Below are 72,089 nucleotides of genomic sequence, written 5' to 3' on the forward strand. Positions count from 1 at the left end.
TCATAAACGGGCACCTGCACATGCAAAGGAAGAGACAAATACCAACATAAAATCTACCAAGGCACAACTATATTTCAGTCAGAAAGGAAATAAATCAACACATCACCATAATAGACAATGAGATTGGAACTATAATAGCAGTTGCTCATTAATTAATAATAAACAGGAAAAGTTACAACCAAGGTTCTGACGTTGAACCTCTCCTGGCTGGGCGAGCAGCTATATGTGTCTTGCAATGTATCTCCTCTCCGGCAGAATAACCTCTCTAGCACTCATTATCACTCATGATAATCACAACTAGCATTCCTCCAAGGACTCAAGAACTCAACATCTAGCACTCCATGACTCATGACTAATGACTAGCTTGTCAAATGCATAAGGACAAGCTTATATAGATGAAGAAGGGAGGAGGATATGATGAACCGGGACACCTATTGTGGCTTAACATTATCCCCAAAATCCATTAAAGATGGAGATAGGATAGAACTCGATATAAGACTGATTTTTTATCCTCAAAAAGCTCCATGTAATGAAGGAAACAACAGTCGGGCGTGCATTAAGGCAAAAAGCATGACCAAACTTGGTTGGCGCGACTATTGCTCTAAGACAGAGCGCCAATGGTCGCGCCCTCTTTTGAGGATCTCCATGATTGGCGCGGGTAAGATACTGTGAACCTGCGCCAATGGAAAAAGAGCATTTTTCAGGGATAATCTGTAGAAGGTGTCTTCAGGGAACATGAAGTACATACTCAGGGGAACATAATGCAAGTGTTTTTAGACTTTGTCACTTCTTATAACACCCGGGATGAGTCCTCCAAAGTACGACAAGAGGAGTAACAGGGATGGTGACAAATTATTTTGTAACAAATATTATCCTTATTCTCTGAGATGATCTCCCCCATTGGTTGAGCCAAGAATAGGTATCCTTATGAAAACCTCACATGAGCTAGAGGTGGGGGTTTTAGCTACAATTAGAAGTAATTTTTGGGAACCTCTTCGCTTCCATGTTGTAAATATTCTACTTGTACATCAAATGGCTAAACATAGCCATGATTTTAATGGAGGAACGACTAGCTTCAATCAAAAGGATAGGGTAGGGAGTATTTCCTTAGTTCTGGAAGTTATAGGCTATAAATTTCTTTTGGATCAGCTCAATATTTCTCCACAATTCTCTAGATATACTGCAACTAAAAACCTCACATACATATAATATAACACAGGTGATGAGAGTCTCAAACGAGAACATTTTTTTCCTCCATACCCAAAGATTAGTCAACTTATAATTATTTTCAAGATCATAATAAGCTTTCCATCCTATTATCCCTTTATCAATGTTATAATTCCAATTCATCCAATGATGTCTGTCAGTACCTAAATATTTGTATGAATAAACCTTATCTAAGAAATTATTATCATAAATGAAATTATCATAATTGATATTTTTGGATTTTATTATCATGAATTTAGTCTTTGTCAGTATTAACAGTCAAACCCATCTTGTAGTGTTCATAGAGGATTTTGAGTTTCTTGTCGAGATCATCATGAATTCTTGCTATAATAATGATATTGTTAGCATAAAAGAGAATATTAATGAAAATACCATCGAGCTTGGGTCCATCGCATCCTGCAACCTCCAAAAACACTTCTATCTTATCAATGTAAATTTTGTGAAGGGTAGAGGATAGGGGACACCCTTACTTAGCTTTGATATTGCATTTGATTTCTCCAAACCTACACTCAATGGTATAAAGCTTAGCAATAAAATTCTCATATAGCCTTGTCACAATAACCCTTAATTAAAGAAGAACCCTTATCTCCTCAAGCGTCTGACATAACTTATCCTGGGGATCTATGTCAAAATGTCTTCTAAAGTCAACAAAACAATAGAAGACATCAATTTTATTATTGCGATATTCCTTAGAAATGATATTAAGAGTAACAAGATGGTCAATAGTTGAGTTATCTCTCCTAAAATCATTTTTCGCTTTAGCTCTTTTCCCAAAGTTTGTCAATCTAGAGGCTAATATTCTTTTCCAAAATGAGGCCATATAATTTGGATAAATGTGGTTGATCATAATGGATCTGTAGTTAGAGGGAATGTTTTTATCCCAACTTTTAAACATAGGCACAATAATTATTTGCATTGAAGCGTTAGGGAAGTCATGCTTCACTACCAAATTGAGGAGTTTGTGTATATGAGGGATGAGGATAGATCTTCCCATTTTGAAAATTTTAGCTAGGTAGCCTTCAATATCCCTATCTTTCCCATTAGGAAGTTTCTTAACCTTGAACTCCACATATTCCAAAGAAAATATATCCTCCTCTATAGGATTGTTTAAGATGTTTCCCATGGTGTCCGGGGAATCATAAATTTTCTTAAGATATATATACAAGCTATTTAAGGGAATCAAATTATTTTCTTTCCTTTTATGAACAAGAATATTCCTCGAAAACTTTCTAGGATCAAATTTAGAAAGGTGAAGAAGAAAATATTTCCTCTTTTTTATATAGGAACTTTCTTTCTTTTGATAATATCTTTATACATACTTATTTTTTCAAGCTCTATAGTTTATTTAGGAGCATCCCTATTTTCTTTCATCAAAATTTTACAATCATTATCATACCAAGGGTTGTAAGTTCTATTATTCTTTGTACAGAACACCTTGGTAGAAAACTTGTTAATGGAAGTGGAGAGGGTTTGATGTAAGAGGAATCCCATCAGGAATCATTCAATTGGAGTATGCCTAAGGGGTCTTTTTGATTTTACTAAAGGGAGTGGGTTCCATTAATTTAATTCTTTTGTTTTTCTAAGTAAAATTAAGTCCTAGAAGTTGTAAGTGGTGTTCATTAATGTAAGGGTCTCAAGAATTTCTCAAGATATAGAAAGGGAGTCAGAGATATTAGAGATATTCCTCATGATATTGTTGATCTGAGGTATCTTAGGATTTTATTGTCGAGTAATAATAGGATATGAACTAATTACAGTTCTTTTAGGATCCTTTAGGTTTAAAATTGTAAGCCTATGAGCATGAGTGATATAAGATATAGGAGACAAAAGAAAGAGAGCAAGAGAAGAGTACACCCAGATTTTGGCAGAGCACCAAATGAATGTATACTAGGATTATAATGTATAAATAAATAAATGATTTTGTCATCTATTTGGTTTAATGGGTGATTCTACAAGGATTCCTTCTTTGCGTGTGCATATTCATAATACTATGTTTTGACACTATTCATTTCTAGGAGTGAACCCATTGAGCTCTATCATAATGTTGTGGCTTCGCTTACACCTTCGTGATAAAAAATTGAGGGGGGGAGAGAGAACACCCTTTTCCCATCTATTCAATTCATATTTTAGGCCTACAATTGTTTAACTATTCATTAAATATTTGGAACCATTCCTTTGTGGTGTTTTATTTCCTTCTTATTACATGGATGAATGGATTGGAAGTTCTTTCGCCTCTTAATGTACGAGATTGCCATTTTTTAAGTATCCTTGAATTAGTTTAAAGGCTTATCTATAGGGTTGAAATCACTAAATTGAAGAGTAAATGATAAAGTTCAGGCATAGGCAAAAACTTCCAATCTTCAAGTTATAGTTATAGTATTGATATCCATTCGTTAAGCCATCTCATTGATAAAACCCCGACCTCTACCCTTGGAAAATTATATAACGATTAAGATTTGATCTTAATAAATTGTATAATGGTTAATCTTTGACCTTATTTGATCCATTTATATTATAGTATGATTGACCTTATTGGGCCACTTTCCATTACATTTGGCTTCTGACTATTTAAATATCTCGGCCTCTTGAATACCCCAAACTTCCCGAATTCTAACTAGGACAAAGTATTAACCTCTAGACTAAACAGAGGATCGAACCCCAATCTTAGGTGGGATAAAATCTGGTTAACTGATCATGCTTTCTCGTTTACTGTGGAAATTTTAATATCACAACCTTGACCAAGATAAACTTTTGAATATGTCAAATGGATTAGGTTGTTTATGGTTTATGCAATTATTAATAAATTGGGAGTATTAAATTAAGCTTTCTTTATATTAAATTTTAAATATTTATCAATAAATTTTGGCCTTTGATTTGAATGAGGCATAATCTTTAATTTTTTACTTTGTCATTTGGAATATGGGTGAGAACTTAAGAAGCATATTAGAGTAAATATCTAAAAAATATTAGATTGGCACTAGTGATTAAGGGTTGTTGGTGTCATCTGCACCGGTGTGGTATCAGAGCAAATTAAAAAATTTCATTTAATTCTTGCAGATATTAATATTTCGATAGAAGATAAATCATGTTAAGATCTAACACATAAAATAGTTTTATATTTTAACTTGGTTTGGACAATGATTTGATATTTCCATTTTAATCTTTAGAGAATAAATTTAAAACATGAATTCTCTTGAAAGGAAAAGAAATTTAGAGTGGTTATGTTCTTGCGGATTTTTTCTCCTAAGGGATAGTACAGAGATATTAATAGTAGGATAATTGCAAACAAACAATTATTTCAATAATGAATTAGAGGCATGGTTATAGTGAATTTTTCATAGGTTGAAGATTATCCCAGTAGAGGAACACATAAGGAACATTAAAACATAGGAATATAGGACATGTCTTGCAGGTAATGAAATTAATTATTAAAGTTATTTTTGGTTAAGAAGTATTCATGATTACAGGTAGTGTTAAAATTGGCAACCAGGGAAAAACTTCATGTGGGTCATCTTCTTCATGGCTGATAATATTTTTATTAGATTCCTCTCATCGAGAGGTGTAGGATTGATATAAATATCATCCGATTCTGATAAGTATTCATGGGGATATGAATTTATTTTGATTATGGAATTATTAACAAGCCAACCTACAACTCATGTAGGCTCAGAAGCCCAAAAGTTGCATCTATTCACCCACCAACGTTGTGTATAAATATAAGAGGACTTTTCCTCATTTGGACTCACTCATCTCATCACATCTCTCTCTCTCTCTACTACGCAGAAATGAGTCTCTTCTCTACTGCGCTGAAATGGGTCTCTCTCTCACACATGTGAAGCCGGAAGCTGTTGAATTTGAAGCCGCAACTGCAGAAGTAAAGATTGACTTGCGTGGCCTAGAAGATCTCCTCTTTGGAACTATGCTATAGTTTCATCTGAACCTCCTCTAAAAGCCGCAACTTTTGATGGTGGAATGAAGTCAATCCGATGAACGGTTTGCAAGATATCGACTGCCCTATTTTGAAGCCGAAAACTGGTGAAACTAAATTTGCAATTGCAGAGGTAAATATTGACTTGCGTGGACTAGAAGATTTCCTATTTGGAACTGTGCTGTAGGTTCATCTAAACCTCCTCTGAAATCCACAACTTTTGGTGGTGGAATGAAGTCAATCCGATGAACGGTTTGCAAGATATCGAATTCCCTAGTTTGAAGCCGGAAACTGCTGAAACTGAAGCTGCAACTGCAGAAGTAAAGATTGACCTGCGTCGCCTAGAATATCTCCTCTTTGGAACTGCATTGTAGGCTCATCTTAACCTCCTCTGAAAGCCGCAACCTTTGGTGGTGGAATGAATTCAATCCAACGAACGGTTTGCAAGATATCGTCTGCCTTAGTTTGATAATGAAGCCGCTAATGTTGATGCTATTGATCTAGGGTTTGCTACTACTGATATGAATCAGATTTATTGTACTATTTCTCTTTGCTAAATTATTGAAGATAAAAGAAGATTAGATCAAAAGGTTTCCCCACACATTGTGTGGTTTGTCCCTGGCTAGCCGCCACATCTTGTGTCTCTTGTCCTAGCTTGTTTTCTGTCAATCGTTTAATGTTCTATCTGCACTTTAGTTTATGTATATGTGATTGCTAATCTGTGGAATATAATAAGAAAAAGAAGTAAATTGTTATAAGCATAGAACATACCATAACTTAACATGGTTTCAGAGCTGAGGCGAAGACAATGCTCGAGCAAGAGCAAGAGCAATCATCAAAGAGAAGATTGGCAAGGCTATCCTAAAAGAACTATGAGGTCCTAAACACTCTTTCATGCTGAAGACAAGCTCCATGAGAAAGCTGACTATCACGGATGGAAGATGTCTATCGATCTAACCCTTGAGAATCAAGGAGTGTTGGATCATGTGAGAGGCAATATTGTTGAGCCTCCATCAAATGCATTCGCTACTGCCTAGAACAAATGAAAAAAATGGAGAAGTCAAAACAATAGAGGATCATCCGCGACTCTATCAACAATCACTTCGTGGCCTACATCTCTGAACTGGACACCTCCAAGGAAATCTATGATAGACTGGTGAGTTTATTTAAAGTTAATGATGCAAATCAAGTTTTGTTTCTTAGAAATAAGCTGAGGGAAATCAAGAAGGGTAAAGATGAAAGTATGAAAGCATACCTCTTAATAATCACCGAGATCAAGAACAATCTCCTATCTATTGGGGAAACTATTACTGATAGAGAAATGGCACTCACAACTCTTGGAGGATTTCCATTTGAATGGTATGTGTTCAAGACTACTCTTTTGAACTATAATGTAATTCCTGGTTTCGAGGAATTAATGGCTAGATGCATTCAAGAAGAAACAGGGGAAGAAGTGCAAGAAATGACCATGCCTATAGGTCCTCCTGCTACCTTTTCTTCTCATGCAAAGAAAAGAAATAATTCCGGGACTAAATCAAAAGGAAAGGTTGGACCTAAGGCTAGAAGAAAATGACGATGTTACATTTGCAATAAAGCAAGTCACTATGTATGAGATCATGAGCATCATGATGAATGAGATCATGGACATAAAGGGCAACATGAGATCATGGACATATAGGATAGCATGATGATGATGCACACTAGTTTGAGCAGCATTATGATGGATAAAATCATAGACATGGGTAGCATGAAGATAATCATGATTAGAGAAGCATGGTACAGTATGTAGTGGTGCAACTCAAAATCCCTCTGATGGCAATCAAAGGAATGACAAATTCAACAAAAAAGGTAAGAGGAGAGCTGGGAATCAAGGAAGAGGACAAGCATTCAAGAAGGCTAGAAATTCTAGGATGTATTAAATGCACCTGACCTCAAAAGGAACCTAGTGTCCATCTTGGAAATGGAAGAGAGAGGCTACAAGGTAACCTTCAACAATGGAAAGATAATGTTAAAGATGCATTTACTCTTGGGTTTAGTGTTGATTCATTATATCAGTTCGATGGAAGTCTTCTAGGTGTCATGTCTTGTGACACAACTATTTAGTCCAAACGTTGGCATCAGAGGTTTGCCCACCTTCATTACAAAGCTCTACCCGATGTAAGACAGATGGTAAAAGGGATGCCCGAATTCCAAGTAGAGAAAGAAGGTGTATGTCTGGGATGTGCCAAAGCAAAGCTCAAAAGGGGACCATTCCCCTCAAGCCAAAGCAAGACCTCTGATATATTAAAATTGGTTTACTCAGGCATACCTGAGGTTGGCATTAAGAGGGAGACTACTACACCACATACTCCTGAGAGGAATGGTGTGGTGGGAAGGAAGAACCACACGATGATGGAAGTTGTTCGGGCCACGATGCATGATCAAAGACTTCGAAAGTTTCTATGGGCTGAAACTACAATCACCGTCGTATATGTACAAAATCGATGCCCTCATCAAGCATTGGGTTCCTAAATCCTAAAGAAATGTTCGCCACCGGTCAAAGGGAAGTCGTGATTAGTCATGATGTCACCTTTGACAAAGATATGGCTCTGAGCAAGGTGGACAATCTGCTGACTTTGAGTAGCTCTCAAGAAGCTCACACCAGGGAACCAAAAGAAAAGGATGATGAATCAATGCCTGACGTAGAAGAACCCATGGATCCGATTGATCCTCATCAACATGAGCCTTCCTCTTCTAGGAAGAGGCCTTCATGGCTTAGGGGGGATACTTGATGATGCTGAAGGACATGTTGCACCCTGAGGAACCTTCCATCAAAGTAAGAAACTTAACAGGTATCAGGGATACCTGACCATCATGAGCATGATCATACAAAATGAACCTTCATCATTCTTAGATGTCATCAAGCATTAACTATGGAAGGATGCTATGACCATAGAATATGAGTCTATTATGGAGAATGATGTCTGGGAAGTAGTTCCCAGACCCTGGACAAGACAATTGTTACTTAAAAATGGCTTTACAAGATAAAGCATGCAGCAAATGGAAGTATGGAAAAGTATAAGGTTCATTTTGTTGCTTGTGGTTTATCCCAGAATGGAGGTATAGACTATGATATTTGCACCTGTTTCCAGATATACGACCATCGGCTTGATCATAGCCCTTGTGGCTTCACAAGGATGGAACCTACATCAGATGGATGTTAAGACCGCGTTCTTGCATGGTTCTACCAAAGAAGAGGTCTATGTGGAACAACCTGAAGGATTTGAGATTTACGATTGAAAATCTCATGTATGCAGGTTGAAGAAGGCTCTCTATGGGCTGAAGCAAGCACCCCGAGCATGGTATGAGAGGATTGATAGCTACTTGATGAAGTTGGGATTCACTAGGAGTGAAGTTGATCCTAACCTTTACTTTAAGGTTGAAGGTGACAAGCCTTTCATACTGGTGTTGTATGTGGATGACCTCTTTCTAACAGGTGCAAACCCTCTCATTCACAAATGTAAGAGGGATATGGCTTCTGAATTTGAAATGAAGGACCAAGGACTTGAAGTGTGGCAGAAGCCAAGGGAAATTTTCGTATCTCAAGGAAATATGTGGTAAATATATTGGAAAGATTCGGTATGATGGACTACAAGCCTGTGACTACCTTGAGGATCTTAACTTTTAGAAGTTATATGGTAGTGATGTCGGACCAGACTTGGGAATGCCTCTGAGTTTCAAAAACTCATTCGCATTGATGTTCTTGGTGAACCTCCGTTCGAACATATGTTTTGAAGTTAGCACTATGAGCTCATATTTGGTTGAGCCTCACTGCATTGATGCTAGGAATCTTCTGAGAGGTATTCAGGACACAATCTCTCATGGATTAAGATACACTGCTGGAGATGTGAGACTACTTGGATATACTGATGTTGATTGGGCAAGCAGTGTGGTGGACCGTAAGAGCACTTTCGGGTGCTGTTTCATGTTGGGATCTGCTTCAATAACCTGGATGAGCATGAAGCAGAAGTCGGTGGCTTTGAGCACCATGGAAGTAGGATATATTGTTGCTAGCATGACACTGTGCGAGGCAGTCTGGTTGCGAAATCTCTTCGGTGAGCTGTTTTGATTTACATTGGATACCACTGTGATTCTCTATAACAACCAAAGGTGGGATTTGATTATTGAGGAATCCCATATTCATCGATTGCTCCAGCAGATAGACATCATCTAGGATATGGTAAGTTGATGAGCAAGGAGGCTCCATCCCATTAAGATGATGTACAGGTTGATACACCTTATCAAAGCCCTGAGGAAAGATCTAATCTGTGATTTTCCCAAATGACTTGGAGTCGACAAGAAACCATTGTACAAGTGATCCAGATTTAAACAGGAACGCAATAAAATATAGAGATAACCATAAAGACAGATATGCAGCGGAAATAATACCTCATTTCATTACTATAAAATACTGAAATATGCTTACAAACAAAAATGGAAATAAACCAGCTAGGGCGATGGTAGCTTATCTCTGAGAAGAGATGTGGTGGCTACATGCCACTAAACTATCTTACAATGAGGCTCGAAGGCCTATTTATTGTTGAGAAACAATGGAAAACCCTTCACATTCCAAAACCTAACCCTAGAAGATGAAACGCCAAATTGTGGGCCCCGTTTTAGGGTAAGTTGGTACATCAACTTCTCGGGGTCGCGAATTGGTCGTACTATCTCTGTTTGACGTGCATGATAGCCTGTTGGAAATATCTCTTCGAGGACTATGACGGAAAAGATGATTTTTATCAAAAAAATCATTGGCGGTATATTTCCCAAAAAACGTCGTTTAGGGCCTCAAAACGGTTCCGAAAGTTTAGGACCCGAAAAACTACTAAAAATAGTAAACTATGCTATAACTAAGGAAACTGAAAAAACTGTAAGAAGCACTAGAGGGGATCCAAGTGGAATTAGCGGGTGGCCACCAATATCCACCTGGATCATTCCTCCCCCCTTAGGAAGCAATGGTCCCCATTGCGTTGAGTTCCTCCATGAGATGAGGGAACTTCTGCTGCACTTGGTCCCTGGTGAGCCACTTGCCCTGGTGAAGGAGTTCTCCTGCTTTGACAACTGGATATAGTTGGATATTCTGCTGGTGAGTGTGCTTGATCTGTGTGTCCATGATCTGATCATATGCAACTTGTTCCATGCAAGCTGGATTTAACTCTGTGGGTGTGAGTTGTTCTGCAATGTCGGACGTGTCTAGTAATGGTGGAAAGTATGGTCGAAGGCGGTCGACATTGAACACCGGGTGCATGCCAAGGAATGGGGGAATGCTGAGCTCAAATGCATTGTCTCCCACAGCCTTGGTAATGGTGTAAGGGCCATATCGGAGTGGTCTGAGTTTCCGATAGGCTCCAGTAAGGCGTTCCTTTTGTAAATGCAACCAGACTTTATCTCCCACTTGAAACTTGTGTGGCACCCGATGTTGATCATGTCGCTGCTTGTACTTGGCATTTGATTTCTCCAGAATGTCATGGACCTGCTAGCGAATATGTTGGATGTGCTCAATGAAGTTGTTTGCCTTATCTGTTTCGGACTAGACATGAGCAGAATCTCCGTCAGTAGCTGCAAATGGCATGGCCACATCGATGGGACATAGTGGCTGGGATCCCAATCCCACTTGGAAAGGGCTGTGGCCAGTCGAGCTGTGGAGAGCCCGGTTGTAGCTGTGTTGAACATAGGGGAGGCTCTCGTCCCATGTGCATGGATGATTTGAGTTGTACATGCGCAGAATGTGTACGATCATCCTGTTGACGACCTTAGTCTGGCCATCAGTTTGAGGACGGAAGGCTGTGGACTTAGTGAGTTTGGTGTCCAGCATCGACCAGAGGCTAGACCAAAATGTACTGAGGAACCTGCTATCCTGATCTGAAATGATAGACTTTGGGACCCGAAAGTGTACCCATACTCGTTCAAAGAAGAGTTTAGGAGTGGCTTCTGATGTGATATTCTTCTTGCAAGCTGCCATAATGGCCATCTTCGAGAACCTGTCGACGACCACAAAAACACAGTCATTTCCATGCCTAGTGGAAGGGAGGCCTGACATGTAATCCATGGAGATGGATTCCCAGGGTCGACTAGGGGTAGGCAGCGGGTTATAGAGGCCTTGCTTCTTGATGGTCGGTTTGGCAAGGGCGCAAGTAGTGCATGATCGGATGTACTTCTCGACATCCTATCGAAGATTCGGCCAATAGAAATATTTCTGCCATATTGCCACCGTTTTTTCGACCCCAAAATTCCCAACGGCCTGACTGTAGTGTGCTTCCCAGATCATCTTGGCACGCTCGCTTGAAGGAACACAAAGGTGACCCAGGTGGCATAACAGGTCATCCTAGAGGTGAAAATATGGAACATGCTGACCCTCCAAGAGTGTCTGGTATGTGTGGCCGAATTCTGGGTCGCTTTTGTAGAGAAGTGGCCAATCAGAAGTCTCGTGCCAACAAGAGTTGAGCACGGTGGTTAACGCCATGATCGGTGGTCGACTGAGGCAATCTGAAACATTATTGGTGCTACCCTTCTTATACTTGATATTCAAATGGAACTGTTGCAGGTATGTGGACCACTTCTGATGGCGATCATTCTGCAATTTACCTTGGGTCTGTATGAACTGCAGGGGTCGGTGGTCTGTGTGGATGAACGTTTCCTTCCCCAAAATGTAATGCTTTCATTGTCAGCAGGCCTGCACAATGGAATACATCTCTTTGTCATAAGTGGGATACTTCCAGACTGTGTCTGAAAGTGTCTCACTGTGATATGCCACTGGATGCCCGTGTTGAGTAAGGACTGCCCCAATAGCATAGTCAGAGGCATCTGTCTCGACCTCAAATGGTTGTTGCAAATCTGGTAATGCAAGAACTGGTGTTGTGCAGAGTCGATCTTTCAACTCTGTGAATACCTTCTATTCAGATTCGGACCAAAAAACTTTTGCTTTCGCCCCTCCCTTGGTGACCTGACTCAAGGGCCAAGTGATATGAGAAAATCCCAACACGAACCTGTGGTAGAAGTTGGCAAGGCCTAGAAAGCTACGAAGCTCTGTCAGAGTGGTTGGAGATGGCCAATCCCGAATGACTTGGATCTTGGCTAGATCCACATGCACCCCCTTTTCATCAATAATGTATCCCAGATACTGAACCTGGGTCATGCCAAAAGTGCATTTCTCCAAACTGGCACATAACTTGTGTTGTCGCAGTGTTTGGAGAACCTGTTAGATGTGGTGGAGGTGCTCTTCCCAATTCTTGCTAAAGATCAATATGTCATCCAAGTATACCACTACAAATGAGTTGGTGAATGGCTGCAAGATGTCGTCCATTAGCCTCATGTAGGTTGCAGGAGCATTCGTCAATCCGAAAGGCATAACCAACCATTCGAAAAGGCCCTCCTTGGCTTTGAAGGTAGTCTTCCACACATTAGAGGGTTCGATTGGTACTTGGTGATATCCTGACTTCAAATCGATCTTGCTAAAATATTTTGTCCCCTTTAGTTGGTCCAGGAGGTCATCAATCCATGGGATTGGGTACCTATTACGGACAGTGATCTTGTTCAGCGCCCGATGGTCAATACAGAGTCTCGAAGTCCCATCCTTCTTTTGTACCAGCACAATCGGGCTCCCACAGGGCGATGAACTCGGACAGATGTGACCTTTTTGCAGCAACTCCTGAATCTGCCTCTTGATTTCATCGTTCTCTAGAACAGAGCACCGATACATTGGTCCATTGGGCAGCGACAAACCTGGGGTCAGATCAATGGAGTGCTTGACCTGACAGTGCAGAGGAACCCCTGCGGGGGAGGTGAAGATGCCCTCATACTCCTCCACTACCTTGTCCATCTGTAGTTGACGTGCGGAGGGGCCTTGTTTGGAGGTCGTGGCCACCATCTTCTTCTTTTCTTGAGGGCATATCATCAGGAAAACAAAATTCCTGGTTATGGAAATGAGCTTACTGCATTGTTTTGCAGTAATCAAAGAGATGGTGGTAGGTGGTGCTACCTTTGGTATCCTGTACGACTTATTTCCCAAAGTAACAATAACAGCACGGGGCCTTGACTCATACACAGCATGTCGCTTCCACAAGTATGGTTGTCGTAATAACACATCACAAACTTCAAGGGGAGCAATGTCACACAATACCTCATCCGTGAAGGGCTTGATGTTGTATGGAAGGCGACTTTGTTGGCTCACGCGAAGATCCCGTCCTTGGTGCAGCTACCCAATGGTGTATGGTTGTGGATGTGCTGTGGTCGATAAGCCCAACCGTTTCATGACCTCTGCCGAAATGTGGTTCTTTTGGCTCCCGCTGTCGACAATGAACTGTAGCGGGGAGCCCTTTACCCACATCTAGGAGTGGAAGAGACGCTCCTCCTCCTCTGGATCTTCAGGTTCCTCCTTCTGGATCTTCGTGGTGGCAACGGTGGCGTTGGGCTCCACATCGATAATCTGCTTCCCTTTGTCATTCCCCTTATCGGGTTCTGACTCAAAGTCATAACATGCATCTGATTCTGAAACCTTTAGCTCAACCAACAGTGACTGCTTGGCCCGACACTCACTTGTGTTGTGAGTGGAGCTCTTATGGAACTCACACCACTTTCCGGTGTCCTTTTTCAGCTTCGCGGCACTGTTCTTTACTTGCAGCTTTGGCGGGTTGTCTTGGGCCGCCTCGCCTTGGCTTTGTCCTTTGTTCTGCGGTTTGGGGGCACCTTTCCCTTGTTTCAGATTCACAGACCCAAAGTCTCACTTCTTCTGTTTAAACTTTTGCTCGACCTTGACGGCATATCGGTATGCCGTGCCGAGCGAGGAGATGTTCAAGAATTCTATTTCTTCTTGGATGTACTTGTGTAGGCAGCCATGGTATTTGAGTACCAAATGCTGCTCTGTGTCCTTGATACTCAACTTTGTGCGAAGGGTATGGAAAATATTGGTAAACTCTGGTACGTCTTGGTCCCTTCCCTGCCGTAGCGTGGTCCACTTTATGTATTGATCCTCATAGCTTCTGACAGGGTAGTACTGCTCCTTGATGGCATCTCGGAATGAATCCCAAGTCGGTGCAACTGAAAATAGTGATCCTGTACTTTCATCCTTCTACTCGCAGTAGGTTTCCCACCAATCCTTGACGTGGGGGGCTGCTTTGAGAAGAGCGAAAATAATCTTTTCCCGAATGGAAAAATCATGAATAGAAAAATAACCCTCTAGCACATTTAACCATTTATCGACAACATCTGCGTCTATCTGACCCTCGAATATGGCGATTTCAAAATTAACTTGTACCTTAAATGGTGTGGCATTTCCAGAGTTGCTTTTGGAAGCCGATGCGTCGCCCCTGGGTAGCCGCTGAAGGATTTGGGAAAAGTTGTCCATCATCGCGTTCCTTTGTCGCTCGAGCGCTTCTTCGAGCAAGATTTTGATAGGATCTCCTGCCCCCTCGTCTTTCTTTTCATCCACCATGGGAGGCCATCAGGATTTGCGAGGCTAGTCTTGCAAAGGTTCGACCAATTCAAGCCCTAAATCCTTATATCCCGACCTCGTTGGGGACATGCAAAGAAAAATAGAGAATAAAAGCAGACCCCACTGATACCATTGATCTGGATTTAAACAGGAACGCAATAAAATACAGAGATAACCATAAAGACAGATATGCAGCGGAAATAATACCTCATTTCATTACTGTAAAATACTGAAATATGCTTACAAACAGAAATGGAAATAAACTAGCTAGGGCAATGGTAGCTTATCTCTGAGAAGAGATGTGGTGGCTACATGCCGCTGAACTATCTTAAATGAGGCTCGAAGTCCTATTTATTGTTGAGAAACAATGGAAAACCCTTCACATTCCAAAACCTAACCCTAGAAGATGAAACGCCAAATTGTGGGCCCCGTTTTTGGGTAAGTTGGTACATCAACTTCCCGGGGTCGCGAATTGGTCGTACTATCTCCGTTTGACGTGCATGATAGCCTCTTGGAAAGATCTTTCCGAGGACTACGACGAAAAAGACGATTTTTATTAGAAAAATTGATGGCGGTAGATTTCCCAAAAAACGTCGTTTAGGGCCTCAAAACGGCTCCGGAAGTTTAGGACTCGAAAACTGCTAAAAATAGTAAACTGTGCTATAATTAAGGAAACTGAAAAAACTATAAGAAGCACTAGAGGGGATCCAAGTGGAATTACTGTGTGGCCACCAATATCCACCTGGATCAACAAGGGTCCTGCATGTTGCATACATTGAGCTCTAGGAGCTCTGAGGGCTTGTGGTTATTACTGGAGCAACATATGACCACAGGGTGACTCACCCTCCCCTGGTGGTGCACACTAGAACAAGATGATTCGCTCTCTCGTGGGACAAGATGATTCACTCTCTTATGGAATAGGATGATTCGCTCTCCTGTGTAGCAGGATGATTAGTTCTCCTGTGAGGCCTGGATTGATGTGTTCTCCATGGCAGCCTGGATTGATGTGTTCTCCACGGCGATTATAGCAGGATTGATGCGTTCTCCTGTGAGGACAGGATTGATTAGTTCTCCTGTCGAGGCATCCTACCTTGCAGTCTAGGACTCATGGGAAGTACCTCTCATCTGATCAATGAGCAGGGAAATGAAGTTAGGGACCATAGTAGTACCGATGGACGCATTGTTGTATCTACTGTACTTCCTGCGCTAGGATGAACTCCATTGATCTGGGACCAATGATACTGGTTTGGGACCAGTGGTAGGTGTTGTACCATACTATGACGCTGACTTCGGGTCGGTTGAGACTGGTCTGGGACCAGTGGTACATACTCCGAGATTGACTTCGTGTCAGTGCAGTACTGGTCTGGGACCAGTAAGAGTGGTACATACTATGACACTGACTTCAGGTCGGTTGAGACTGGTCTGGGACCAGTGGTACGCTCTCTGAGACTACGATACTGGTCTGGGACTAGTGGTAGGAGTGGTACTTACTATGAAGCTGACTTCGGGTCGGCTAAGACTAGTCTGGGACGAGTGGTACGTACTTTGAGACTGACTTTGAGTCAGTGGAGAATGATACTGGTCTAGGACAAGTGGAGTTGTACTCACTATGACACTAACTTCGGGTTGGTTGAGACTAGTCTGGGACCAGTGGTACATACTCTGAGACTGACTTTGAGTCAGTATGATACATCCTCGATCATTTCTTCTTCTTCATAATTCGGACAAAAGCAGAGCATAACAGAACAATGCAAGAGCAGAGCAGAACATAGAAAAATAGTACAGATCAGTGCAGGGCAGAACAAGACAAAGCAAAATAGGCAGAATAGAGCAGATCAGGGCAAGGGTCAGGCTATACAAGGCAGTGCATTTGATGGATAAATAGTAACGCCCGATAGACAGATTGCAGATGAAGTTCTCCATGGTTGAGAGGGAGTGTTAAAATTGGAAACCAGGGAAAAGCTTCATATGGGTCATCTTATTCATGGCTGATAATATTTTTATTAGATTCTTCTCATCGAGAGGTGTAGGAATGATATAAAGATCATCTGATTCTGATAAGTATTCATGGAGATATGAATTTATTTTGATTATGGAATTATTATCAAGCCGACCTACAACTCATGTAGGCTCAGAAGCCCAACAGTCACATCTATTCACCCACCAACGTTGTGTATAAATATAAGAGGACTTTTCCTCATTTGGACTCATTCATCTGATCACATCTCTCTCTCTCTCTACTATGCAGAAATGAGTCTCTTCTCTACTGCACTGAAATGGGTCTCTCTCTCACACATGTGAAGCCGGAAGCTGTTGAATTTGAAGCTGCAAATGTAGAAGTAAAGATTGACTTATGTGGCCTAGAAAATCTCCTCTTTGGAATTGTGCTATAGGTTCATCTAAACCTCCTCTGAAAGCCACAACTTTTGGTGGTGGAATGAAGTCAATCCGATGAACGGTTTGCAAGATATCGAGTGCCCTAGTTTGAAGCCGGAAACTGCTGAAACTGAAGCTGCAACTGCAGAAGTAAAGATTAACTTGCGGGGCATAGAAGATCTCCTCTTTGGAACGACGTTGTAGGTTCATCTGAACTTCCTCTGAAAGCTGTAACTTTTGGTGGTGGAATGAAGTCAATCCGATGAACGGTTTGCAAGATATTGACTGCCCTAGTGTGAAGCCGGAAACTGCTGAAACTGAAGCTACAACTGCAGAAGTAAAGATTGACCTGCGTGGCCTAGAAGATCTCCTCTTTGGAACTGCACTATAGGTTCATCTGAACCTCCTCTGAAAGTCGCAACCTTTGGTGGTGGAATCAAGTCAATCCGACGAACGGTTTGCAAGATATCGTCTACCCTAGTTTGATAATGAAGCCGCTAATGCTGATGCTATTGATCTAGGGTTTGCTACTGCTGATATGAATCAGATTTATTGTACTATTTCTCTCTGCTAAATTATTGAAGATAAAAGAATATTTGATCAAAGGGTTTCCCCACACATTGTGGGGTTTGTCCCTGGCTAGCCACCACATCTTGTGTCTCCTGTCTTGGCTTGTTTTCTGTCGATCGTTTAATGCTCTATCTGCACTTTACTTTATGTATATGTGATTGCTAATCTGTGGAATATAATAAGAAAAAGAAGTAAATTTTTATAAGCATAGAACATACCATAACTTAACAGGTAGCAACAAGGAGGGTATTGTGGCATACAATTATAGTTCGAGGGTTTTAATTGAGGAGCCAAGGAAAAGTGAAGTTTTCAAGTGAATAAGAGTGGGATAAATTATTTGTATCATATGTTACCTTCTAGAGAAATAATAACAACTTCCAGTTGAGGTTGTTAAGACAACTCCACAATTGCAGGTGTGGGTAGAGGTTTCTAAGGAAGGAGTAGGTGAAGCTCTTACATGGAGAAGTGAAAAAACTATAGAAGCCTAGAAGAGAAGAGGAAGCTCAAGAGGTTCTAATATATAATCTCTAGTAATGGGTAATATCACAAATGAATAGATGAAGATTATTAGAGATAGTTAGATGAAGGAAGAAGGCCACAATAAAATGAAGAAATATGTCAAGGTAGTTGGAAATAACAAGATGAGTCAAGAATAATTTGATAGAGAAATGATCAAGAACTGGATGGAAGCTATAGAAAATGATCAAGTGTCCTATTACACAATTGTATGCAAATAAGTTGAGACATGGAATGAATGTGTTGAAAAGGAAACTTACAGTAATTGAGTATGAATAGTGGTTTTTGGATGAGGAGGAAGCAATGCACATTTGTAAACAAGAGTAGGGAATCATGCTTGGAGAAGATGATAATGATGGTGAAATATCTATTAAAATTTTCTTAGAATGTTTAGGTCAGCATAAGGGAAGGATTCTACAGGAATATCCAAAGGAAAAAGACTCTCATATTTTTTAAGCTAATTTTTTATGTGAATGTGTATTTGCAAGTATTATAGACAAAGAAGTTGAAAAAATGCAAGGAGATGTGAAAGAAGTAGAAATCCAAGGAAAGCATAGCTATGCATATTACAAACAACAAAAGGTAGTAGATTCTAAATGTGGCTAGTCTCAAAGGAATATTACAAAAGAATAAAATTCAACATTATTTCATGAAGATAATACAAAATAATCTCATAAAAAAAATCTAAATCAGACTTTACAAGTTCAGGAAGGGAGAAATGGAACCCGAGGTATAATTGGCTGGTTGTATTTTCTCTTCCTATATATTTATCTAATTATTTTTTAAGAATTTTACCAAATATTAGAAACAAGTGGAAATTCGGAAGAAAATAGAGGATACATGTTTTCTAGATTTGTGAATCAGAGCAATGTAAAGATGGTGAAGGGAGAGTTGATAAGGAAAACTTGGCTCATGGCATTCCACAAATATAAAGGCGTCTATGATCAATAAAAAATATGTAGACAACCAAAATCATGCTAGGGAGAAGGAGGATGAATCATTGCTTCACATAGCCAAGAAAATAAGAAGGTTGTTTATGAAGATAGTTGTGAAGAAGGTTATAGAAAAATACCTCAAGGAAGCATAAACCGAACGATTTTTGCAAGGAAAGAAGTTGTTCTATGGAATAGTAATAAGGTTTTGAAGCATATTCAGACAAATATAGGAGACAGATTAAAAGTTCAAGAATAATCCCATATGGATGATAATATACAAAGTTACATAATTACCAAAGAAATTTGAAGAGAAGAATGAGATGTATGGAAAATTAAGCTTGAAATTGAGGGATGTTTTGAAGAAACGATTTTCTAATGTATTTGTTGAATGTGTAGGAAAAAATAGAATTGATGATATTGATGGTGGAAGCAATCAACTTTCGATAAAAAAGAAAGAATATTGGATGAGGCAACCATGTGCATTTTGAATTTAATGAGTAAAATTGGGAGAGAACTCTTATATCTCTCATACAATGCATTATTAATATAGTAAATTTTTTATGATCTAGGTTGTAAATTTCTTAGATGGTTGATGCAAATGGAACTTCATAGTGATGATGTAAATAATCATTGGTAAATGATAATAGAAGATATAAAATTTCTATTATTTTATCATTTTATTAAAATCAAATAAAAGAGTTTGATTAATGAGCCCTATAGAGTGAAAGAACATAATAGAGGTGTATATTTATGGTTATATATATTCAATGAACAATCTTCTCAAGAAAATGACATTTGGAATGAAGGAGGAAGAGTTTTTACAACTCTTACATGAGGAATTATTGAAGAGGATTGAAAGGGGTGTAAAATTGCAAAGCATAAGAAAAAAATTTTGATAGAACCAAGAGGAAGTGGAGACCAAAGAATTACTTAGAAAAGAGAAAAGATTGACAATACAGTTGAGTATAGTATGAATAAAAAGATTAGATGGAAATGTATAAAAGTTCAAGGAAAAAAATTTGTCGAAAGGAAGTATACAAAGAACTTGTTTTATTTTTCATACCAAACAAGCAATATATTATTTTTAAAGATGAAGAAATTCCACTTGAGGAAATGGACATGTGGAAAATTGGACAAGCATAGGAGTTATACATTTTAAATTTTGTAAAGGAGTAGTGCATTAATGCATAAGAAACGTTGAAGGAGATATCTTGGAGACCATAAATGATGCTAATCATGGAATCACAAGATACACTTGTTGATAAAGTGTGCATGGAGGAAAGTTTAAAGTATTTACAACCACTATTTGGATTCTTATGTAATTACAGAATCATTTATGGAAAGGTAAAGTGTCATGTTCAACATGAAGGTAGTCGTAAGAAAATCTTCGGCAAAATCACATAACGAATCTTTTGTCGACGCGTTTCGAACCAACCAGTGTGGTTCATCGTAGGTGCCAATAACATTAGACCTTAAATTATAAATAATAGATTTACCTTGGAATAAATATTATTAGGTAATTATGATTTACCTAATTTAACTAATTCTCTAAGAATAATAATAAAAGATTTAGATTATTTATTAAACTTTTACTTAATTTATATAACTTAGTGACCAATCTAATTAATAAATATTAAATAGGATATAGATCTAACTTACCAAAGACCATTAATTAATTATCACACGTCTATCTAGTATAACTAAATTCTTAGAATAATAGGGTTTGATTACCTTTTCGTTGAATAATAATTAAATATGAATAAATAAAATATATTATGGATATAATAACCCTCTTAATTAAAATAAGAATATTACACCTAAAATTTACCAATATTTACCTAATTATAGCTTTTTCGAGAAATATTAATTGACTGTTTGTAGTTTGACCAGGGTCTCTTGGTCAAATTAGCCGTTAGGAATGTAGCTGTTGGGATCTCTGCACACTCTATTTAATCACGCTAAAGCTAGATTGGTTTTCAACTTGTCCTGACGATGAACCACACTGGTTGGTTCGAAACGCATCGACAAAAGAATCGTTATGTGATTTTGCCGAAGATTTTCTTACAATATTATGGATCACAGAAGTCTAAATTCCTCAATGAAGGTAGTCAACAACAAGAAAAAGTGAAGAAGAATGAAACTTACAAGTGTATAAGAAGGAATAACAACAACAATGGAAATATGGTTAATGGTGAAATTTGGAACCAAAATACTGCACAAAACCAAAATCAGAGTTGGGATCCATGAGGGTTACAGAAAAAACAATGCAACAACATGATAGCAAGGAAAATGAAAAAAACAACATAATATATGGAATCCATGGTGACTTCAGAAACATAAAATGTATGATCAAGAGATAACAAAACATTTTTTCTTTGGAAGTTTAATGCAAGAGAAACCCTATCAAGAATCAGTTAACTAGAGGAAGCCCAAGGGGTCCTTTTAATTTTACTAAAGGGAGTGGGTTCCATTAATTTAATTATTTTTTTCCTAAGTTAAATTACGTTATATAAGTTGTAACTATTCTTAATTAATGTAAGGGTCTCAATAATTTATCAAGATCTAGAAAGGAAGAGAGAGATATTAGATATATTCCTCTTGATATTGTGGATATGAGAGATCTTAGGAGTTTTTTGTGGAGAAGTAATAGGATCTAAGCTAATTATGGCTTTAGGATCCTTTGGGTCTAAAATTGTAATCCTAGGGGCATTAGAGATATAAGGTATAGGAGATAAAAGAGAGAGAGCGAGAGTAGATTATACCAAAATTTTAGCAGAGGTCCAAATGATTGTATACTAGGACTATACTAGACGAATAAAGAAATGAGTGTGTTGTCTATTTGGTTTAACGGGAGATTCTCTGAGGATTCATTCTTTGTGTGTTCATCTTAACAATATTATATTTTGACACTGACCATTTGTAGGATTGAACCTATTGGGTTCTCTCAGCATGATGTAGCTTAATTTAAGCCTTTGTGCGAACCAATTGAGAGGGAGAGAGAACACCCTTTTCCCATCTATTTAATTCATATTCTAGTCCTAGAATTGTTTAACTATTAATTGAATACTTGGAACCATTCCTTCACATTATTATAGTTTCCTTGTTATTACATGGATGAACGGGCTAGCAATTCTTTCGTCCCCTAATTCATAAAATTTTCATTATTGAAGTGGCCCTTAAACTAGCTCAAAGGGTTGGCCACAATTTCAAAATCATTGAATTTCAGAGTAAATGGTAAAGTTTAGGTTCAGGTAAAATATTCCAATATTTCCAAGTTATAGTTATCACATTGGGTCCCATTGGTTGGTCCATTTCATTTATTGAACCCTTGCCTCCAACATCATTTATTTGTATAATATTTAATATCCAACCTTATTTGATACATTTATATTGTAGTGGTGATCTGAATGGGAAATTCAAGTTTGTTGTGCTGAAATGTAATTCATAATATAAACAAAGAGCTTGAGGGTTTATGAGATAAATTGCAAGTTAATCATGAGTTTTTATGTGTTTTTATGTGAATTTCATTAGCAAATTAACAGAAACAAAACAATGAACAATAGCATGTAACAGACATAAACATCACCATAGATAGTAACACATCAGCACATGATGAAGGATTTCACCCCTCCTAGGCTACGTCTCCTAGTCCAGCTTCTAATGGCTTGGCCTTCTTTCATTATTCTCAAATTTGTGAATAAATACATTTACAGTGCTGCAATGGCTTTGAAACTTGTTCCAACAGCTTCAAAAGACCCAAAAATTCTTGTAGAGCCTCTTCCTTCTGTCAAATTGATCAAAAACACAACCAATTATGAGTTCCCCTAGCTTGGCTACTATGCAATCTACAAACTCCCCAAAATTTGACATTGGTCCTACAATTGCGCCCCAAATTGTGCTAACCAAGTGCCATTTTAGCGAATTTCCAACACATTTAGTGGGTGCGCTAATTTGGCCACTAAGGCCTTATGTCTGAAAAATCGGGTCATGTGGGGGCCATGTGCCTAGGGGCTAAGGACAATGACCCACCCCCACCAGCTAAGCCCTACTCCACCTCGCCATGGTCATGTTACATTCCATACACCAGGGCCTTAGCTTCATGCCTAACCATTTTTCCACTGCAATTAGTTGACAGAAAGATCCATTGGTGTTCACATGGCATGATTAAGGAGTCGGGGCTAGCCCTAGCCCCTAGTCCCACCCCTCGTCCACTTGGGCATGGTGACTAGGGGTTGGGGCTAGCCCTAGACTGTTTTCCCCCAAACTCTACCACATACAACATATAATAGGTTTGTTCCAAGGGCTTTAACAAGCCCCATGGTATCTCGATGGGTAAGAGCCCTATGTTGTTTGACAGTTGGTCACAGTTTTGATCCTTGCAGAGTCCAGTTCAGACTTGACCCAAACTTTTGGTGGCCCTCGTGCTGCCACATGAAAGCCTCTAGTTGGGCCATGTGGAAACATGTGGTTGGCCACCATCCAACCAATAACAAAATGTCAAATTTATAGTATTCAGACACATGACATGACCAAATTTGTCGTTCGAACCCATTCAACCATGCCCAGTTAGCTGGTCCTGTTAGTTATACGAAATGCTAACTAGGCAACATGTACCTTGTTTTTTGCCAAATTCATATCTTTAGGAAAACAAAAAGAACATTATTTTGGTAGCATACAAGGTGTATTTTCCATGAAAATAGTTGTGTCAGAATTAGGAAGACAAGATCTATGCATTCGTTCAAGTTTCGTTCTTATCTAACAACTTTCATTTTTGAGAAAAAATTTGAGCACATGAGCACTCCTTCGCACTGGAAGCTTTTGGACCCCAAAAAATCACTTTCAGTTGTTCAGCAGGTGAGGGTACACTTCCCTCATCTTTCCAATCTCAATCCATTTGGCCTTGGAAGGATTTTTTCCTTTGAGCCCCACTCGAAGGTAATCCACACTCCCTCATTTTGAGGACTTTCTTCTTATGTCAGGAATGGTGCCTTGCTATAGGTCATCTAGGTATTCAGGAGAGAAATATTCAATGGAAGGAATTTGAACATTCTCTCCTTTATATTCAATCAAAGGAGACTTATACAAACTTAAATTTTCCACATTAACAATAGCATAAATTTTCATATATGAAGGAAAACACAACTTAAAGGCATTGTCACCAATCCTTTCCAGAATTTTGAATGGACCATATTGAATTGGTTTCAAATTTTTACCTTCCCCTTGGAGCCTCTCTTTGTTAATATGAAGCCAAAATTCATCATCGACTTGGAACTTGTGATATACATGATGTTTGTTGTGCCTTGCCTTGTACTTTCCTTGGCTCTTTTCCAGCTATTCTTGAACTATTTGGTGTACCAACTAGATTTGTTCAATGAACGTTTTTTTCTTCTATGTCACTATGACCATCAATAGAAACATCCTTTCCAAAAATGAAATCCAAAGGAGACTTAGGCAATTATCCCAAAAATGCTTCAAATGGTGATGCTTGAGTTGAAGAGTGCTTGGCCTAGTTGTAAGCATGCTGAATGTAGTGAAAATGTTCATCCCAAAACTTAGGATGCTTGATGCAATACACATGAAGAAGATGTATCACGGTACTATTCACCACCTCTGTTTGACCATCTGTTTGCAGATGAAATGCAATACTCTTCTCCAATTTGGTGTGCATGAATTCCCACAAGCTTGACAAAAATTTCCCAACAAAGCGAGAATCTTGATCATTAACAATGGGTGTGGGCAATCCAAAATGCACCCATACATTCTGAAAGAATAACTAAGCAGTTTGTTTAGCTGTAATTTTCTTTTTACATGGAATCAAAATACACATTTTGTTAAACCTATCAACAACTACATAAAGATAATCATGATTCATTTTTGAAATAAGAAAACCTCCAACAAAATCCATAGAAACAATCTCCCATGGATGAGAAGGTACTAGAAGTGGTGCGTACAATGCTAACTTTCTATTGTTGGGCTTACTGACATGACATAATGAACATCCTTAATAAAACGTGACACACTTTCAAGGATACGAGGCCAATAACAATACCTCTATAGATGTGCCACCGTCTTATTTACACTGAAATGACCAGCAATAAGAGAAGTACATGCCTCTCTTATGATGTTGACTCTTTCTCCCTATGGAATACAAAGCTTACCAAGATGGTACAACAAGTTATCATGCAAATGATAATTTAATTCCTCTACTTGGTTACCTTGACTCATGTTTGCATAAACATCCTAAAAGTCATTGTCTAATGCATACTGCTCAATATAAATTTCATGCAACCAAGAATTATGCTTAAGTAAAGTAGCTACACTAATAATAGGCCTAGAAATCATATCAACAACCTTGTTATAGATACATTTATTATACCTTATCACCAAGTGGAATTATTGAAGAAAACCCATCCATCGGAAGTGCCTTGATTGCTACAACTTAGATTCAGATTACAAGTATTGTAATGGATCATGATCAATGTGAATGATTGTTTCCTTACCCATCAAGTAGTGTTTCCACTTTTTCACAATTTGCACTAATGCATACAATTCCTTTTCATATTTAGGATAATTAATTACTACACCATTGAAAGTTTTCGAATGAAAATAGATAGGCTTACCATGTTGCATGAGGATTGTACCCATGGCATAGTCAGTAGCATCAGTATGGATCTCAAATGACAGTCTCAAGTCTAGAAGTGCAAGTACTTGGGCTGAACTGATGTTTTCATTCAATGCATCAAAGGCCTTTTGTTGTTTTCCTCCCCACTAGAAAACCCTTTTCACACTAGTCAATGCATGCAAAGGAGTTTTTATAGAAGAAAAGTTAGCAATGAATTTCCTCCAATATTGGGTTGCTCCCAAAAAACTCCTTACCTCAGCAACTTTCTTGGGCCATGGCCAATTAAAAATGACATCGAACTTCGAGGGATCTATTTTCAACTCACCTCCTCCAACAATATGACCAAAGTAAACTATATAAGTTTTTCCAAACTCACAGTTTGACATCTTTAAATACAACTATTCTTTCTTTAAGACATCAAGTAATTGTCTCACATGCATGACATGTTCATCACAAGATTTACTGAAAATTAAGATGTCATCTAAGTATACTATAACAAACTCATCAATAAATGGCCTCAACACATCATTCATCACACACATGAAGGTAATAGGAGCATTACATAAACCAAAAGGCATAACTATCCATTCAAACAAACCTTGTTTTGTCTTGAATTTTGTTTTCCAAATGTCTCCTTCAACAATTCTAATTTGGTGGTAGCCACACCTTAACTCCAAGTTAGTAAAACACTTTTCATCTTTCAATTGATTAAGTAAATCATATATTCGAGGAAGTGGGTAGCAATTCTTTACCATAATCTTGTTCATTTCATAGAAATCCACACACATGCACCATGTTCCATCCTTCTTTGGCACCAAAATAATAGTTGACTGGCATGGCAAAGAACTTGGCCTGATTATCCCTTTGTCCAACATCTCTTGATTTTTTTTTTATTTCTAAAATTTCCATCGTTGACATCCTATACATGCCAATGTTAGGAAGAGGACAATCTTGTTGCAACTATATTTCATGTTGGATTCCTCTCTTGGGAGGAAATCCTTTCAGTTCCTGAAACATCTCATCATATTGGTTAACAAAATCAACCAAATCATATTTCAATATTGAGTCACAACCTTGAAAAGATTCATTATCAATATCATTCTTGGGTTTGATCATTAGAAGCACAAAATTCTTATTAGAATTCACTATTCTTTTAATACGCCCCACATCTACAAGTGAAAGATTTAGTTTCTTGCTATGGGATCTTACAATGTATTCTACTACATCTTTGAACAAATGGTATTGGTTTTCATGTCTATGGAAGATAGACTTTCTGTCATAGAGATATGTGTTTCCCAAAACTATACCACATATGTGAAATGGCACAACACCAAGTTCCACTTCATTTATGAAATTTGTAGTAATGGTGAATTTTAGTATACACGTTCTAGTTACTTGCAATTGTGCATTGTCACACGCCCATTCTAATGGATATGACTTATGATGTGGAATGGTTTCCTATTTTAAAATTTTGATAGTGTTTTTAGAGATGAGATTGGCTTGAGAGCCAATATAAAAAGGGTATCAATTTTGCTATGTTTTTAGATTACTCTTATGTGGAAAAGTTCTATCCTCTTCTTTTCATTTGGGGTTTCATTGTGTAAAATTGAAGTACTAGTGATAGTAATCGACTCCTTACCTTTTATCCCCATAGCTGTGATTTTAATTTCATCACCTGAATCAGATCCCAAATCCTGGTGAATGGTTGCAACTGTGTTTTTCTTTCCCTTCTTATTGAATCTCTTTGGTTTCATCTCAGGATAAAGCTTCCAACAATGAGCTTCATTGTGACCCTCCTTGGAATAATGCTTGCATGTTATTTTCTCTCCTTCTTTCTTAATGGATGCATTTTCTTTCGGTTCCATTTAAAACTCTTTCCTTTGGCTCCACTTTTGAAATGCTTCTTGTTGCCCTCTTATGGAATGTTTTTCCCTCTTGATTCAAGATGTGTGGCCTGCACACAAGCCTCATCTAAACTGGTAGGGTTAAACATAAGGATATTATGCCTCAAATAGTCGTGTAAACCCCCAATATACTTCAACAAAGTGTCTTGTGACTACAAATCTACACCTAATATCAAAGGCCTTCTTCTAAACGCTTGGGTGTAACTTTGCACACTTTGACCCTTTAGTTGTCTAAAATTTTTCCACTCCATTATCTATTTTTTCATATATGCTAGAGAGTAAAATTGTCTTTTAAATGCAGCAATAAAATAAAACCAAGAGATTGAAATCTTACCATGTTTTTTCATCTCATATTTTGTCTTGGCTTCCCTCCTTATTAATGTTGCACCCTCTAGTCTCAAGGAAGATAGTTGAATCTTTGTGTCACGATATTGAAAGTTTTGAATCCTGCAGTAGACCTCAAGTTGACGAACCTAATTTTCAAGATTTTTTGCATTCACTTCACCATTATACATTGGCAATTCGAATTTTACATCTAGTTTCAATAAGGGAGTTTTACCATGTCCCTTTGAGGTATGTGCATGAGTTTGAGTAAGGGTTGTAGTAGTGGAAGAGGATGAAGATGAAGGTGAAGATGGTGGTGAGGATGATGGTGGAGAAGATGGTGGTTTATCACCATTCCCATTACCTCCTCCTCCTGGAAAAACCTCTCCTCTTAGAGGCCTGGAGCTTTCACCGTAGAACCTTGTATTCCTCTCTTCATAGGAAACTTTCACCATTTATGTCATGTCAAAGAAATACTTCCTAAAAACCTTCTCATCCTCTAACATATTTGTAGGCTCTTCTTCTTGTGACATGCTTGTGGAAGCTTCAACTTCAATTTGAGGTAAAACTGGTGGCGGAGATTGTGGCAATCTTGCTCTCCTTATCCTTGTCCCAACTTGAGGACCTGAAACCATAATATTTCCTTCTCCTCTCTTGAGCTTTAGCCTTGTAAGCATCAAATTCACGTGCAAATAGTTAAATCCTCCTTGCATAAATAAAACCAAGAGCTATGATACCAAACTTGATCTGAATGGGAATGTTAAGTTTGTTGTGCTTAAATACAATTCAGAATATAAACAAAGTGCTTGAGGGTTTATAAGAAAAAATTGCAAGTTAACCATGAGTTTTTATGTCCTTTTATGTTAATTTCATGCTAAAATTAACATAAATAAAACAATAAGCAACAACATGTAACAAACATGAACATCACCATAAACAATAACACATTAGAACATGATGAAGGAGTTCACCCCTCCTAGGCTACATTCCATGTTCCAACTTCCAATGGCTTGGCCCTCTTTCATTATGCTCAAATTTGTGAATACATACATTTACAATGATCCAATGGCTCTTAAACATGTCCTAATGGCTTCATACGACCCAAAAATGCATGTCTAGCCTCTTCTTGCTCTCAAATTGGTCAAAAACTCAACCAGTTATGAGTTCTCCTAGATTGGCTACTATTCGGTCTACAAATTCCCCAAAATATGGTACCAGTCCTACAATTTTGCCCCAAATTGTGATAATCAAGTGCCATTTTAGCAGATTGCTGACACATTTAGTGGATGCCTTAATTTTCCCACTAACACCTTAAGTCCAAAAAACCAGATCACGTGGGGGCCACATGCCCGGGGGCTAAGGCCAAAAAATCACCCCCGTCGGTTGGGACCCCACTCTGTTTTACCATGGTCGCATTGCATTCCATACGCCCCGGTGCCAGGGCCTTAACTCCATGCCTAACATTTTTTCCACTTCAGTCAATTGACAACATAGTTCATTGGTGTTCACGTGGCATAGTCAGGGTGTCGAGACTAGTCTTTTCCCCTAGTCCATCCTATCATTTGCTTGGATGCAGTGGCTGGGCGCTGGGGCTAGCCCTAAACCCTTTTCCCCCAAGCTCCACCACACACAATATATAATAAGTTTGTGTCAAGGGCTTCAACAAGCCCCACAGTAACCCGATCAATAAGAGCCCAACATTGTTTGAGAGTTAGTTATAGTTTTGATTCTTTCATAGTCTAGTTTGGACTTGAACCAAAATTTTTGGTGGCCTCCATGCTGCCATGTGGATGCCTCAGGTTGGGCCACGTGGTAGCATGTGGTTGGCCACCATCCAACCAATAAAAAACCACCAAATTGACACTTGTAAATTCAAACACATGACATGACCGGATTGGTTGATCAAACCCAGTCAACCATGCCCAGTCAATAGGCCAAGTCAACTATACAGACTACTGACTGGGCAGCCTATACCTTATTTTTGTCAAATTTTCCTATTTAGGAAAATGAACAGAACACGTTTGTGGGAGCATACGATATCCATTTTCAACGAAACAATTTGTGCGAGAATGAGGAAGACGAGACCTACACAGTCATTCAATTTTCACTTCAATCTGAAAACTTTCATTTTCGAGCACCTAATCAAGTGGGACCAACCTAATTGGGCCACTTTCCATTTCATTTGGCTCCCAATTACTCTGATATCTTAACCTCTTAAATACTATGACCTTCTGGAATTTCTACCAAACCGAAGTCTTGACCTCCCCACTAAATAGAGGACCGACCCCAATCTCAGGTGCGACCTATTGGAAATGGTACTGAGATGGGGGTGAATTAGTATTTACAAATCAATAAATTTTTCAATTCCATTATTAGATTTCTATACGCTACTTTAGTGAAGGGAACTCGCGTGTGCACGCAACTGTTCTTAAGGCAACCAACGTATATCCAGTGAATTTATGATTTAGTTAATTAATCATATGTTGATCTTTAATCTGTGCATTAGTAATTTATTAAACATTAAATAGTAACCATGTGTAGTAATAAAATAATAAACCATCACACATAAGCAACACACATGGACACCAAGATTTAAGGTGGAAACCCAATGTGGGTGAAAACCACCTGTTGTTGTCATCTCTGTCTTCTTTTAATAATAAGAAAATATGTTTTAAATCTTGCACTGGTGCAGAATCATACCAGTATGTAGGCACCCACCTGCAGAAGGCTACAACCTTCTCTCATTTTCCATATGGTATTGGAAGGGGGCTACAACCCCCTAGCTCTTGTAATAATTGATTTGTTTACTAGTACGTAAGCGTCAACCTACAGAAGGCTCCAACCTTCACTCATTTCGCAGCTACTACTGGAAGGGAGCTCCAACCCCCTGGCTCTTGCACTGGCCAAAATGTTTACCAGGATGTAGGGGCCAACCTATAGAAGGCTACAACCTTCTCTCTTTCTCCAGGGAACACATTTCATAAATTTTCATACTGGATACTACTGATACACAATACTAGAATATGAAAGCCACATTTCATCCAATTTTCATACTAGACCCATCAACAACATTGAAGCTCCAAATTAATCACCACTGCAATACAACCATCAAACAAATCTACATCAACCAACATTCAGTTAATCTGAACAATCAGATCACTGACACCATAACATTGTGCTGAACCCAGAATCCTACATCATCATTTAGAACCAGCTGCAACCTCCAAAACCATGCATCAAAGTGAATACGCTACTTGGCCGAACCCAAATTGTGTGTATACGGTACTTCTGTTAATCAAACCTGCGTATACCTTCAAAACTACTGCAAACATAAACTTTTTAATCATGTCTGTACCAACCAACAATATACTGAATATCTATTGCCATTTTACAGACCTTTACACAGGCAACGATAGAGATCACTTCTTCTCACTTATACAATCAATCAATAAAATACTAGCCTCCTTAAGCATTCATTTTTACATTTGATCAATCAAATACCTAATCAGTCTCTGATATAACTGAAACCAAATCATCAATCTCTGATATAACTGAAACAGGTAATCACTGAAACCTTTGAACCTCTGACACAACTGAATCAAACAATCACCGAACCTCTAACACAACTAAATCAACCTTTCATTCAAACTTAATCAAATTCAGCCAATCAACTGGAATAGACAGATCATTATAACCAGTACACAGATCTGAACCTAGAACTCTGCATCAACAACCAAAACTAACTGTAACCTTAAAAGGAATGTGTCAAAATGTATACACTTATTTAATGAAGCAAGCATGTGTGTATACACTACTTACTTTTGCCCAACCTACGTATACCTCTTAAGATATTGAATCATAAAATCATTAAACCACAAAATGTACCAATCAATGACATTCTGAAGATCTACTGTCATATTACAGAGTTCTAATCAAGGATCACCCTTCTTTCTCAATCAACGAGACACAAACTCTTTATGCATTCAGTTTTACTTTTCAGATCTAAGAAGACTTCATTGATAGACATTAGTAAAATAGCAACACTAATTTGATAAATCAGTCATCCTTCAACATCAAGCTTTTCTTTTACATACGCTACTTGGAAGAGTCAAGCTAGCATTTATACGCAACTTCACCAAAGTGAACCAACGTATAGATATGAAAATATTTATAACTTTGTTGCAATTCCCAACTTCAGACATACCCAGATCATCACATATAAAGGATAAAACATGTGTTATCAAACAAATCTAGCCCATGGATCCATTATTAGATCACATAATGATAAGTCATTGTGATCTTGATCCATCATTAGATCTCATCCATCATTAAAAACTTAGGTGCATACTTAGTTCAGATCAAGCAAAGTATGAGAAACCCATAACATGCATATTTGCTTTTGATCTAACACTTCATAAGATATTCATTACTTGTGCACTTGGCCTAATGATCTTCTCCTCCTTATATAGTTTTAGGAATTTCTCAATACCTTGTCCGACCAAAACCACTTAGGACCAGTACCTTGGACCAAATACCTTGGACCAAAACCTTGATTTTCCATCTCATACGCGCTTTTCCTTCTGTGAAAGTGTGTGTATACGTATATGCGCTTTTTGTTCTATGGACCAACATGTATACACTGTTTTGACCAAGCGGACCTACCTATACTTCTTAAACTGCTTTACATCAACCTTTTCCTTTACCTTCTTTATTCTGATCAGTAGACCTTAGTTCCATCTTCCTGTTCTTTTGTAATAGTGCCCTGTTACCTCTGAATAGACGTGTTACACTGTAATTTTCTATATTAATTCTAAAATGATTCCTTTGAATTGCCTTGCATTTTGTCACGTATGTAAACACAATAGCCATGCATTCTGTTACATCTGATATCTCTCATGTAGATTCATCTAGTTACGTAGATTCATCTCGTTACCATATAGAAGTGAGTTATTCTACTACAAGTGGGTTTCCATCAAGTAAAACACATACATCATAATGCCAACAATCTCCCCCTTTGGACTTGATGGCAACCATGTTGGTGTTGATTATTGCAAGCTGTAGAAACTGTTAGAGATAACACCCAACACCAAAATACTCTCCCCCTTTGACATCAAGGGCAAAGGGCAGACCAAGATATTCTCTCCCTTTGATATGAAGGGAAAATGGGTGACCAAAGTGAACACTTTGATATCTGAAAAACTGAATAAAAACTTTGATCATGCTCCCACTAGGCACATGATGAATTTGTTGATCCTGTGATGCACTAAACTGACCATGCTCCCCCTAAGCACATGCAAGTCTACAAAAATATTTTCCAAAAGAATAAAATGACTCTATAACTCACCTATGTGAGTTTGACCTTCCTATCACCAATTACTCATACATACATCAATATCCCAACCAAGTGGGGATATACCAAATTTGACTCATCCACCCAACCAAGTGGGGATATACCAACTTTTTATACATGACAGAAATACAATAAATATTACATCATCCATCCCATGCAATGTTGGGATACAAATTACGTCATTTGTCTAATAGGACTCATTCAAATGTATGAGAAGTCATATCACACCCTAGACTTTTACATGACTTAAGCAACAAATGGTATAAATATCTGAAGCCATAGATGGACTTAGCAACCATAATGCCAACTATGTAGAATGTGTGTGAAGTCTAATGCTCCCCCTGAACCTGTGCTACCTGTGCATTGTTAACAAGTCATTAATCAAGGCATCTTTGTCAGTCTAATAAAAATTAATGAGAAAAACATAGTGTTAGATTGTAATCATCAACATCAGATAGAGCACCCATATCAGAGTCTGACCCACAATTTTTCCTATCAGAATAACATATATGCTTCTTCAACCACAGAAACCCATGTGTATACACAACTATACTTCATGAGACCTGTGTATAATAACCTTCCTCTGAAAAATTGGATTTAACAGCATGATAATGTAGAAACTACTCCCAACTTTTGTCTGAGATATTCAAATGTTTCTCTGGGTAGTGGTTTAGTGAATATATCAGCAACCTGTATATGTCCATCATTAGTTCCCAATATATGAAAATGTAATTATCATCAACCTATGACAAAGTATGTTGCATATAGATATCAACTCATCCTCTTGATCTCATCAAGATCAACTTGCTATGTTTCCTTAGTAGAAAGAGCCTTATCATAACCTTCCATGAATCAACTAAGCATATTTCATATCTCCAAACAATAACACAAAATCATATCATATGTATATGAAAACACCATAGTCATCCTCTATGATCATAACATCATCATCAAGAACTACATGATCTTTCCACAAGAACCCTCAATATATCAACCATGTATCATCACTAGGAAAAATCTCACATCTTGATAAGAATCAACCACGATAATAAACATAGTGAGTATCAACCTATGATCATAAGGTAAGAATTCATCATCATGTGACTAAGTAATCCATGTCTCCAAACATCCATGTCTTTAAATACCTATGTCTTCATGAGAACTGCAATAACACCATTCTCTTGGCCAACCAACGATATTTTTCAATATGCAACTTAAGTAATCATCCATGTATCCAACATAATGTGCATCCATCAATTATATATCTAGAAAACCATGAGCTCATGGTCATTTGTGAAGATTTCTTGATACCATCGACAACAAAAATCCTCAGCCATGTGAGAACCAAGAACTATAGGAATCCTGCATCATAATTGCACCATATGAACTTTATGCATTTTTGAAGGCATGATGACACCAACATAAAAGAAATGGGAGGATCATCATCAAATAATGAAGTTGTGCACTCAATCTTTGTACCTCCTTGTCCTTATGAAGATCACCATGTAAGAAACATATATGCACTATATGCAACATCAAAAAGTCATCCACAAGCATCCATAAATCTAATATTAATAACAACTATGTACCCCCAAGTAATACAAGTATCATCTAAGATTTCATCGTGGGAAACTCATAACCGTACATAGCATGATGTATCATTTAAACACTTTAGCCACATAAGCATCATAACTATTGATAAGAATCATTAGGTACCAAATACTTCTAAACATAATTCCAACAATGCATTATTAGAAGCATAACATATTCTCCCCCTAAACATGTGCCACCTGTTCACTGTCAAATCTAATCATTGCATATATTAGTAAGAAATATCAAGGCATCATCATGAATCAGATATACATCAAGTCATCAACAACTTATGAGAATCAAAAAGAACTTCTAAATAACCTCCACATATTGTAGTCATCAAACATCAAGTCAGAAAAGATAATTGATAATTGTTTGAACCATATCAAATCATTTTTTTGAGTCTGTCCCACTCCTTCTTCATCAAACCAACATATATAGGACTGTGTAACTTCTAACCTGCATATATATGTGACTTGTCTTCAAGATAACTGCGTATGAGAATTAGGACACTGAAATTTCATACGTTTAGTTCCTTTTGAGTCTATTCTGTCTGTATACTGAGCTATGCCACATCTTTCTGTCTGTAATTCCTTCTTCTTCCATACCTTGGAGTGTGATGATGTTTGTTCCTTTTGGTATGTTAGCCGAAATTTTCTCCTGCATTCTTTTCCTATATGCCTAAACTTGTTACAAGCATAACATCTTATATGTTTCATATTCCTTCTAAAGCAGTCAATGGCTTTGTGACCAAACATATTGCAATAAAAAAATGTCCTTTGAAGTACATGGAAGTTGATGATGTTTCTGTGTGATGATTATTAGCTTGAACCATTCTACTTTTGCATCTTGCTGCAACATGTCCAAAATTATGACATATAAAACATTCAACATTATTCATCACAGGAAAGAACCGATTACCACTTCCATAGTTAGGAGTAATTGATTTTCTTTGAAGACTTTCTTTCCTTCGTTGTTGATGGGGTTGACCTCTTATCTCATTGTTGATAATTTCAAATTTTGCACTAGATTTATTTGCCTCAGTTGGAGAGCTAGATTCTGCTTTAACAGCTTCATGAAAACCAAGACCATATTTGATGGTAGGAGACCTTTGACTACTAAGAATATCATTCGAAATCGTAGTACTATCTTGAAATCGTAAAAAATTATCCTTTTCTTCTAATTTACCTTTTAGGATATTTACCTAAACCTGATATTTCTCTTCCTTTTCAAGATACTTCTTCTTCATGATTTCTTTAGCTTTTCGTCCTTCTTCCACTTGTTGCATTAATTCGAGAACTTAGTTTTCTTGTTCTTCAAATGCTTGGAGTAGTTCTTCATTCTGCTTATTTGATTTTTCACGATCTTCTTTTAGAGAGACGATCTTAGCTTCAAGGCTTTCATAGTAACTGGATCTATATTTAAGTCTCTTGATTGTTGTACTCTTTTCACTTCATTTCTTAATGATGTCACTTCATTCTGTAGCTTTTGACATTGATCTTCCTTTTCCTTGTACTACTTCCTTACCTCGTTTCCTTCCTCCATCTGATATTTTAATCTGGTAACTTCTTCTTTGTAGTAACATTCCCTTTTATCAATTAGATCTTCTTGATCTCTAATTATATCTATGAGCCTTTTAAATTTTGTCTCTCTTTTATTTCTTTCTCTTTCACCCATAAGAGAAAATTCAGTTGTTTCGCTATCACTTTCATTATATTCAAATGAACAGAAAAATGTATCACCAGAGAATAACAAATTCATACCTGATAATTATTTTGCTTGTTCATATTCATTCTGAGGTGATTATGAATCTGAAGAGTTGCTTCCACATAATCCACAATCGTCTCTCCCACTGTCATAGTTCCTTTGAGATGCCTTCTTCTTTTGAGGTGCTTTCTTCTTTAGCTTCTTTCCCATTGTTTCTACAAATCTCCTTCAAGTGATCAAGCTTCTACCAAAGGACCTACTTTGATACCAATTGTTGGAAATAATGCTAACAGGGGGGTGAATTAATATTTACAAATCAATAGCTTTTTCATTTCCATAATCAGATTTATATACGCTACTTCAGTGAAGGGAACTCGCATGTGCATGCAACTGTTCTTAATGAAACCAACGTATATCCAGTGAATTTATGGTTCAGTTAATTCATCATATTTTGATCTTTAATTAGTGCGACTAGAATAAAACATCACACATAAGCAACACACATGAACACCAAGATTTAAGGTGGAAACCCAATGTGGGTGAAAACCACCTGTTGCTGTCATCTCTGTCTTCTTTAATAATAAGAAAATCTGTTTACAATCTTGTACTGGTGCAGACTCATACCAGTACGCAGGAACCCACCTGCGGAAGGCTACAACCTTCTCTCGTTCCATCTGCTACTAGAAGGGAGCTACAACCCCTAGCTCTTGTACTAGCCAATCTATTTACTAGTACATAGGCACTGACCCACAAAAGGCTCTAACATTCACTCATTTTCCAGCTGCTACTAGAAGGGAGCTCCAACCCCCTGGCTCTTGTACTAGCCAATATGTTTACCAGTATGTAGGTACCAGCCTATAGTTGGCTACGACCTTCTCTCTTCCTCCAAGGACGACGTTTCATAAATTTTCAGACTCGATACTCCTGGTACACAATACTACGATATGAAGGCCACGTTTCATCCAATTTTCATACTGGACCCATCAACAACATTGAAGCTCCAAATTAATCACCACTGCAATACAACCATCAAATACATCTGCATCTACCAACATTCAATTAATTTGAACAATCAAATCACTGACACCAAAACACTGTGTTGAACCCAGAAACCCGCATCATCATTTCGAACCAGCTGTAACTTCAAAAACCATGCATCAGAGTGTATACACTACTTGGTTGAACCCAAACTGTGTGTATATGCTACTTTTGTTAATCAAACCTGCGTATATCTTCAAAACTACTGCAAGCATAAACTTTTGAATCAAGTCTGTATCAACCAACAATATACTGAATATCTACTGTCAACTTACATAGATTTACACAAATAATGAAAAAGATCACTTCTTCTCACATATACAATCAATCAATCAAATACCAGCCTCCTTATGCATTCAGTTTTACATTTGATCAATCAAATTCCCAATCAATCTTTGATATAACTTAAACCCAATCATCAATCTCTGATATAACTGAAACAATCAATCACCAAAAACTTTGAACCTCTGACACAACTGAATCAAACAATCACTGAACCTCTGACACAACTAAATCAACCATTCTTCAAACTTAATCAAATTCAACCAATCAACTGGAATAGACAGATCACTATAACTAGTACACAGATCTGAACCCAGAACTCTGCATCAACAACCAGAACTAACTATAACCTTAAAAGGCATGTGTTAGGATGTATACATTTATTTAATGAAGCAAACATGCATGTATACACTACTTCCTTTTTCCTAACCTGCGTATACCTCTAAAGATACTGAATCATAAAACCTCTGAACCAAAAACTGTACAAATTAGTGACATTCTGAAGATATATTGTCATATTATAGAGTTCTAATCAAGGATCACCGTTCTTTCTCAATCAATTAATCAACGAGACAAACACTATTTATGCATTCGGTTTTACCTTTTAGATGTAAGAAGACTTCATTGACAGACATCAGTAAGATAGAAACATTCATCTCATAGATCAGTCATCCTTAAACATCAAGCTTTTCTTTTGCATACACTACCTGGAAGAGTCGAACCAGCATGTATACACAACTTCACCAAAGCGAACCCGTGTATATATCTGCAAATACTTACTTATAACTTTTCTGCAATTCCTGACTTCAGAGATTCCTAGATCATCACATATAAAGGATAAAACATTTGTTAGCAATTAGATCTAGCCCATCCATTATTAGATCACATAATGATAAGTCATTGTGATCTTGATCCATCATTAGATCTCATCAATCATCAAACACTTAGGTGCATACTTAGTGCAGATCAAGCAAAGCATTAGAAACCCATAACATGAATATTTGCTTTTGATCTAACACTTCATCAGATATTCATTACTTGTGCACTTGGCATAATGATATTCTCCTCCTTATATTGTTTTAGGCCTTTCTCAATACATTGGACCAAAATCACTTAGGACCAATGCCTTGGACCAAATACTTTGAACCAATACCTCGAACCAAATACCTTGGGCCATATACCTCGGATCAATACCCTGGACCAAAACCTTGATTTTCCATCCCATACGCACTTTTCCTTCTGTGAAAGTGCGTGTATGTGTATATGCACATTTTATTCTGTGGACCAATGTGTATATGTTGTTTTGACTAAGTGGACCTGCGTATACTTCTTAAACTGATTTACATCAACCTTTTCATTTACCTTCTTTATTCTGATCAGTCGACCTTAGTTCCATCTTCCTGTTCTTCTGTACCAGTGCCCTGTTACCTCTGAATAGACCTGTTACACTATAATTTTCCATATTACCTTTGAAATGATTCCTTTGAACTACCCTGGATTTTGTCACATTTGTAAACACAACTAGCATGCATTCTGTTATATCTGATATCTCTCTTGTAGATTCATCTAGTTACCTAGGTTCATCTCGTTACCATATAGAAGTGAGTTGTTTTGCTGCAAGTGGGTTGCCATCAAGTATAACACATACAACATAATGCCAACACAACCTAATTTGAATAATTGACCTTGGTTTCTCATTCGCCATGAAAATTTTAATATCACATTGTTGACCAAGCCAAACTTCTAAATACATCAAATGGAGTAGGTTGTGTATGGTTTCTTTGTTATTAATAAATTGGGAATATTGCATTAAGCTAGATCTATATTAAAGATTAAATATTTATAAATGGAGCCTAGCCCTTGATTTATATGAAACATGAGCTTTAATCTCTTCATAATTTTGAATTCGATCGATAATTTCATAAGCATAGTGGGGTAGATCACTAAGAAAGATTAGATTGGCACTGGTAATCGAGGGTCGTTGGCATCATCAATATCAGAGTTGTAGTAACATTACGGTAGTGTGATCAATCTTATCATTATATGTTAAGAAACCTAAATTCCTTTTTAAATCCTTTAAGAAGAGATCCATTTTACTTCTATCAAAATGAATGTTACTTTGCTCTCACAATTATTTTACATGTGGCCAGTGTGCATATCAAGGTTTAGAGTGAAGGATAGAGGTTAGTGGTTAGAATTACACCTGTGATCATTTAGGAGGTCAAAATTTATAATATGTTTCATAACATGGGTATCATATATTTCATAATCCATTACAATACTACCAAACCCATGAATATAAGTCATTTGGCCATAGGTTGGCCACTTATTTATTCCATTACAAATTATGAGGTCTTTGGAAGTAAAAATCATGATTATCATGATACCAACTATCTTCTTGGTTATGTCTTCATATTTTATGCTAAATCTACTAGCTAGTTAAAGTCCTCATCTAGCCATAGGGTATTAGAGTTAGAGTTATTACTTAGGAGAGTAACTTCATTAGTAGTAGTTCTAGAATTGAAGGCCTGAAGAAAAAGGATATTACCTTCATTCCTTAAACTGTGGATATCATATTCTAAGGTATTGAAGGGGAAATTCTTATCTACGATATTTTTATTATAAGAGGTAGAGTTGATAGGTGAAAAATAATAGATTGCAAGAAAATTCCTATTTGGTGTTAGAGATAGAAATTTTGATCCAAACGTTCGATTGAGGGGCTTGATCTTATGAAACCGAATGCGAGAAGAAATATCATGTTTTATATACCAATTTATACCACCAAACATCTATGAGATAATTTCCTATTCCAATTTGACCAAAGAATGATTACATCTATGTGTAGGACCCTAGTTTCATCATGCTCCCAAGTTTGAACTAATAAAATAAGATCCATATCACTCATGATCCAACTTAAGATATGACATTTACACCATGGAAAATCACGACAGTTCCAAAAGAGGATCCAATGTATTCTCAATTCCTACTCATCGCTTTTATTTTGGAATCTATCTCTAATAATCACTTTCCTATTTCTAATGATTTCCCATTTTCCTTCCCTTCTATCCTCCTTTACCTTTTGGACCTCTTTTCATAGCTTAGCTAGGTCTTCTTGAATAAGATCCTCATTTATAAATATTCCTAATGCTTTTCGGCTTGGAGATTATAACTTGCCTTAATGTAGATCAATCTATGTTTATGCTCGAGTATATTTCCCACCCCTTTTGCTTCTGTTACATAAGTTGTTTGAATTTGTGACTTAGTTTTCAGTTTTTCTTTTACTATTTCTAATGTGTGTTCATCATTTTTCTCTTTTATACTAACAACTATATAGTTCCGAGATCTTTTTTTGGCACCCATGATCTTGTTCAATTTGTCTGTTCATTTCCTCTTTATGGCCTTGATATCTAGTTTATTCTCTATGTTATTTAGGGCTAAATTATTAATTATTTTGTCTTTTAATTCTTTAATCTTGTCTCTGAGTGTGCAATTTTCTTCGACCATTAACTCGTTTATCTGTTCCATTTCTCGAATCCTATCTTTCATTTCTTGGAGTTCTATGTCGAGTGTTATCTTTATATTTTCTAATCATTTGTAGTTGTTTTCAAGCGTTGTGGATATTTCTATCTTGTGTTCCATAAGCATTGTAGAAAATTTGAGTTTATGCTCTTCAAACATTATAGATAATTCTATTTTATGTAGTATTTCTCTTTCTTCGCTTCACTTTTCTAAGGAATCAATGTAATCATAAAGACTCTCTATGGTAATTTTGTTTGGCCTCCCTTTGCTAGATGGAGGCTTCAAAATATGGGGATAAGTACTCTTAATTTTAACAAATAGAACCTAGCAAGAAAAGGAAAAAGTAAGTAAAAAACAACTTATACACTAGGTTATTTATGGAAAAATTTCACCCACTGAGCCAGAGAGACCATAAATGAGCTACAACAATTATATCACTGGGATATTTGAAAAAGAAAATTCACCATGTAAACCAATGCTTAATCCTGACAACAAGGTGAACTCAATTGTAGAACATCCCAGATCACATAAGTAAGCCCAAGTTTTTTACCATAGAAGTGAGCCATAGAAAAATATGATGTGACAAATAGCATATAAACTTCACTACTGCACTCCCTGAAGATTCGATATCAAAGTTGCATCATAAAATAATTAAAAACTAATAATACTAATAATAATTGGCCACCCTACCTATGGTCCTTTAGCGTTACAAAGGGGCGTTAAAAAATATATATATTTTGTAAAAAAAAATGTTTTTTTAATTATTTATTTTTTTTTAATTTTTTTTTCAATAATGTGTGTGTGAGAGAGAGAGAGAAAGTGGTTTTTATTTATTTTTTGTCATATTTAATTTTTTTAAGTTGTTTATTGATGTTTTATTATTATTATTATTATTATTATTATTATTATTATTATTATTATTATTATTATTATTATTATTATTTATCTATTTATTTTTTATTTTTTATTCTTTTGGTAGCAAGGGCTGCATCGACTAGCAACTTGACCCCATTATTTGTTAATTTGATAGATATTTTTTTTTGAAGTTTTGAATCAATCCACCCCCATTATGTGTTAATTTCATGGTTGCTTTTCATGTTTTCATTATAATGGGTGAAGTCTGTTCCCTTTGTGTTTCGATTTTATGGTTGATTTTTAAATTTTCACTGCAATGTGTCGAGTTGTCTTAGGATTATACATTAAAATACCTACAATTTTAGCATTTAAACAAAAAATACTCTTGGTATAATGACTCTTTGATTTAGGAATTCATTTTAAAGGTTTTTTGTCACAATATTTGTTTTTAATTCCATGGATCAAAAATGTCGAAATTTTAAGGTTATTTGAAGTCTTGATATTTTATCTTTAATGTTATCATCAGAAACTATTGGAAATTTAATATTTTTCCAAGTCATGATATATTATTTTTAAGGTCATTGCTAAAAAATGTTGGAATTTTAACCAAGAAAAACATTGAAGTAGTATCTACACTTTTCAATTTCATTGTGATTTTTTGTATATATTGCACACAAATTTTAGTTTTTAATGCATTGTTTAAAGAACAAAAATGAAAGTGTTGATGCAACATCAACACTTTTCATTTTCATGGTCTTTTTCATTTTTATTGTAAAAAATAGCTTTTAATTTCGTTGCAAAAAAAGTTGGGAATTTTAACTGGAAAAAAAAATGGTTCATGCAGCATTAATGTTTTTCTTTTTCAAGGCGTTTTTTCATATGTTTTGCGCAAAATGGGGATTTTTTGACCTAGAGCTCTAGTTTTGAGGTTAAATTTTCACTAATTTGGCAACTTTGTTACTCTCTCCCACCCCTTTAGAGTTATCAAGCCCTTCAAGGTGAATGGGAGGTGTTACATAGCTCTAACTCCACCTACAATCTCTCATTATGGAAATGGGGTTACAAGATTCCTTCGTTTACAAAGTTAGCATAATTAAATTTGGACTAAACATTACAACTAGCTTGTTCAATGCTTTTTGACAATAAAATATTATCGAAATAAGACACCTAGACCATAAGTTATGAGCATTTAAACTTTTTCCTAATCAAACCCTACCATATCAATAGCCACGTGACACCCACATGGTCCAAATCATTCTTGGATGCTAATGTGTCCTAGATATACACCATGTGAAACAAGTCACATCATCAAATTTCCCATTGGCCCATAGGTCTAGCTCAAGCATGCCTGGCGACAAATTCCCCTAATAAATATTTTTTGGAATTCAACTTTTTCCTGACTTCTCAACTTAACCAAGGTCGTAACCTTCGACCTCTACATTAACACTTTATAAACTATATATCCATGCATATCCCGCATCTAATCTCACATTCCCTGACTTAATCACTCTTAGTTGGAGTCCCAAACTTCTAAACCTTTGCATTAGCTTTAACTGAGAAGCTCCTTTGATCTCTTCCACATCCAAACCTGTCGGATTATTTAATTAAGTTATTATACATATATAATATAATACACCGTAATCTAGCCAACATATAGACCTATGGACTATCTCACTTAAATATAGCCCTACACCTACTTTTCTTTGCAAGGACCCCACCCTAGACTACTTTTAGGTTCAATCCACCAAGTCATTTTATGAAACCAAATCCAACCCATCTAGGTCTCGCCTAATTGTAATATACCATTTTCCTTTTATCTCAATGGTTAAGAAATATAGAACTCTAAACTAATCCAGAGTTAGTCTCCACCATGATTTTGTGCTAACATCTTTCCCCAATTGTCCATATTGTTGATCTAGCGCAAAATAATCAAAATTTGGCCTCAAATTATAGGTTATTTATACCTTACCAAACCAAAACTCCTTTCTAGGATTTTTTCTAAGTTCATTCAAGGACATAACCTACCACTCAACCAAAGCCTAGACTTGCCCAAACTATTTCAATCACAAGAAATTTTCATTCATTCATTAACACAATGATTCAAAAGTGTTAACGATGAATAAAACATATTCATTACAACATATGCATCCCTTCTTCCCATAGGTCATGCTGAAGCTAAATCCATGGCTAATTTGGTCTATAGATGAAACTACAACAACACTAGACCTATCTGCACATGTCTTGGATAATCTCCTCATTCCCCTTAACATATCCATGCTTAAATTCATACTTCCAGACTTTTCTCCAAAAGAAGTAAACACTAGCCAACTATACAATGAGGGTCACATACAATCCTTAAGCAACAAAATTCTATATTAATGAAGCACAAATCCTCTCTAGTAGAGTTAGAATTCAATCACAAAATTTTAAACATTTATCTTATATTCTCAACAAACATCGCATTTAATGCAAACAATCCTACAACCCAAAGAATATATCAGTATACAAAGGGGGCTTCTAGTCCCTCATAACCTAGAGAATAATCATGCAATACATACCATTGCAAAAACATATAGCAATACACACTTCATAATAATAGTGTGGATACATATCCAAAGTTATATAGCAATAAAACTCAACATTCAAGTGTGATAAGTATACAAGTAAACACTTATCCTATTATCTTTGATCGACTCACAACTGAGGGAGGAACTTTAACTCTCTTCCCAATCATAGGTCATCTACACTGCAATCTTTCTTACAACTCACCCAACCCGAGCCAAATTTAGAGTCTAAGGAGGTAATTTCTCTATTGCTCTCAACCATTCACAAATGGTAATAGATAAATTTCATTTCTCAAGTGATTCCCCAATATCCCATAGTTGTAACAACACAATGACTCTTAACCAATAAAACAATAACCACAACAGTTCAAGTAAGGAATAAAGAGCCTTATTTCAATTCCAGAGAAGGATTATATATATAATGGGAGGTTTATTAGTTGTATTAGCTACTGTGGGTGAAAACAGAACACTCATCCTAGTAGTTTATCAGTGGGTGCTAGCATTAGTGTTATTATCCCTAAGGATACACTTGGAGTTTATCAGTCCCACCTAGTACCTAACTGTCTTAGTCCGACTAATATTTTATTAGGAAAATAAGTTCCCACTGTTTTATCAACCCCAAGGAAAACCATTACTCATGTGGTTTATTAGTAACCAATCCCTTATGAGTTTATTAGCCAAGAAATCACCTAAAAATCATAGCCCCATCAAACTCTCTCTTAAACATCCAAAACATTGGAAAATTCATAAGCCTAAGTAAAATAATACATAAGCACCACACAAGCCTTAGTAAAATCTAAAGGAATCCATCCCAAAAGAACAAAACATTGGTTTAGAAAGAAATCAATTCTTCTAAGGAGACAACGACCACAGTCAAAACCCTCTCTACATTCCCTTCTCTCTTTCACCCTCTGCCCCAGAATCTACATGAAAGAAGACTCCCCTCAAATATTCTCGTTGGGACTTTTCTCCCCTTCCTTTCACTTGCATGTTGGCCGAGTCAGCACAATCCATAAGGGAAAGTCTACAAACTTGTCTTCAACTCAAGAGGTCATTACCTGTATCCAATGTCTACGCAACAATTCCATTATACAAATTAGGGATTCAGGTGATGAAATAAATTCATGGCTTAGGTTTACAAAAAAATCCTCCTCCTTAAGCCTCTGAATCCACGTCCACTTCCTTAGCTAGTCAATGTGTTTACATTTCCATGTTATTTACATGAATTGCAATTCATAATAATATTTACAAGAGGGATTAGCTACATGGATAATCACAACAAAGGGGGCATCATGGAGGTTCAATGAGTGCACTCCAAATATCCAAAGCTACACTACTTCACTTGAGGAATACAACTGAATCGGAATTTGTTCCATCCTTGATGCAGATATGATGGATCAAGTCAGGTCTTGAGTACCTGACATTAGTTTTACTCTATCTAGGTTGGATGGAATACAATGTTGGTTGGAAAATATAGATTAGAAAATCAACATTATGGTAGTCTTCCTTACTATTATAACTTGTATTTATCCACAAGAATATGTAAGATATCTTGAAATAATCTAGGTGGATTCTCCTACCAAGCAATGACGTTCATCATAGATTTGTTGGAATTTTTTATTCTGCATTTATGTTAATGGATAAGTTCCATTTATATTTTTTCAGCTACTAAGAGGGTTTCCATAGGCTTGTAGGGAAACTCTAGCCATTTTGTTATGTAGTAAGTAGAATAGTAGATAGACATGGATATCTTATGGATTAAACACTCAAGTTTTGCTACTAGTCTGGTTTCCCTAATGGTAGACTACTAGTAGCAAGGGAACATTGTATATTTTTCATTTTATCATATAACTCTATCTATATTAGAAAAAAAAAAAACATCTATTTTAAAGCCAATAAAATACTCTTAATATTTTTAATTATAATTATACTCTCTCAAAAATAAAACTAACTGGTTTTTTTTAAATATATACACATTATGATGATAATTTTTATAATAATAATTAATTAAATTAGTCTCAACCTAAAACTTCAATTGTTTTGAAAATTTGTCATATTTATAGTATATAACATAACCATTAAAAAATTAAGTAAAAAAAATAATTCTTTTACACTTCATTCAATCTCATAGCTCTTCAATTTCAACGTTGGCATTTAAAAAAAATTAAAAATTATGCAATGAATCTCTTAATAAAAGTAAAAATTAGGCAATGAATCTCTTAATCGTAAACATATTTCATTGAAAATGTAATCAAAATGATAATCATTTTAATCACTTCACCTGTATTTGGAAAAGATGAAGTTAACTAATTTAGCTGATGAAAAATAGTGTATTGAAAAAGAAATATATTTATAACGACATTGTAATGTGGTGTATAAAAAATATGTATTTAGTTGTGAATTATAATGTTGGTTTATGCAATTTGTACATTTTAAAATTGGTTTCCATGAAATAAATAATTCATGATTTTTTATCGTTAAAAAGTGAAATTTAAATTTAAATAATATTTTATATTATATATAAACTTAAAAGTAAATATTATTAAAATATATATTTTTATTTAAGATAATTTTAATAATTATATGATAAATATTGATATTTTTATAAACACTATTTATTTTTTTTAAAGAAAATCTATTTTTTTTAATTTCTCATTAACTATTTAAAATAACATTGTTTTGCAAAACATAATTATTAATAAAATTAGATTTGTCATTAACGATAATAATAATTATCTTCGTTACAAGCAATCTCAATTATGAAAAGCTCTTTTCTGAAAGATTTAATTATAGTGATCATTTTCAATAAACTTTTGAGTTCACACCAACACCCATCATCTAATCGTAAATTGTTAAAGTCTATTCACAATTATCACTATGGATAAAACATTGAAAGCAAATTCTTCAAATTCTAGCCACCAAATAAATTTGCAAACTGTGAAAAACTCTAAGGTAACAAATCAATAAATAATAATTTTTTAAAAACCATTTATATATGAAAAAAAACGACAACTCATGAACAATATAGAATTTATATATGAAAATAAACGATAACTCATGAACAATATAGAAAATGCACGAAAGCAAATTCTTCAAATTCTGACAACCAAAGAAATTTGCAAACTGTGAAAATCTCTAAGGTAACAAATCAATAAATAATATTTTTTTAAAAACCATTTATATATGGAAAAAAACGACAACTCATAAACAATATAGAATTTATATATGAAAATAAACGATAACTCATTAACAATATAGAAAATGCACGAAAGAATACACTTTTTTCTTGGTTGACATCCTTTTTTCTTGCGTGACATTGGTCGTAACACCCTGGCCACTAAGTTACATGTTAACTTGATAATTGAAATATGGTGTCATTTCGACCACCTCATGCTTTCTATTCGGTTGGCCCCTTCCATTGCAGGAGCATATCCATAATATCAGCGCCTTCCTCCTTTGCCTTCATGATCTAATGCTCACTTGAGTTAATGTTTTGGTTTCACAGTAATAATATTTAATAAATCCATTGTGGAAATGGTTTCCGCAGTAATAATATTTGATAACTCCATTGTACGTTTCCACAGCAGATTATTTAAACCATGGGTCACCACGCAAATAGTCCAGAGGGTATCTAAACGATGGCCTTTTTAACTTTCACCAACAAAATTTTCCGAACAAGGTAGCCCACGATGCGGTAGGTACACAACACAATCAGAATCTCTAACACAAATAAACAGTGGGAAACAGTGGCAAACCGGAAAATAGATCAAGAAAGCGAACAAACAAGACACCCCAAAAATTTCATTTCTTTCCAATTCTACCCATTCCGAATATTGAGTATTCGATAAACTCACTTTACTTCCGCAATAATCGAAGTCAAGTAATAGCGGACACTTCTTACCCAACTCGAACAAATAAAATCTTTGCAAATTCACCATTTCAAGCATGAGATGGAAGACAATTCAAATCGTTACAAGAATCATGGAACCTGCAAATAAAAACTTGATTCTCAGCAACAACTTTTGGGTTTGATATAAATAAGTGTGAAGCTTTTGTTGATCATGAAAATAGTGTGATGTGCCTCTCGGTTAGTACAAGAGCAGTATTCCATGTGACTCGTTGAGTACATAAGAGTCCGAACGTGTGAATCGCTTAGGGCTTTGCCGGCCTTCACACTTCACACTTTTCATGCTTCTGTCACCTTCCATGTATCAACTTTATCACACAAGGTGCGTTGAGTGAACACTTGCACGAGGTGTTAGCAAAATGGAGCGAGCGAGCCAGCTGACTTTAGAAAGTAAATTTGAAAGCATACAGATCTTATTTGGAAGTTATCAAAGAGGGTTTATTCATTTATTTTAAATGAAATATAAAGTTCAACAATTTCCCCTATAATTGAATTCAAGCAAAGATACTAGAGAAAAAGTATCAAATGGTTTGTCAATCAGTTCCCAAGCTCTTTGTTGGTCAGGTTTTTATGGAAAACTATTATATTAATTGCAATAATTGTTGCATCATCGTAGTTTAGTGTTATATAACCATTTAGTTTAGAGAGATTAGAAAAAATATAATGAATAGTTAAACATAATATCACGATATATATTTCATTAAAAGATAATTATTTACTCATAATCACTATTTATTCTAAAAGCAAAATGAAATTTAAATTTTTGAAAAACAAGCTCATGTGAAGAGATATCAATTGCAATTCTAAACTAGGTATTGACACAATCATAATAACTAGATTTGTTCATATTATACGATATATATTGTCCATCAATATCAGGGAACTACTAATATGCAACACACTCATACGCACACATGTTAATGTATATAATGTTGTAAGCATTGTTAGCAAGGTCATTAGCTACACAAATAAAATTTGATATATATATATATATATATATATATATATATATTATTAACTATATTTATCTTATGGTCATTACAACTTACTTTAACGAGAATCAATCTATTTTTATGCTCGAGTATGGCCATTTTGGCTTCTATTACATAAGTTGTTTAGATTGGTGACTTAATGTTCAGTTTTTCTTTTACTATTTGTAATGTGTGCTCAACTTTTTCACTTTTATATTAACAATTATAAGATCAAGGTCTAGTTCAATTAGTTTGTTCATTTCCTCTTTATGGGATTGATATTAGGTTTATTCTGTGTGCTATTTAAGGATGAATTATTATTTAGTTTTTATTTTAATTCTTTAATCTTGCTTCTAAGTGTGTGATTTTCTTCAACCATTGACTATTCTTTGTGTTCTATTTCTTGAATCTTATCTTTCATTCCTTGGAGTTCTATTTCTATTGTTGTCAAGACTTGTGAATATTTGTAGCTTATTTTCTAATCAGTTGTAGTTGTTATCAAGCCTTGTGGATTTTCTAGCTTATGTTCTATAAGCATTGCATAAAATTTGAGTTTATGCTCACTAAACTTCAAAGATAATTCTAGTTTATGTTGTTTCTCTCTTTCTCCTATTCACTTTTCTAAGGATTCAATATAATCATAAAAACTCTCTATGATAATCTTGCTTTGCCTCCCCTTGCTAGATGGAAACTTCGAAATATGGGGATAAGTACTCATAATTTTAATAAATAAAACCTAGCAACAAAAAGAAAAAATAGGTAAAAAAGAACTTATGCACTTGGTTATTTATGAAAGAAAATTCACCCACTGAACCAAGAGACCATATATGAGCTACAATAATTATATCAGTGGAATATTTACAAAAGAAAATTCACCATACATGCTGTTTAATGTTGATAACAAGTTGAACTCAATTGTAGAACATTCCAACTGCATAATTCGTCACCGGCATAGAGCTCTTTAGCGCTACCTTAGGGTGTCCAAAAAAATTTAATATTTTCTAATAAATTGTGTCCAAAAATAGTTAATATTTTGTAATAAGTTGTGTTTTTCTGTTTTTAATTTCTAATTTTTCTAATATTATATTTATTTATTAGTTTTTTCCAAAGAAAAAAACAAACTTTTATTAAAATAAAAATTTACATAGCATATGAAATTAACCATTCAATTTGGTTGTATGAAAGCAGATCATAGAGCCCACAGGATACAATCTTGCCTAAAAGAAGAAAGCAATTTGAGCTGTTCCTCATATCAGGAAAGCTAGAAAAAAAGGAAACATGTAGTCCAGTTGGCCTAAGCTTTCCTTCCCTTCTTCTTCTCCACTTTTCGCCAACCATTAGTGTTGGGAATGGAGTTAATAATGGCAAGTTGCTTTTCCATTGTGTTCATTGGTTGTTCCTTGTCTGAATCTGATCCTTCAAAACTGTGAGTTTGTTTGGTGCCACTTATTTCCAATTGGATTTCTTGTTCCTGTTCCAAGTTGTTCTCTTTTTCCTTATTATCTTGAATTTTACCTTCCATTCCATTGTGTTCTTCTTTCTTTGTTGTAGCTGCCTTCATTAATGGATTTTCTATATTTTGCCATCCTTTCGGCTTCCTTTGTTGCTACTTACTATTATTGGGGTTGGTACATGGACCTACATTGTACAGGTGACCTGTTTGTTGACATCCCCGGCATCGGAATGTTGTGTTCTCATAGTCCAAGGGTTGTTTCCACTGTGTATTATTGAAATTCAGGATTATACTTTCTGGTAAGCCTTGGCTAAGATCTACTTCGACACATATTCTAGCAAATGTAAATATTCCTTTTAGATGTCTCTGTGCATCGATCTTTAAGATTCTATCCAAGGTATTCACAATAGCGGTTAGAGCCTTTTGATGCCAAAAATGTAAAGGGAGGTTATGCAGCCTAACCCATACTGGCATCCTTGATACCACCATAGTATTGGCATCAAAATCGGGAAACCATGGGGTGATGAATAGCCCAGCACTAGCCCAGAACCATGGCCCTTGGTTAAGGATTATTTCGTTTTCCTCTTCTATGTGAAATCTTACTCTAAAAAACCCCTTAGGGTATAGGTAGATTTCACATTTTTTTGTCCAGACCGTATGGATCCATTGATGCAATACGTTAGCTCTGGGAAAAAAACCATTAAATCTGCAAACAACTGCATATTTTTGTAGATCTGAGTATATATCATTTACCTCTGGTATATCGAAGGAGATAGATGGGCTCTCTGGAGTTTGATCTACACTGTAAGGCCCCGGGGGTTCAGTGGCATCTTTGGGGATTGTTTTCCCTTTGCCCTTGACTGCGTCCTTGAAAGACCCTGTATTTTGCGAGCTAGTTTCATATCTTTCGGCACCTCCTCGTAGTCTCATATTGAGAATGATTGTAGATCCTGGCTTGATATTGTAATCTTGCATGGCGATCTGCCCCCATGTAATAGGTGTTGTTTCCTAGCTAGGCAACCAGTCTGATCGGTAATGTTATTCTTCAAATCAGTAACACTGTCATTTTCATAAGTCTAGATCACGATTGTTTTTCCCTTGGGCTTTTTAAAAAAGATTTGAAATCAATTGGGATTTATCACATCAGAACCAGTACTGGCAATCTGGGGTGTCTCGAGGTTTTTCCTTTCCACATTAGAGGCTTTGATTGTGTCTGCTCCCATGGTTTTGCAGTAAACGGGTATGGTCAGAAATCTCTGCTTCCGGAGGGCATTTTCAGCCGTCAGCCAGAGATCCACTCCCTTGATTGCTTTTTGGTTTTCACTATGCTTCAAACCATCTACCATATTCCTGGCTGGTTCCTCCAAATCTGTAATGTCGTTACCCTCGATCCTACAAGGAATCTTTTTGGTTGATTCTGCGCCTTTCTCGTTGATTAGATCTGGGAAAAACACCTCTACTTCAGATCTAAGGAATAAGACCTGTCCTTGGCTCCACACCTTCGCTGACGATGGCTCACCCTCATAACCTGTGGTGTTGCATCCTTTCACTTCTGCGCTGATATTCCCCTTAATCCAAAAAAGAGTTTTTACAATAGATCCTGCATCTACCTCATTTGCCAGATCTGAGCAACACACCACAAGGGCAGATCTATGGAAGGAATGTTGATCTGGGCTCCAATCTCCCTCCGTTCTGATAGCATTACTCACCACCTTCTTATCTATCTCTGGGCCTTTGTGCTTACTCCTGGCCATCGATGGCAGACCCTCAAACCCTGCTCTGTTACCACCTAAGTTTGCCTTGGTCACAAGATCAAATCTGCAGGAAGGTCGTGCCATGAGGAAGCTTGCCGCGACTGACTTGTGGTAGATTCGATCTGCGGCAAAAAAACAGATCTTGTGCCATGTCCACTCCTTAACATTGCCCGTGGATCGGGATTAGCTCTCCTGTCTACAAGAGGCTTTCGATCTGGTTTTGAGGAGCTCCCCCCATTGATTTGCAATGAGGCGACAATAATGAACTCATTTCCAAAAACATGGCCATGGTGTCTCTATCGTTTCTCCCGATTTTCCCTCTATATTTATTTATTATTATTATTTATAATTTTTTAATTTGTTTTTAAATTTTTTTCATTTTCAATTATGTTTTTTTAGTGGTTTATTTATTTGAATTTGTTTCTTGTTTTCTCAAAATTTCCAATTTTATTTTACTTTCTTTAAATTTTTAAAATTTCATTACTTTATGTATTATGGATTATTTTTAAAAGAATGTATATTTTTATTTTTATTTTTCTTTATCTTTTATGTATATGTGTGTGAGTGGATTTTATTTCTTTTTTTCCATTTTTAATTTTTTAGGTTTTTTATTGATTTATTTTTTAATTTTATTATTATTATTATTATATAGATCTATTTCAATGTTCGATTAGCAAATCAACTTCATTGTTTTTTTAGTTTTTTTTAGTTTTTTTTTTTCATTACAATGAATTAGTCCAGCCCATTATGTGTGAATTTCATGGTTTTTTTTGCAATGGGTCAAGTATGTTCCATCTTGTCAAGTTGATGGTTGATTTTCATATTTTTGTTGCATTATGTCAAGTTGTCTTAGGCTATGAGTTTAAAAGAACTACAGTTTTAGCATTTAAAAAAAATACTCTTGATATAATGACTCTTTGATTTAGGTATTCATTTTTAAGGTTTTTTGTCATGATATTTGGTTTTAATTCCATGGCTCAAAAATGTCGAAATTTTAATATTATTTGAATTCATGATATTTTATCTTTAATGCCATGGTTGAAAATGTCAATTTTATGATTTTGTGGAGTTGTGATATTTATCTTTAACACCATGGTTAAAGATCGTTGAAATTTTTAGGTTTTTAGCAGTCATGATATTTGTCTTTAACACCATGGTTAAAAATTGTTGAAATTGTTAAGTTTTTAGGAGTAATGATATTTTATCTTTAATGTTATCATTAGAAGCTATTAGAAATTTAATATTTTCTCGAGTCATGATATATTATTTTATGGGCACTTCTAAAAATTATTGGAATTTTAATTTAAAAAATGTATTTTAGTGTGTTTTTTCATGTTTATTGCACACAAATTTTAGTTTTTAATGAATTATTTAATAATAATAATAATAAAATCAACCAAAAAAATTTAAAAATGTTGATGCAACATCAACACTTTTCATTTTCATTGTGTTTTTTCATGTTTATTGAAAAAAAATAAAAACCTTTTAATATTGTTGCAAAAAAATAAATAAAAAAACGTTCAGAATTCTAACCTGAGAAAAGAAAAAATGGTTGAGAAATCATCAACATTTTTCTTTTTCAGCATGTGTTATCATGTTTTTTGCACAAAATAGGGACTTCACAAGTGATTTCTTATGAAAACTTGTAAATAGATCCGTTGAATTCTTCACAAGTGCTTTCTTATGAACCATAAGAGAGAACTACTGAAAGGAAACTCCCATGAAAACTTGTAAATAGATCCATTGAATGATATGGATTCTCTATTTGACTCCAAAAACACTACATAAGGATCTTGGAATTCAAGTGCACTGGGACTTAGCTCATCCAACGGATTACTTTACTTCTCCTCATACCATGAATGCAAAATTTCATCTGAGCTTTGTGACGAGACTCCTGCTGAAAATGACAAAGAAACTGGCTGCCAGATCAAGTTTTTATCAATACATTTTTCAAGCTCGCAGTTAGCTAATGGAAAAGGACTTTGACTGAAAACATCATCCAACACATCAGCTATTGGATAGTGAAAAACTTGGAAAGACTTCTGCAACCCACTTTCTATTGGTTCTGAGGAGATTACATGATTTCCTACAGGCTGTTCATTTGAAGATATACTATGCAATTTTCCCTTAAAAAACTGAAATGATTCAAAAGAAAATGGTACGAAATCATCTTGCATCATTTGATCATATGGTCTAGCTTCCAAGTCTTCATTTGCAACTTGACAATCAATGGCATTTGGAGGCTGCAACTCTGGATATGAAAAGTCTTGAAAAAAGTTTTCATTTCCCTCAAAATGGTTCAGATGAGAACTTATCGACGATTGACTTCTGGTTGCATGGAAGTTGTCTCTGATGAACTGAAATGAAGCAAAACAAAAAGGCAAATATCCTTCACTTACTTCAAAATTTGATGCACTTTCCTCCTCACTTTCATAGCTGATATGTAATGGTTGATCACTGTATTCGAGCTGCTTAAAGTGAACTTCCTCCTCCCACAAACTAGCTGTTGATTTCTCTACAAGATTAGCTTATGTTTGGAGAACATAATCATCATCATACTGATCAAACTAAGGGAAATCATCAGTATAAAATACATCATCAAGCATACATGTCATATCAACAGATCTCTCTTCTCTAAGATGATCTACAAAACAATCATTATCAGATCTATGACAACTGGGATAAGAAAGAAAAAGTTTTGGATCAGCCTCTTGTTCTTCTTCAATCAGCGAGCCATGGTCTTGAACATCAGAATCATTCCTTGTAGTGATCTTTTGCATAATCTCTTCCACTGCACTTACCAAAATGTCGAGCTTTACCTCTAAAGATGTTGATTCCTCTGGATCTGTGTTTTTCATCTCTTCTTCCTTCAACTTTTCCCTTCTAATCAGCAAATGAGCCTCTACATCTACTACACTGTTTTGCATTTCTTCAAGTGTTGCAAGGTTCCTTTCCCTCCGTTGAAACTCCATTTCCAGATCAAAGGCTTCTGAGTAGTGCAAGAGAGTGGATCCAAGAGGAGGCCTTATATTAATCAGCATTGAAAAATAGACTTGGTTAAATCTGGTAGAAAACTATTGTACTGTCTCCCCTGGTTGTCTCTTCAACTGGTTATGCTCTTCTATAATCAATAAAGGGTTTTGTTTGACCACCCATTTGTCGAGGAAAACTTTGACGAACCACTGGAAATCTGAGATGCTCGCATCAGGCAAGGTTTTCAACCAACTCTCGACTTTGCCTTGCAAAGAAAGAGTAAAAAGCCTAATACTAACATCCTCTTCATCAACTTCAAAAAAATCAAGAAAAGGCTCAAAATTAAATACATGTCTCTCAGCAGTGATGTTGTCGCGTTCACCATCAAATCTTGGTAGATATAGGTCATGATTTTTAGGGAAATCATGGGATATAGGAGGTAAAATTAGAGGCTTGTATCAATCTGGAATTTTTCAAGGTATAGGAATATGTACAGAAAGTGTAAAATCAGTCTTGGTCTCTTAAGGCTCATCAATTTGAAGACGGTTATCACAAGATTCATAAAAAGGATCTTGATCAAGCTCAAAGGCATGCAAATCTTTAATATTCACAATCTTCAAAGGGACGGAATCAAATGCAGGCTGAGGATGTTTTATCAAATACAATATATTTTGCAAACCCTTCTTGACATTCTCGGGAAAAGAAAATAAATAATTTATAACAAAGAACATAATGTCTTGGATGAAATTCCAACTTGAATACCTGATCTGTCCATATCATCCTTTCATGTTTCTACTGGTCAGGTTCATCCTCCAGTGGAGTCCTTGGATGTGATCTCAAAACTGATTTGTAATCGCGATGTGAATGATTTCAGCCTTTCCAGTGTCTGATCATTGTCCACCATCAACAATCAGATCTAAACTTGATACATTTTGCTGAGGAACATAAAAATTGATATATTTTGTCCCCAATGGAGTCACCACTATGTTAGGGCCTAAATCTACCTCAGGCTGAGAAAGGCAGGTCTAGGGTAACATCAAACCACGCTTAACCTGGTAGCTAGTCGTACTAGGTCGAGAGAGGGCTCTCTCTTTGTCAATATTAATGAAACTTTATCAATGAAGGCTTGAGATGACTGATATAAAAACTAATTTTAGGCTAGGTATGCTTGCTCAGAGGAATTTGATTGAACTTAATGGCTGGTTTGCTAGATCAGATGGGAAGGCAACTTTGGGTCCAGGAAATGAACATAGATTTGTAGAGGTTTCTGTGGGGCAAGGTAGGTAAGTGTTTTAGCACTTTGAAATGAGTGTAATGGTGAGTCTAAAGACTAATGAGGAGCTGGAGAGGGCATGCAATAGTCATGAGTCCTCTTCAAACAATAGAAAACATGTAAAACTAAATAAACCCCAAGGCAAAGCACTGAAACATCAATGAATTCTACCTTTTACACTTGATTCATTTAGCTATGAAGAATAAAAGAGATGACGGCACACATAAACATAAGATCACTGAATAACTGAGAAGGAAACTATGCTAATTCACATTACCACAAGAATCCCACAAAATGCTTCAAAACCCTGGTTTATTTCCTTGCCAAATTGCAGAAGTGATGTACAATAGTGCTCAATGCATCCACAAGAGTCCAACCTTGACAAATGACTAAGAAAGTACAAGATATAGGCATAAAACCACCTATGCTAGCCATTAGGGGTCGAATCCATGAGTCAAGGAGCTATTTCAAGAAGATCTAAACTAGGAACTGAAAAATAGGTAGTGGAACAACTTGCCTCTAAAACAATGGGAATTGCTTCATTCATCCTCAAACCAACTCTAGCTGATGTATCTACCTCCTTAGGTAATTTCTTATCATTTTTACATCATGGTACATCAAGTTACATCATATTACATCATGAATTTATCAAAGAGAGAAGAAAAAGTCAAACTAGTAGAAAACTAGGCAAAATTCTAAGCAAATAGGAAAAACTGGCAAAAAAAATTTCTATGCGTAGCGTCAATGATTCTATGTGTAGCACTTTTTCCAAGCCAATTTTGGAAGGCTTCCCGAAGTCCAAATCAGGTGCAGAATAACGCATTGGAAATTTTGGTGAGTCTACGTTTTGGGACAACTTGAATTTTTTGATTTGGAGTCCATTTGCCCCTCCAAAAATGAAATCTCCCAAGACTGCTTCCTGTGTGGCAAAAAAGTGGTAGAGAGGGCATTTTTTGGGTGTTTTTTGCCCTTTTGGGACCTAAAACTTGTCCAAAATTCTCAGCCATTTCTGAGCATGCATATTTTTTCATGCTGGTTCCAAATATGTAAGCCATTTTTCAAGAAGATTCCTCCATCAAAAGTGTAGCGCCAATGGCGCTATGCACCTGTTGGAAAAGCCTGTGTTAAAAAATTTCTATGGGTAGTGCCACTGATTCTGTGCATAACACCATTTTCAGATCAAGTTTTGGAGGCCTTCTTGGTGTCCAAATTGGGTTCATGATAGCTTGTTGGAAATCTTATTGAATCTAGTTTCCAACACAACTTGAAGTTTTCAATTTGGAGTTAATTTACTCTGTCAAAAGTCAAATCTCCCAAGACTGGTCAAAATGTGCAAAATGAGGCTGCCTAAATGCAAAGTGATATTTCAGTCAACTTTGGAAGGTATTCCTCAACTTCAAAGTGAGCTCATGATAGCTCATTGGAAATCTCTCTCTGTCTAGATATCATTTAAATCATCAAGCAAGTCAGTTGGTCAACCAGGCTAGGAGAAATCCTGATTTACCCAAGGTCACTTCAGAGGTGCAACAACCCTCCTGAGGCAACTTTATTTTTGACATCTCTATAAAGCCATGATACCTGTGTAAAAAATGAAGGAGGTTTTTCATCCTTGGCCTATTTTGGACAAAAACCCATCTCACGTTTTCGAAATTCATTTTTCCTTGCTCGGAAAAATCATTTGAGTAAAACCTATCCCGATGTGTGGAACAGGGGATTTATCGAAATGAAGGGAAATGAAGGAGATAATGGGCTTCTAAATTCTTGAGGAAACTTTTGGAAGTAGGGAGGGATGTTAGGAAATAGGGGAAAGTGGAATTTCAAAGATTGATTGAGAGGAAGGGGTCCAAATGTGCTATACACAGGCCTAGCCTAGAAAATTGTCAAATTGTAGCAAGAAACTAGGGTTTGTGGAAAAATGATGAATTTGAGGGATCTCAATGATGGTAAGTGTTTAATAAGGTACATTAAGGATAGGGGAAGGTGTATGAGCATCAAGATGCAAGCTTTGTTGATGATTTGTCCATACAAGAGAAATTACCTTCAAAACCCTAGGAGAGGGAAATGAATCTTATCCAAGCACAACTAAAACACAAACAAGGTGTAAAATGACCCATTGGAACCTGAAATGATGATGACAACTCTCTGAATGATGGTACACTCAACTGAACGGTGACATGGACCGACATTTGGAAAATTTTGGAAGGAGTTAACACAAACCCTAGACCTAATACCTAGTGACCAAATTTTACTTGAAAACTCACTGAAATGACAAAATTTGACCTTGACACCTTAAAATCATTTTGTAAGAGCATGTTTGATCACGGAGGAAGGCTTCAAAGACTGACACTAACAATCTAACTAATATTTTATTAGGAAGATAAGTTCCCAGTGTTTTATCAACCCCAAGGAAAACCATTACTCATGTGGTTTATTAGTAACCAATCCCTTACGAGTTTATTAGCCAAGAAATCACCTAAGTATCATAGCCCCATCAAACTCTCTCTTCAACATCCAACACATTGGCACATTCATAAGCCTAAGTAAAATAATACATAAGCACAACACAAGCCTTGGTAAAATCTAAGGGAATCCATCCCACAAGTACAAAACATTAGTTTAGAAAGAAATCAATTCTTCTACACAGACCACGACCACAGTCAAAACCCTCTCTACATTCCCTTCTCTTGTTCACCTTCTATCCCAGGATCTACATGAAAGAAGACTCCCCTCAAATATTCTCGTTGGGACTTTTCTCCCCTTCCTTTCACTTGCATGTTGGCCCAGCCAACACAATCCACAAGGGAATGTCTATAAACTTGTCTTCGACTCAAGAGGCCCATTACCTCTATTCAATGTCTGCGCAACAATTCCATTATACAAATTAGGGATTTAGGTGATGAAATAAATTCATGGCCTGGGTTTACAAAAGACTCCTTGTTATAGACATTTTTGTGCCTCACAACATGGAGCATGAAATGTCAATAATCTGAGGGATCCAAAGTCCCTTAACATGTTGTTCTTACCCTTATAGGAACAAGGTCAGCAAACCACAGCTCTGCAAATCAGTCTTCCACTGAAAAAACACTCAAAACAGGTCAATTTTGGATCAAAGCAGCTGCTCCAAAGGGTACCTGCGTTGCATAGCAGGTGCAACAAAGGCTACCTGCGTTGCAAAGCAGGTAGGACAAAGGCTACCTGCGTTGGGCGTAACTGGACATGTGGAGGAATCCTTTTCTCAAAGTGTCGGTGCCCAGGAAGCTTCCAGAAAGGCATGTGATCAAAAGATTCGCCTAATAATGAGTTAAGAGCTTCTAGAACTCCAAGTGGAAGGTAGAAACTCCAAGTGAAAGACTGAAGAACAACTGGAGTTGAAGAGCACAGCAAGTCACACATCAACATGACTTGCCTTCACTCCAAAACTCTATATAAGGATCTCATCCCATGGGATCAAGAGGCCGGAATTTAGCGCGAAGAATTGCTGTTGGTTTGCAGTTGTGAGCATTGGGTGATTTCTTGAGGGAGGTGAAGAAGAGATTTCTCTCCGTCGGGAAGGTGATGCTGGATTGGACCTCTCATGGTTGTATCACCACCTGAACCTTACTTCCATATATTAATAAAGCATTTGAGGTTCTTCTATTCGCATGTGTTTCAATAGTGTATTGTCTTACTTGCGTCTTTGATTTATGCTAATCCTTGAATCAGTTATGCATGCATGCTTCTTGTAGTTTCCTTTTCTTTGTCTTATTTGCAGGATCTCGTGTAGCTGGGCCCATGAAAAGACTTGGAGCTGGGAGCAAGTGGCAAACAAAGGAGATAGGATCGACCATTTGCGCAAGACATCGGTAAGTGGATCTATCCCTTTTATCTCTTGCATGTCATAAAGAGGAAACTTTAGATAGCTTTGCTTTCAGCTGTTGCTAAGGAACTGTCACCCTTAGAGTGGGTTAGGGTCATTCCGAGTTGGATACTTTCCCCCACAACAGACTGGCGACTCCGCTGGGGAGCGTGTCTTGTTGGTAGCTGGTGTTTCTTGCTATTCATTTCTTAAACAAAAGAGTACCGAATCGAACTGCATGCGAGTCCTTCGAATGCAAAGTAGAGGGCAGCTACTCTAGCCCAGTGCTGGGCATGTTTATGATTTGAAGAGCTGATCCACAAGGACTCTTTTTGCTCTTTGTGATAGTGTTCATCTTCCTTAATCATCCTCTAGAGTATACTTGACTGATAGCTTCTGATTTGACCAAAAACCGTTGATTTTTGAGCAAACTGTGACCCGGAATCTGGGAAGGACGAGAGTTGTCTCGTTCAGTGCAGCTGCAACAAAGGCTACCTGCACTGCAACGCAGGTCCTGAAGGGGCTACCTGCACTGCATCCCTATTTGACAGTGCAGTACCTGCGCTGATCCAGTTTTGCCTTGTGCAACTGGGGTTCCCCACTGTCTGTTGCCCAGTTTTCACTATTGTTTTTGCAGCCTGCTGTCAACCTGTATACCCAGCTGAGACCACTTCTCTTTGCCTTCATTCCGCCTCAGTTGTATGTTGAAACCGTGATTGTTCTTATTGTATTTCTTGCTTTCATTCACAGTTTCCCGTAGCGAAAGTGAGCTAGTCTTGCTGTGACCTCTTAGATCTAGACCTTTGAGAAAGTGTCGTTGTGATTCTAAGAGCTAGTTTATTGCTGTTCATAGCTGCTTGAGCATTTGCTTTCGTTATATGGTTCGAATTTCATTATTTCTTGTGTAGAAACGAGTAAATCTTAAGGTGTTCTTTTGATTGTTGGACAATACTCGTGTGCTTTCGCTTGAAATTGAATTCGAAATCGTACAACAACTTTCTTTTTGTCATACACAACATTAAGAAAGAAGAAAAGAAATACTTGCATTGTGCATGTGCATTTTGACAGTTTGCATGTCGATTTAGGGAAAGTGCATTAGTGTGTGCTCCATGATCTGTTTGAAAAGGTGATGTCTTTCTTTTCCTTCAGTAGTTAAGGTTTTCATAAGTTGAAAGAATTGAAAAAGCTTGCTTATCATTCTTAGACTGCATTTAGGAGTTATATATACATCACGTGGTGATCCATAAAGGAAAACTGCTAAACAAGATCAACCTAAAAAGAACTGAATTTATCTAACAACGCTTTGAAACATAACGAAAACCGGCGTCGTTAAACATAGTGACTGTCGATCTCTACGAAGGTGGGTGATTCCTCCTGAGGGACGATAGCACTAATACGGACTTGTGCCCCCGCGTACCGTCGCGTATATTGGGGGACCCCTGTAGGAACAAAGCCTTTATCCATAGGAAGCCGTGTCGGCCGCCCTACTGATCGCGATGCAGTGAACACAGCATTCACGAAGATCGACCACTCGTACCGTAAAACGTATTCTGTGGTTTCGTGAAGGGTTTGGCACACCCTTGCCTAGAACTCCAGAGTAGTTTCTTTTGGCCTTTTTCAAACTCTATAACTGAAAAAGTCCATCCGAGCATTTGTCACTTCGGGCTCGTTAATACATCGAAGGAGACTAGAGTCATCTTTAGCTTTTTCTCGACTCTTAAAAAGTGAAAAAGCAAGTTGTGTCTAAAGCGTCGTCATAATAAAATTCATTCTAAACGGAACATAATCAACCCTGATTCCTACGTTGATCTTAAGGTTGAGAACATGGAACGCACCGACCAAGGGATTCCACATGATGGGACCCCTAGCCCTTTCTCTTCTTGGGGAGAAGTTGGTGCGCCCCACATGGCCACATTGTCGCTTCCAAGACTGACAATTGGCCTGCCAGTATGGCTATTCTCAACCGATGTAGTTCAGACCACCACGGTTCCTGAACAGTCGAGTCGACAGTTAGACCAGTCTAGAGCTACCCCCCAACCTTCCACTTCTTATACGCCTTCCTCCGATCCTTCTTCTTCGAAAGGTCAAGCCGCCAAAAGCGGAACTCCCATAGAAAAGAAGAAGGAAAAGAAGAAGAAAGAAAAGAAGCAGAAGGAGCCAAAGGCGCCTGGGGGCAAGCAGAAGGTATCTATCGAAAACCCACACACAGCACGGACCGGGCCCAAATCGCCATGTGTCATATGTAGAGGGAACCACTTCCATAGTGATTGTCCCAGTATTCCCCGGATACTAAGGGACTGGTCCCCTCGTTTGCACGATTCGGAAGCGTCAACCTTTGACAACCAGGTTGAATGCTTACCATCGACCAACAAAAGTGAAGGTCGCAGACGACGAAGAAGGATAAGGTTCCCCTGCGAACTGTGTGAAGGCTATCACACCCTTCACCGTTGTCCCTTTTTAGACGAGGCAAAGAGAGTTTTGGAAGATCAACCGGTGGCACTGGTGCTACTTCTTCCTGGATATCAAAAACTCGCGCCAAGTCCTTCGTTGGTCGAAAATATAGTTGCCCCGCTCATAGGGCCAGCTGAAGTGTCAATCGCTGAAAGTGAACCTACTGAATCCGGACCGGACGAAAGTCCAAAGGTCGAAACGGCAGTTGACCCGGTTCTCCCTTCAGAAGTTTCATCTTCACATACAACAGTCACTGAGGATTCATCTTCAGTTGACACCCTCACGGAAGAGAGTAAGGATGACACCGTCCATATTCTTTTCGTCGACACTGATTCTGATAAACATCAGGGCAATGTGCCCACTCCTTTATCGCAGGAAGGAGCATCGTCAGGATCGTATCCGGCCGTATATTCGGTCCCACCACCAAGCAACCTGGTTGTGTCCTTTGATTGGAACCAACTAGGCAGACCCCGGTTACCAGCCAGTATACCATTTAGAATTATTTTCCAAATATACAAAATGGTCATGGCTGGAACTATCATTGATGAAGGGGCATCTGTGAGTATTCTGTCCTCAATTGCTTGGAAAGCACTGGGTTGCCCAGCGCTTTTGCCTGAGACAAGAAATCTCTCGGGTTTTGAGAGAGGAACCAGTTGACCATTAGGGATTCTACCTAATGTGCCTATTACCTTGAAAGGGAAGGCTGTCAAGATGGGCTTGATGGCCGTCCAAGGACCCTTGGATTATAACCTACTCCTTGGACGGGACTACATATATTGCATGGAAGCAATAGTCTCCTCACTCTTTCGAATAATGTGTTTTCCATACGAAGGAAGGATGGTCAAGCTCGTAGACCAACTTTCACTTCCGGGATCACGCATCGCGAATAGTCACATACCTATCCTCAATGGTCTTTTCGATCGTCTTTTCGATCAATAAGGGTCTCTACCTCCGGTTTTTCTTCCTGATGAAGGCGAGTGATTCGGGAAAGGAAGGCTGGAACCCAGGGGGCATGCATCCTGGTCTGCTCTGGAGGCAGAAAAAACCTTGGGTGTAAAGTAGAATTTCCGCGGGAGAATATGACTAGTCCGTACCCCGTCCCCTCCTTCATCTTTGTGAATCTTCCTCTGAGCCATCCTCTTCGAAAGGAAGAAGAAGGACAGGAAGACAAAGAGAGACTGGGAATCTCAGAAGGGGTTGTTAGGAGTGGGGTTGTTCTAGAATAGGATTCTTCTGTCAAGGTTACTTGTTTGACAAATGTAATTCACCTTTGTCTAGATAGGTAGGCTCTACCAAAGAAGGGGATCCGTTTGCGGCAGCAAGTAGGTACCGTCTTTGGGTAAAAGGCCAGCCTCACCCATCAAAACAAATGTTTTAAAGGATAAGTAGGGGCAGCCCCCAAAGAAAGAGATGCTATTTGCTACAACAGATTGTAACCATATTTGGATAACCTAATGATAGACATCGCCGAAGAAAGATTCTGTTTAAAAGAATTAACAGAACAATCTTTGGGTAACCAGAAAGAGGTAGGCCTCTCCCGGTAAAACAAATGTTTTACCTGCAAATTGAGGGGTAACCTTGAAATTAGACTTACACCTGGGGGCATGCAAACCTCTTGGAAGGCAAGCATAGGCGACTTTTAGTTTTAGGTAGAACTAACCCACTAACCCGTAGATAAGTCAATACCTGGCTTGCACAAAAAGAGGATATGGAGCATAGCTTCGTGAGATAAAGCTCCTTAAAAAATAGAGATCTCACACGAGACCTTTCTACATTATGACTGGTAAAAATCGAGCAGTTTTAGCATAAAGTTCATGCTCGTTAAAAAATAAACACAAGATACGAGCAGTTTTGGCAAAGTTCATGCTCGTTAAAAAATAAACGCAAGATCCGAGCAGTTTTAATGTGGACTTCATGCTCGTTAAAAGATAACCATAAGCTCGTGAGCAGGCTTCCCCCAGAGTTCAAGCTCATTCAGAAAAAATGAACTGGTAAATAACCATTTGAGACCGTAGATTCATCAGCCATAAAAGCCTTGGTCGTGTTTGTGCACCATCACCTTCACTTGTCATTTGGCCGATCATTCACATCCACTTGATTGTTTACCCATTTTGAGGAACAGCTGCGAAGAGTGATTCCACCTAGCCATCCTTGTAATACTGCCGTGATTGGAAAATTCCAACCCGTACCTGGAATCTGTAGCTATCCCTGTTTATCACTCGTTCCTCAAAAGATGAGTCTTCTTTAAGCTCTTTTCAACTGACTCATAAAATATGAAAAGATTGCCGAGTTTTGGCCTTCCAACTCGTTAAAAAGACCGGAAGAGCTATCCCTCCTCTAGATTTTAATCTTTTTGGACCTGAGGGATTATTGCACAAAAAGATCGAGCGCTTGTCTAGTTCGGCTCGATAAAACTATCGAACATTCATCCCTTCTGTATTGTTTTATACTTTTTCGGACTTAAGGGATTAGATGATGAAAAAGGACCTCTGGAGTCCACTTTATGTACCCTTTTCAGACTCTCTAAAAATGAAAAGGACCGAGCTGTATTTGTCGCTGGGCTCGTTAAAAGGGGTGAAAAGCGACAAACTTGTCTTTAGACAAGAACGAGTTTCCCTATCGCTAGGCTCATTAAAAACATAGCGATGGGCTTGCCCGAAGGGCAGGTTATAGATCAAGCATATGTTATCCTCCTCAAGCTTGTCAAAAAATAAAGAGGTACTGGTCAGAAATGACTGGGGAAAAATTGGGAAGAACCTCAAAGCTTAATGGTAGCAGGTCGCTCTTGAACATGACACTTTTGCCTCCGTAAATATCGGGTTGGGTTATTATCATTCACCGGTCCCTTCACCATGGTCTCGCCATACCATCCATACATGGGGTAATGCTACCGATCCATCCATCAGTGTCGTTATATGTTCAAGAGATGTCATTCAGAAAGTGTCAACCGGGTCCCATCCACTATCGTACATCATCTTTCATCCTTCCATGACCGCCACCCTTAATCATATTCCACAGATCGTTTTCACCAATCATCACTAGCTCCGTTCCGTGTCACTGATGTGGGATTCATTAAGGCCCTCCTTTGACGGATCGCTTCTTGTCGACATCAGCTCACTATCCAAGAAGTTGATCTAGGAACACCCCCTCAGTACTTTGAAGCTTGCATGCCTCAATGGCAAGTTTCTCACTTCCGGCGATAGGTATACATTAATGACCTTCGACCGGGGGACTTTGCGTGGTGTTCGACGTCAGATCCTATATTCACGCCACGTGAATTGTGCTGCAGTACCTTGAGGGTCATCATCATTATCGGTGATTCCTCTCGCGCTTGTTAACAGTTTACATTATTGACTGGTAATCAAGCGATGTCTTTCCATGTTCGACTTCAAAAAATTCTCACATGGATCAACTTGTACTTAGTGTGAAGATCGGAAGTTTGAAGACCCCGGATCTAGTTTCATCCATCCGGGCTGTGATATATATTCAGGAGATAAAAACATAGACATGTGCAGCAGATGATCATCCTACTAAAAGGATGATAATTAAAAAAGCAGAGAATTATCAGTCTACTATCAGACGATCGTCTGTTTATGTACAACAAATGTATTTATAAAGCTGAGCATGGGAAATGCCCGCCTCAGCTAGATCATGAAAAGAAAGTATGAAAAAATGATGTATTGTATTGTATTTTGTTACAGGTCACCTCCCGACGATTGAATGAACTTTGGATCCTCCTAATAAAGCATTTCACCCGATAAACGACCTCATACTTTAGGGGGCAACTGTTATAGACATTTTTGTGCCTCACAGCATGGAGCATGAAATGTCAATAATCTGAGGGATCCAAAGTCCCCAAACATGTTGTTCTTACCCTTAGAGGAACAAGGTCAACAAACCACAGCTCTGCAAATCAGTATTCCACTGAAAAAACACTCAAAACAGGTCCATTTTGGATCAAAGTAGCTGCTCCAGAGGGTACCTGCATTGCATAGCAGGTGCAACAAAGGCTACCTGCGTTGCAAAGCAGGTAGGACAAAGGCTACCTGCGTTGGGCGTAACTGGACATGTGGAGGAATCTTTTTCTCAAAGTGCCGGTGCCCAGGAAGCTTCCAGAAAGGCATGTGATCAAAAGATTCGCCTAATAATGAGTTAAGAGCTTCTAGAACTCCAAGTGGAAGGTAGAAACTCCAAGTGAAAGACTGAAGAACAACTGGAGTTGAAGAGCACAGCAAGTCACACATCAACATGACTTGCCTTCACTCCAAAACTCTATATAAGGATCTCATCCCATGGGATCAAGAGGCCGGAATTTAGCGCGAAGAATTGCTGTTGGTTTGCAGTTGTGAGCATTGGGTGATTGCTTGAGGGAGGTGAAGAAGATATTTCTCTCCGTCGGGAAGGTGATGCTGGATTAGACCTCTCATGGTTGTATCACCGCCTGAACCTTACTTCCATATATTAATAAAGCATTTGAGGTTCTTCTATTCGCATGTGTTTCAATAGTGTATTGTCTTACTTGCGTCTTTGATTTATGCTAATCCTTGAATCAGTTATGCATGCATGCTTCTTGTAGTTTCCTTTTCTTTGTCTTATTTGCAGGATCTCGTGTAGCTGGCCCGTGAAAAGACTTGGAGCTGGGAGCAAGCGGCAAACAAAGGAGATAGGATCGACCATTTGCGCAAGACATCGGTAAGTGAATCTATCCCTTTTATCTCTTGCATGTCATAAAGAGGAAACTTTAGATAGCTTTGCTTTCAGCTGTTGCTAAGGAACTGTCACCCTTAGAGTGGGTTAGGGTCATTCCGAGTTGGATACTTTCCCCCACAACACTCCTCCTCCTTAAGCCTCTGAATCCATGTCCACTTCCTTAGCTAGTCAATGAGTTTACATTTCCATGTTATTTACATGAATTTCAATTCATAATAATATTTACAAGAAGGATTAGCTACATGGATAGTCACAATAGAGAGGGCATCATGGAGGTTCAATGAGTGCACTCCAAATATCCAAAGCTACACTACTTCACTTGAGGAATACAACTGAATCGGAATTTGTTCCATCCTTGATTCAGATATGATGGATCAAGTCAGGTCTTTAGTACCTAACACTAGTTTTACTCTATCTAGGTTGGATGGCATACAATGTTGGTTGGAAAATATAGATTAAAAAATCAACATTATAGTAGACTTCCTTACTATTATAACTTGTATTTATCCACAAGAATATGTAAGTTATCTTGAAATAATCTAGGTGGATTCTCCTACCAATCAAAGATGTTCATCATAGATTTGTTAGAATTTTTTATTCTGCATTTATGTTAATGGATAAGTTCCATTTATATTTTGTCAACTACTAAGAGGGTTTCCATAGGCTTGTAGGGAAACTCTAGCCATTTTGTTATGTAGTAAGTAGAATAGTAGATAGACATGGATATCTTATGGATTAAACACTCAAGTTTTGCTACTAATTTGGTTTCCCTAATGGTAGGCTACTAATAGCAAGAGAACATTGTATATTTTTTATCTTATAATATAACTCTATCTATATTAGACAATAAAAACATCTATTTTAAAGCCAATAAAATACTCCTAATATTTTCAATTATAATTATACTCTCTCAAAAATAAAATTAGCTTTTGAAAAAATATACACACATTATGATGATAATTTTTATAATAATAATTAATTAAATTAATCTCAACCTAAAAATTCAATTATTTTGAAAATTTGTCTCGTATATAACATAACAATTAAAAAATTAATAACAAAAAAATAATTCCATTACAATTCATTCAATCTGATAGCTCTTCAATTCCAACGTTGGCATTTAAAAAATAAATAAAAAATTATGCAATGAATCTCTTAATCGTACAACATATTTCATTGAAAATGTAATCAAAATGATAAAATATATTTATACCGACATTGTAATGTGGCATATAAAAATATGTATTTAGTTGTGAATTATAATGTTGGTTTAAAAGCCGATGCAATTTGTACATTTTAAAATTAGTTTCCATGAATAAATAATTCATGATTTTTTATCGTTAAAAAGTGAAATTTAAATTTAAATTTAAAGAGTATTTATATTATATATAAATTTAAAATTAAATATTATTAAAATTTGTAATTTTATTTAAGATAATTTAAATAATGATATGATAAATATTGATTTTTTTATAAACACTATTTATTTTTTAGAAAAGAAAATCTGTTTTTTTTTTAATTTTTCATTAATTATTTAAAATAACATTGTTTTGCTAAACATAATTATTAATAAAATTACATTTGTTATTAACAATAATAATAATTATCTTCGTTATAAGCAAACTCAATTATGAAAAGCTCTTTTCTGAAAGATTTAATTATAGTGATCATTTTCAATAAACTTTTGAGTTCACGCCAACACCCATCATCTAATCGTAAATTGTTAAAGTCTATTCACAATTATCACTATGGATAAAACTTTTGCAAACTGTGAAAAACTTTAAGGTAACAAATCAATAAATAATATTTGCAATAAATAATATTTTTTTAAAAACCATTTATATATGAAAAAAAACGATAACTCATGAACAATATAAACGATAACTCATGAACAATATAGAAAATACACGATAGCTCACGAAGAATACACCTTTTTTATTGGTTGACATCGTTTTTTCTTGTTTGACATTGGTCGTAATACCCTGACCACTAAGTTACATGCTAACTTAATAATTGAAATATGGTGTCATTTCGACCACCTCATGATTTCTATTCGGTTGGCGCCTTCCATTGCAGCAGGAGCATATCCATAAGATCAGCGCCTTCCTCCTTTGCCTTCATGATCTAATGCTAACTTGAGTTAATGTTTTGATTTCACAGTAGCAATAATATTTGATAACTCCATTGTGGAAATGGTTTCCGGAGTAATAATATTTGATAACTCCATTGTCCGACGGCCTTTTTAACTTTCACCAACAAAATTTTCCGAGTAAACGGGAAAATAGATCAAGAAAGTGAACAAACAAGGCACCCCAAAAATTTCATTTCTTTCCAATTCTACCCATTCCGAATATTGAGTATTCGATAAACTCACTTTACTTCCGCAATAATCGAAGTCAAGTAATAACGGACACTTCTTACCCAACTCGAATGAATAAAATCGTTGCAAATACACCATTTCAAGCATGAGATGGAATACAATTCAAGTCGTTACAAGAATCATGGAACCTGCAAATGAAAACTTGATACTCAGCAACAACTTTTGGGTTTGATATAAATAAGTGTGAAGCTTTTGTTGGTCATGAAAATAGTGTGATGTGCCTCTCGGTTAGTACAAGAGCAGAATTCCATGTGACTCGTTGAGTACATAAGAGTCCGAATGTGTGAATCGCTTAGGGCTTTGCCGGCCTTCACACTTTTCATGCTTCTGTCACCTTCCATGTATCCAACTTTATCACACAAGGTGCGTTGACTGAACACTTGCACGAGGTGTTAGCAAAATGGAGCGAGCCAGCCAGCTGACTCTAGAAAGTAAATTTGAAAGCATACAGATCTTATTTAGAAGTAATCAAAGAGGGTTTATTCATTTATTTGAAATGAAATATAAAGTTCAACAATTTCCCTTATAATTGAATTCATACAAGAGAGAAAGTATCAAATGGATTGTCAATCAGTTGCTAAGCTCTTTGTTGGTTAGGTTTCTATGGAAAGCTATTATATTAATGGCAATAATGGTTGCTTCATCGTAGTTTAGTGTTATATAACAATTTAGTTCAGAGAGAGAATACAAAAAATATAATGAATATCTGAATATAATATCAGGATATATATTTCGTTAATAGATAATTATTTACTCATAATCACTATTTATTCTGAAAGCAAAATAAAATTTAAATTTCTGGAAAATAAGCTCATGTGAATAGATATCAATTGTACTTCTAAACTAGGTATTGACACAATCATAATAACTAGATTTGTTCATATTATACCATATATATTGGCCATTAATATGAGGGAACTACTAATATGCAACACACTCATAGGCACACATGTTAATGTATATAATGTTGTAAAACATTGTTAGCAAGGTCATTAGCCTTCAAGAAATGAAAAATAATTCTCCCCACCTATAAAATGATACACAAATAAAATTTGAATATATATATATATATATAGATCCATTTTATTAACTATATTTATCTTATGTTGATTACAACTTACTTTAACGAGAATCAATCTATTTTTATGCTCGAGTATCTTTCCCACCATTTTTGCTTCTATCACATAAGTTGTTTAGATTGGTGACTTAATTTTCAGTTTTTCTTTTACTATTTGTAATGTGTGCTCAACTTTTTCACTTTTATATTAACAATTATAAGGTCAAGGTCTAGTTCAATTAGTTTGTTCATTTTCTCTTTATGGGATTGATTTATTCCCTGTGCTATTTAAGGTGAATTATTATTTAGTTTTTCTTTTAATTCTTTAATCTTGCTTCTAAGTGTGTAATTTTCTTCAACCATTGATTATTCTTTGTGTTCTATTTCTTGAATCCTATCTTTCATTCCTTGGAGTTCTATTTCTATTGTTGTGAAGCCTTGTGAATATTTCTAGCTTATTTTCTAATCAGTTGTAATTCTTATCAAACCTTGTGGATTTTCTAGCTTATATTCTATAAGCATTGCATAAAAGTTGAATTTATGCTCACT

The sequence above is a fragment of the Pinus tabuliformis genome, chromosome 8 (genome assembly GCF_031772625.1).
Source record: "Pinus tabuliformis cultivar Carrire ecotype Pingquan chromosome 8, CPIR1, whole genome shotgun sequence".
NCBI lineage: Eukaryota > Viridiplantae > Streptophyta > Pinopsida > Pinales > Pinaceae > Pinus > Pinus tabuliformis.